The sequence below is a fragment of the Malania oleifera genome, chromosome 5 (assembly GCF_029873635.1).
Source record: "Malania oleifera isolate guangnan ecotype guangnan chromosome 5, ASM2987363v1, whole genome shotgun sequence".
In the NCBI taxonomy this organism is placed as follows: domain Eukaryota; kingdom Viridiplantae; phylum Streptophyta; class Magnoliopsida; order Santalales; family Ximeniaceae; genus Malania; species Malania oleifera.
In genome coordinates, this window is record NC_080421.1 from 110567226 (window position 1) to 110639314 (window position 72089).

Genomic DNA, 72089 nt, shown 5'->3' on the forward strand with positions numbered 1-72089 from the left:
TTTATTGACAACCATTATAGTGAGAAATAAAATTTTTTAAGGTCAAGGATTTTGTTTGGAGTAAGAAAAAAATAAAAGTGAGAAGAAATTTTAATTTTTATTATATTTTATCTCTATACTAAATATTACTAAAAATAATTTTTTTTTTTTGTAATATGATAGAAAATTAATAAAAATTAAATGTTAGTAGAAAATTAATAATAATTAAATGTTAGTAATGTGTAAAATCAAATTTTTATTCATTAATTTGACATATTTTTTCTTTTTTTTTTCTCAATTTATTTCATATCCGAACATTAAAAGATAAGAGTCTGTCTCGCATCGTTGTTGTTTTTTGTTTTCATTTCTTTACAGTGAAAAAATATATTCGATTGCATTATCAGTTTTTTATTTTTGTCACCGATTTTTAATTATTTGTGAAAAATTTAAACTCAGATTTTATAATTTTCAATCTTTTTTGAAATAAATTATTAGAATATTTTAATGCCCATAATTAGTTATTTTCTATATCTAACCATTCATTTTATACATACTTTTAATTAAAATTAAAATAAAATGATTGTATGAATTTAAAATATAGCTACAATAAAAATGTTTGAAAATTTTCAAAAATTAAAAATAGTAAAAGTCATTATAAAATATTTTTACTACCTTTAGTACTACTTTTCAATTGTCATGTACACTAAAATTATTCTTGTAAAGCGAGTTCCAAAATATAATAATTAAGCTAAATAATTATAATAAATTTTATTTTATTATAGTATTTAATTTTGCATTATTTTATATTTTATGATTTTCATCATACTATTTAAATTATTATTTGATTCGAGGACAAAAAGAACATTTGTTAAATCAAAATTATAATTTTTTTAAAAAAATTATTTTAATTTTAAAAATACTTATCAAAAAAGTTGTTCATTTTTAGTTTTTAGTTTATGTTTCTATTTCTATTTTTATTTTTGTTTCTGATTTCATTTTTATAATGTTTGGCAGTGATATGAGACAACCATTAAATTTTTTATATTTTCATTTCATTCCCCTAATGCTTTCCAAATTCCAAACGAGTTACTTAAATTATTTTTACAATATAGAGATGGAGAAAGGGGGTAAAAAAACAATGGAACCACTCCTTTAAGATTTTTTACATTCTTGTAACTATATTATGCGTCGTCACGTGTCCATGTGCTATGGGTTTGAAATTTCCACCAATTCTCTTGTGACAACCTAGACACTTTCGAAATACTTAAGAGTACTAAGTAAACTTTGACCTATTCAAACAAAGCTTACAAAATAATGAATATAGAAGAAGAATGGGAGACAAAAGAATATTATAACCCACTTTCTTTGTCGCTTACAAATAGGATTTCTACCCTTCCTATACTACTCCACCTCTTTAACAAAGAAGAAGACTGATTTGTAGGGGTGGCAAAATGAATTAATGGGCCGGGTTCGGGCGTGTCATAAATGGGCCAGAGTTAAACGGGTTTGAGCTCGGATTGACTCGTTTATTAATGGGTGACTATTATGTAAATCCAAACCCGTCCGTTTAATAAACGGGTCACTTGTTTAAAAAATATAATTTATTTATTTAAAAAAATTTTAACTTTATATAAAATGACATGTTTTTTTTTTTTAATAAAAAAAATACTACATTTTTTAAAAACGGGTCACTCGGCGAATGACTCAACCCGAACCCGCCTAACCCATTTAATAAATGGGACGGGTACAAGTTGACCCATTTTATAAGTGGGTTAACTTGTATTAAACTCAAACCCGATTTAAAATGGTAGGTCACGGGTCATTTGTTGGGTTTCAACCTATTTTGCCACCCCTACTGATGATATGATTGTATAATTTATAATGAACATCTAGAAGACTGCTATAATAGTTTATGAAAACATTTATTACCTTATTAACTTTTTAAAACAATTATACTATGTAGATATTTCTATAAGAAGATTGTACTGATTATAATAATTACATATGATAATTTCAAATTTGAGATCTTTCTTCAAAAATATTTGAGAGACAAATTCACTTGAGGTGGCAAGTGCAACACATGTCCATGCTTATATTTTATATATAGTTGCAAAAAAATATAATTTTATAAATAATTTTGAAGATTTTAAATTCAACTATTATAATATAATATTATTTAAAAAGAATCTAGACTATATTATAAATTGTTTAAATATAACTTAAAACTTCTAGCTTGTGATCATATCCAATATACATGACATGTTCACTAGTATATATAAAACATAAAATAGAAATATATTTTTATAAACGTAAAATTAAAAAATATTTATTTATTATCTCTAAATGTTTATTAATATATAACAAAAAAATATTTTTATGAACAACATACGCACACTCCCAAACACATACATTAACATGTATTTAACAATATCTAAAAATTTATCAAAACAATATACACATGTCAGTGTGCAAAGTAGAGATGTTGTTTATGGTGTGACTCTTATACTTCGGGAGTTTATAAACAAAGGGAAAAACATATGAATGTGATCTTGGTGCAAGGTAGCAGCAAGGGCTCGTCAACAGGTGGTCTTCTCTAGTTCGTCGATGAGTTCCCTGTTCTCGTCGACGAATGGTCGCTAGGTTGCCAGAAAGAATTTAAATTTTGAATTTGAAAATTTGAGTGGTTGGGTATTCAGAAGGAAACCTCCGAGGAGTTATTATATATGTCGTTCTGGGCATATTTCAACATGTAAGAGAGTAAGAGAGGGCTGAGAGAAGGAGGGAAGATCATTGAGTGTATATATTTGATTTTTATAGTGAAATCTCTTGTCGATTGCTCCTTTGGATGTAGGCTTTGCCGAACCACGTAATTCCTGGTGTCGTTGCTCTTATCTTTACTTTCTTTACATTTCTATGGTTGTGGAATAATTTTGTATTCACCATTTACTTTGTTGCAAGCATGTATGTGTGATTCTTTATACAATGTTTATTCCGCTGTGCATTGTTGGAAGAGGCTCTTATTTTCACAACAATTGATATCAGAACGTGTTATATGGCATTCGAATTTAAGGATCTCATGTTGTAACAAGGCATGGTGAAGGTTTATATAGAATTTCAACCAGATAGCATGGATGCAACAACTTTGAATGAATTGGGAGCAATCATTCGTCTTTGTTTGGCTAAGGACGTGTTGTATTACGTCATGGATGAGAATTCTCTAGCATTAGTTTGGTGAAAACGGGAATGCTAATATATGTCTAAGGGTTTGTCAAAATCTGCAAGTGTAGTGGAGAAAGACTCAAAATGTAGTGTTGGAAATATGCTACGTGTTTCATCGGGTTCGGAGTGCCTCACGGGTGATTCTTGAATCTTAGTCACTGGATGCTTTTATCCTAGGAAATGGTTTGACGCCGACAGGTAAGTTTATACTAGGTGTATTTTGATGGAAAATTATTTTTCATGCAAAATATTGGTTATTAGAAATGTCAAAATTAAAATGTATGATGGTGTTGTAAAAGTCATATGTGATGTAAAGCATGAATCGGGTCTAAGGAAGAATGGTATTTTCATTGGAAATTTTAGACTGTAATGGATATTGTTACGAGTCTGAATAAAAGGAAATGAAAATGTGTGGTAACTTGATAGTGATGCAAGGGGATAAAGTAGCGGGAAACATCTTTGCACTATGGGATGTTACTGTTGTAGGTGGAGTTGCAACTGTTGAGTCTAAGTTGGGTTTCTTGTGGCATATGCGGTTAAAGCATATAGGTGACTACATGTATTCAGATGTTTGGGAACCAATGATGATATCATCAGGGGATAGACATATGTTTTTTATGGGATTATCACAAAGGGTCTTGGTGTACTTCATACAGTGGCTGAGGTGGAGAACCAAACCGGAAGAAAGATTCTCAAGTCAAATATTGGGGCTGAGTACGCTGGTTTTGTTGAAGAAGTTTTGTGAGCAGGGCAGGTTATATACAGTGCGTGTAGGGTACATCTTGGTGAAGTCGGTGAGTATGGGGTGTTTCTCGTGTAATCAATCGCCAAAGGTATCACTAGATGGGAAAATTGCAAGTGAATGGTGGGCAGGTTTTGTGGTAGACTACTCAGTTATGAGTGGATGTCCACTGGTGCACTATTCTTGTGATGGAGGATCTAGGCTTGGTGTTGTGTCCAGACAGTACATCTTTTTGGGTTATAAGAAAGGTGAGTGTAAGCTAGGTGATCCTATGACAAACAAAGGGGTGATCGAAGACATGACTTTTGGTGATAAAGTCATGGGGCAGCGTATGTAAAGGAAGAGAAACAAATGAAAGAAAACTGCAATAGAAGCAATCATGTTATTCAGGTGGAGTTAGGAACTCAGGGCCAAAATGCGGGGAGTTCTATCTAGGGTCAATAGTATCACGGTTTGAATGGGCATGTGATGCAGGTGGAGCAAAAGACTTAGGGCAGAGATGACGTTGTTCATATTGCAGGGAGTTTTCAGTTCGAGAGACCAGTAAGATCATGGTGGGCTCATGTGTACTATTAAACCACTATTTAGGTGTGTGAGTTGGTGAGGTTTCCAATGTGGAATAGGGTGATAGGATGTCGTGGAGTGATGTATCTGTTGCATGAGAATGACATGTTATTGGCTCGAAAGGCTTTTGATTAAGGCTAATTAGTTGGATATCTATTGGAAGATTTTGACATGAATGTGTTGGGTACGACCAAGAAGGGTCTTGGTTTGCTAATTCACTATAGGGAGATTGGTGTTATCTCAGGGTGGTTTTGTAGACAGGGCTACAGGGAGATTGGTGTTACCTCAGGGTGGCTTATGGATAGAGTTATAGGGGGATTGGTGTTATCTCAGGGTGGGTTTATGGACGAAACTGCAGGTAGACTTTTGTTTGCTATCTCAAGGGAGTTTTGTGGAGAATCTATATGGAATGTCTACCACTCGGTACCCAAGGACGGGTTGTGATGTCCGGGATATGTCAAAGGTCCTCCATGATTGTACAATGGAGTGTTTCATCAAACAACAGAGTGGACTATTAGTTTTTAGTTTTGTTGAAGACTATGTAGGGGGCTTTGGTAATATAAGGCTTGTAGTAACTTTTGTGTTTACTATTGTGGGATGGTCTTATTGGAAGCCTAGGGTGAAGTCTTCGGATGTTGTATCTACAACTATATCGAGGTTGATGGTAGAAGTTGAAGCTGCCATCAGCAAGTTCAAGCAGCGTTGCTTGGACTTAGTGCATGTCTCCAAATGCTAGAAGGGAGACAGTCTAAAGCGAACGTTCAGAATTCCAGGTGGAGCAGTCAGATATGTTTTTTGGGTTCTTCTAAGAGGCATAAAATTGCCAAGGTGGAGATTTTTGTTTATGGTGTGGCTTTTATACTTCAGCAGCAAAGACTCGTTGACGAGGAGATATCGAGAGTCAGGAAATCTCATAGTTCAAAGACTCGTCTACGAGTGGACAGAATCATCGACGAGTGGCTTTCTCTGGCTCATCGATGAGTGCCCTATTCTTATCAACGAATGGTCGTTGGCCTGCAAGAAAGAATTTAAATTTTGAATTTGAATGTTAGAGTGGTTAGGTATTTGGAGGGAAACCTCCGAGGGGTTGTTATATATGTCATTTTGGGCATATTTCAACATGTAAGAGAGTAAGAAAGGGGTGAGAGAAGGAGAGAATGTAAGAACCCGAACCCGAGTGGGTTCCTACATATAAATTTTTCAACGGATGCAAATAAATCTAAATTATTTTTATTACCAGAGTAGTAATTAGCTTTATTACAAATATATGTCTCAATTATTAAAATGTAAAATTCTAAAATTCTAAAATACACAAATATATTCTAAATTATATTATACTAATTTTTTTTATTCTACTATGTTCTTTCTATTCTCGTTCATGCACTTGCTACGCCAGATTTTTGGTACTCTCTTCAAAATGATCTGAAATGTAAAATAATAATTGGGGTGAGACAACATTCAGTAAGTAAATAAGATTATTATTAGTGTGTGACCAAAATGAGCTTTCATAATTTTGTAAAATAATATTTAATACTATACCTTCAAAAATACTTTTAAAATAAATGTAAATTTAAAAATTTCTGCATAAAAACTTTTGTCATCAAATACAACAGTAACATTTTATAATCATATACTATAACTGTTAAATTAAACTTTTAATTTTAAAAACTATAATTATAATTTTTAATTATATACATATATATACTTTTCCTTATACGTTTCCTTTAGATGGCACAATAATGTTCATGTTCATATAAACTTATATTTTACCTTCAAATCATCAATAATTCTGTACACGTAATTAAATATGTATATACATATACTGTAAAAAATCACCCTTAGGCTTATTAATCATAACTCATGTTTACCCCCATGACTGGGTTGTGCGGTCTGAAGACTGGACTTAACTAGCTGGCCGGCCAAACTAAATCAACGTACATCATTATTAAGTGAGATTTTCTCTATTAAACTCTGGTCCGATCCAGGTGTGCACTCAGGAGAAATTCACTATCATATAAAACTATTCTGTAAACAGTGTGGATGCACTCTGATCCATTTAAACTTTAAGTTGCGGTACCGAACATTCGTAATTTTCTGTATCGTCTAAGCCATAAGGGGTTTTAAAAATATTTTTATTATATAATTTCTATAATTAAAATAATATCATGAAAATATTATTTTTACTCATATTTTCGTGAAATACGCGACATAAAAAAAATCAATTCATGTAATCTTTACTCATATTTTCGTGAAATATGCAACATATAAATAAACTCATGCCACACAATTTTCATGTTAAAAATATTTTCTTAAATAGAAATTAATGATGTAAAATACCTGAATGGCTTAGAACATTTCTTAACTCAAAAATAAATGTAAGTATATTAAAGATAAAACTAGTATAATTAAATATGCGTAAAAATAAACTCAAGAGAATTTTATGAAACTAACTAATATAATCAAAATTTACTTACAAATAAATTCGGGCATGAATTTTAAATAAAAATCTAACATAATCAAATTTATTTACAAATAAAATCGGGTATGAATTTTAATAAAAGTCTAACATTATCAAATTTACTTACCTCTTCCTTTACCTTATGCTACGAATACAACGAATATATCTAAAAAATGAGATCGGAAAGAGTGGGTGAGTGAGAATTTTAATTATTACAAAAATTCTTCCTCCGCCATTAATTCTTTCACTCACCAATCATTCTCTTCCTTTGAAATTTTTTTGTGAAAAATGAAGGTTGAAAGCTTCCTATTTATAGGAAAATTTTGGTGAAGAAAATTGAATTTGTAAAAGTGTAGGGAGAGGGGTGAAATTATAATTTTTTTTTTTAAATTAAGGAATGGGCATGGGATGAGTTAGGCATGGGTTAGGTATGGGGTAGGGATGAAGGTCATGTGGAAGTGTTTGCCACTACTCCCATTTAATTAATTTTTAATTACTTAATTAATTAATTAATTAATTTTTTAATTTTTAAAAATCATTATTATTACTATTATTATCATTGTTATTATTTTTAAGTTATGTTTTAGTTTCTTTTTTTTTTAAGAATTAAGTTTGAATTTCGAAAACTCTTGTGGACCCCACATAATCTTGTGGGACCCACACAACTTTGAGACCCAAGTGGGTCTTACGTAACTTCATTAGTCCTCACACGATTTTATGAGTCTTACATAGTTTCGGGACTCATGTGGACCCCACATGACTTCAGGATTCATGTGGGCCCCACATGGGATACCTATATTGCTATTATTATTTTACCATGTATTTTTATAAATTATGTCTGTCAAAATACTATTTTATGTATATGTACTTATTTATGTGTATAAACAGCGTTTATGCTGTTTATCCTATGAAATTCTATTTTGATCAGACCGACCTCTAGGGAGCGACTGAGTCACAATGGTCTCTGAGCACTCGCTAAGACAAGGTCTTTCTTAAGCATCAAACATGGAATCAAAGACCCTACAGAAAAGCACTTTTGTATTGATATTAACTTAATGAGCATTTTTTTATTTTTATTATTATTATTATTATTATCATGCTTTAATCGTATATATTTTTGGGTCATCACAGAGAAGATTATTGAGTGTATATCTTTGATTTTCATAGTGAAGTCTCTTACCGATTACTCCTGTGGATGTAGGTTTTACCGAACCACGTAATTCCTGCTGTCGTTACTCTTATCTTTACTCTCTTTACATTGCTATGGTTGTGGAATAATTTTGTATTCACCATTTACTTTGTTGCAAGTATGTATGTGTGATTCTTTATACAATGTTTATTTCGCTGCGCATTGTTGGAAGAGGCCCTTATTTTCACAACAAGAGAAAATCTTGTGAGAAATATAGTAGTATATTAGTTAATTATAAAACAATGTTCATGCTTAGAGTTTGTATCTCAAATTGTCAAGTTATCCTCTAATGCAAGTTAAAGTAATCATCCTTTCAGCTTTTGGGCAGGGGAGAGTATATCATAACAAAATTGAAGCTATATGTCCTTTTTGCTTTGATCCCCTTGGCTTGGAATAGAACTTATCAAAAGGTAGACTTGTCAAATATAGGTTGGCCACATGTATGTCATATGAGGTATCTTTTGTTAGCACCAGAGGAGCCCATGGGTGATTTTGGTACACAAGGGTGAACACCAACTTGACCCAAAAGTTTAAGCCTATTGGGTCTTGGGTACAACCATATATATAAGCACCCATCATCCACTTAATTTTTCCAATGTGGGACAAACTCATAAGTGGAATTCTCAACAATCTCTCCCTCACTTTTGAGTACCAACTGTTCCCCCTTGAACGAAAATCGTCTCCCTTCTAGGAGTAAGCCCAATTCCTCAACAGTTGCTCAAGTGTGCCTTACCACTGGCACCTTACGTGCCTCAAATTGCATTCCACGTGCCTCCGAACCAATCCTACCTCCCACGTCGTGACCCTATTTGGATCCATCTCCAGCCTAAATGATCCTTATTGGCCTTGGTCACACACTTGGTCCTCCAACTGTTAGCACATCAAGAGAATTAGCTTCACACCTCGACTTTATGCTCTCGTTCGCCCTGAGTTACGAACCATCGACTCTGATACCACGTGTTAGGAAAGTAACAAGACAACTAGCACAGTGGATAAATCTTTCCCAAAAATTAAATCTGTAATGAGCAAAAATAACCAACCAACAATAATAATAAATCACATACCATAATAGGAACACCACGATTTTTAACGTGGAAAACCTTCCATTGTGAAGGGTAAAAACCACAGGGCCTATGAGACCCAATAAAATTTCCACTATAATAGATGCAAAAATTACAGCAGTACAATCACCAAAAATGCTCACAAACTTAGAGTAAAAAGATTCCCAAAATAATCATGATAAAATAAGAATGAGCGGAAAGAAGTCACTCGAACGCAGTTACTGTTAGTACTACAAAATCAAATCCTCCAAAGTTCTGAAATAGATCTCCACTGTCCAAATTGAAGGTCCAAATCCCGAACGTGCTCTCTAAATTTCAGTGAAATCGAATCACAAAAGGCCTTCCGTTCGTCAAGTTAATGAAGATGATTGTGAGTGTTCTCCCCTACACACAGCAGCAATAGCTGTTGTTGTTTTTTTTTTTTTTTCCTCTCTTTGGTGCGGTGCAGCACACATTGCCGCCTCCTCCTTTTAGTTGCCTGAATGGGCTTCAAGCACATAGACCTCTCCTCTCCTCTCGTCTTTTTTTTTTTTTTTTCTTATATGGGCTAGACCCAACAAATCTCCCCCTTCAGCCCATAAGAGGAAGGAGACATTCATTAAGATTATCAAATAATTTTGATATCGGCTGCCTCAGCACACAACTCAAGCTTCGCACGAGGCACCACCTTTGTCATCATATCAACAGCATTCTTATCAGTGTGGATCTTCTTAAGTTCAAGCAACCTAGAATCCAAAACATCTCGAATCCAATGATATCTCACATCAATATGCTTTGATTTACCATGAAATTTTGAATTCTTACTGAGATGAATAGCACTTTGGTTATCACAAAATAACACATACGTCTTTTGAGTGAATTCAAGTTCACGAACTAATTTCTTCATCCACAATAACTCTTTACATGTCTCAGTAGCTACAATGAACTCAACTTCTGTAGTGGACAAAGCAACATATTTCTACAACCTGGATTGCCAAGACACAGCTCCCCCTGCAAAGGTCAGATGTAGGAATTCCTTTGCCTTCGTGTCTCTGGTGGTAATAGGGAAGTATCTCCCGAAGAATACCTCCCTGAAATAGCTCCAGGTAGTAGATGTATACTTGGATGCTATTCCTCCACCAACTTAGCCGATCTCCACCATCTCTTGTTTCTCCCACTAATTTAAAGGTGGCAAACCTCATCTTCTGTTCTTCTGTGCATTCCAGCACACCCAACAGCTCTTCCATCTCCTAAACCCAGACTTCAGCTACAATTGAGTTCAGTCCTCTAGAAAATGTTAGTTGATTCGTCCAAGTAAACTACTGGAATATGCAGCCTCTATCAGCCGCTAGCTATTCCTGCTCTTGGGAATCCCTCCGAGTTTCCTTCCTAGCTTGACGTGCTATACTGCACAGCACTGCTGAGGCCTCAACGTCATCTTCACTGGAGGTATTCACATGATTATCCCCTCCAGCCCTAATCTCCTTTCCTCTGGGATCCATCCTAAAGATAGGATAGAAACCAACTTAGAAATTCTAAATTTATCATGGTTGATGCAAGTATGGAACGACAAATAATATAACATATAAGTTCATAGTTAGAAAGAAGCAATTCACACATTTTTGCCACAAAACCGTCAACGGTTTTTATAAAGGGTTCCAAAATCTGTCGATAGAAAACCTGAATTATAAAGGACCTTCTTTGAAGAAAACCGTCGATGATTTTATATTTCCCCCAGGAAATCGTTGACGATTTTCCTCCTGCAAACCATATTACCTTCTGATGCTCCTACACACTTAGTCAAATAAACATATCGGTCCTTACCCACAACTCTGGTACTAACATCTACTCACCCAATCCTAACATTCCCACCTAAGTTGCCAAATTTCAGTCTCTCAACCCAAAAACGAAACTATCGTTGGATTTACTGTGGTTTTCCTGAAATCGTCATTCTAGGAAAAACACATAAGACCGTCGAAAGGTTTCCGTATCTAAGCTTCTAGACTAAGACGCACTTAACCTACCCACTCTCATCCTTAAATTGTCTCAACCTATACTCTGGTAATTATCAACTATCAAAGTCGGCAGAACCTAGCAAACCTAGGCTCTAATACAACCTGTAACGCCCCGACCCGCCACGCGGACCTGGGGTGCTACTGTAGTGACGTATGCGTACCTAATACCATATTTATCATAAATAAATGCATCGAAAATAGTAAAACATCTCCAAACATACATTATAAGAGTTCTAAATTTCCTTCATACATAAAGGTTTCCAAACATCCATACTACAATCCATAGTACAAACCATAGGACAATACTAAAACTAACTCAGTCAATACACCCATATTACATACTCAAGGCTTCAAACCCAACTTATACAATAGAGTTCTTACTGACACTCACAAAAATCTAACTGCCTATCAACCTGCCCAGGAGTTCTCTAAACTCGACCTCGAGATGGTCCTGAAAAGATAATTTGCATACTGGGGTGAGACACTTCTCAGTAAGGAAGATTAAGTTAAAATTAGTATGTGGTCAGCATGCATTTAGTGTTTACAGAAAATAATCTCCCTTCATTTAACCAAAAATAGCTATTTACATTGAACTCTCCTTTTTACAGTTGAAATACTCGTCTCATTTTCATGGCATAAATAGTTTATTAAATAAGTAACATCATTTACATAAATCTACAGATATACATAAAAGACGTTTCCTAGGACTAACACTATTTACATCCCCCATGGTACGGGTTGTGCGACCTGAAGGTTGGACTAAACCTAGGGTGATCAACCCAAACCAATTCAAACATACATCTGCATCTAACTCTGACTACACAGGCATCCACAACTTGCTTGCGTGATTCCGATTGCCCTACCACATCCTAAAAGCCCGGACTTCCATGGAAGGTACACCCTCTACCGATGCTAATCGGTTGAAACCACCCTACACTACTATCAAGAACAGTGTGGGCGCACATGACCAAATACTGAATCTTTAGCAACGGTACCGTGCTCATAACATAACTGGTCCTCGGGGTTCCTAAAACATGTCATGCAATTTAAGTAATAAAAACTATATTTCAAATTTATTTCGTATAAAACATGTCATATTATAAAATCTTGGCCCTCGGCCATCATATAAAACTCGACTCACAGTCGTTAAACATAATCTTAGCCCTTACGGCCTTAAACATAAAACTCGGCTCATAGCCACTATATCAAATCACGGCCCTCGCGGCCATCATAATAAATCCCCGTGTTTTTATAAACAGCTCCAGTATTTCACAAATATTCCCAATTTCGGTTATAACATAATACCTACATATCATTCACCTACCACACAAGTTTCAATATTTGAGCATAGCACATAGGCTTCCAAGAAAACATAGTATATTCAGTTTAGAAAATAGATCCATGCTTTTCACCGTTCATTTTTACACAAAATAGCATATCATACATCCTATGTTTGAAAAATGGTCTTTTAAATGGTCGATTTTCGAAATTACAATTGAAAACATAAATATACTTACACCGAAAACATTTCAAATGATTCAAATTCATTAAAAAACTTACTTAACTTAATCCCCTTACCTGTTTCTGAAAAAGAAACTGAAACGGACGAAAAAACCCAAAACCCTAGCTTTTCAAACCGATAAAAACATGAGATCCTATGAGCCGAAAGGAGAAAGAGTGATCTCGGAGTACGAGGGAACTCGTATGAGTCTTTTGATGAAGAAAACCCAAAACCCTAGTAGAACTCAAAAGAGAGGATTTTGGAATTTTTTGAAAAAAAATGAGCTCACTTCTATTTATAGGTGAGCAGCCCAGGAGAAAATCGTCGACGATTTTCCCTGTATCCAAAAAATTGTTGACGGTTTTGTGGTTGACTCACCCTGTGGACCCAAAACCAGTGACGGTTTTTCTCATACTCCCTGAAACCGTCAACGGTTTCTGGCCTTGTCCCGTAAAATTCTTTCCTTTTCTTTTATTTTACTTTATTTCTCTCTTTTATATTTATTTCCTTTTATTTTTTTGATTCGAGTTTCTACATTAATACTTTGAATATTTTGATGTTTGGATACGCACCTGATGTGCAAGCAAGCAATTCAATCAACCAATTTTTTTTAATAAAAGATAAGGTGTTGCATAACTTGAAAGGAAAATTAAAAGGTTGAATAACACACTTCAAGATTAAGGGAGGCTTCTTATCAAAGACTAAAAAAGCAATACTATTCATGTTTTAACTACACAAATTCACATTTTAAGGAAATGTTTTAATCCAATTTGAATGAAATTAAGAACAACAAACCATTTAAACATATGGTTTGACTAATTTTCTTTTATCAATTATAAGCTAGTAGTTGCAATAGCTAGGCTTAGAATAATTATTTTTCTAACACGTGTTCTTCATCAAAATAAACACCAATCTTCCTTTTGAAATACCAAAGTAATATAATCTAATATGTTATATCTAAAGATAAACTATGACACATGGCAACATGTGGGCATGTTTAATTGTGGCACATGGCAAATGGTCATTTGGAGATGAGTTTAATGTTGAATTTTATGTTATGGTCCAATGGCAAGAAGACACTTGTTTCATGTTTGAGAAAATATAAAAATAACATGGATTGTTATCTCAATTAACCCCTAATCCAACCATTGCCACATGCTCATGGGAAAAGGGTTAGACCTCCTCATTATATAATTACCTAGGGTAGATAAATTCTTGGAGAATTGGAGAAGATGAATCATAAAATATTAACAGTTGATATAAATTAAGTTTATTCCCAAATCATCTTTTGGGGGGCTTTAGCATAACAAAGTTAAAGCTATTAATTTTTTCCCCCCCTCGATCCTCCCCTTTACGATTTTTCAAATTAGGGCAAAATTGTCTTTTAAACTTTTAGTGCTTCGAAAACGTGATGCATGTGGTATGTACATGTGAGTAATTCAAATCTTAACTTCAAAGGATAACATTTTATTAAAAGAAAAATATGAAGTGACTTATTCAAATTGAGAATCAAAAACTTGAATAAAAATTGAAGTAAAAGACACTGACCTCTCATGAGATTTGGCAAAAATATAAGGACTTTCCTTGAGATTTTAAAAATCTCATTTACCTTTTTTGAAATTTCAAAAATGTCACATATCTCTCTTGAGATTTGTCAAGGAGACACAAATTTCCTATCAAAAGACTCATATTTTTTTTTTTTCAAAATACAACGTAAGGTGACAAACCTTAGGAGAGGTCCTTAATATTCTTAAAATCTCAAGGGAGATCCTTAAAATTTTTAAAATTTCAGAAATAATCAATATCTTTTTGTCAAATTTCAAGAGAAGTTAGTACATTTGTTCACGTTGAGTGTCATTTGTGGTTAAGATATTTTGAGTACACAAAGTCACATTTTTATTTATTTACATTTAAGCACCAATAAAAGAAATGAAAAACAAAAACCTATTTAAACACATAATAAGTTGTGTTTTGACTAAAATTATTTGTCAAATAACTATATCTCAGTAATTGTAAATATTTAACTTCAAAATAATTATTTTCCCAACACGTGTTTTTTACCAAAATCTTGTACTAATCAAACTCTAGTTATCTACCTAACATTATCCATAGGACTTATCAAAAAACATGAATGGAGGACACATGGCAACATGGGTACATGCTTCGTGGTTGGCACATGACAAATGTTCATTAATATTGCACATGAATTTAATGTTGAATTTTATGCCATTATAAAATTTTGACTATTATTGAGTTAAGAATATATCAAAGTAATTCCTAAATCAATCTTTCATAAAAGAACAAAACTATAAAAAAGAATACAGCAGCAACAGCAATGACAAGCCTTAAGTCCTATTAGGTGGGATCGATTACATGAATCATTTTCCGCTTATATACCTTATCAAGAGCATCTTCTTTTACTAGAATAAGGATTTTTGAATTCTTCCTCACTCAAAGTTATAAAACCATTTTTATTAACCCCTAGTTTAATCTTTCATAAAAGAACAAAATTGTAAAAGGGAATACAACATTAAGAAAATTAAATTCCAAATGGCATATACTGAACCCAAAGATCACCTAATGGACAATCTTATGAGATTAACTAGATGTTTAGTACGTAGGAATCGAATCAAATAGAATTTATCACTTCATTTCATCATACTTGCGGTTCAAATTTTCATTTTATTTTAATTTACTCCCAAAACTCTACGAACTTCGACTAATTTTCATGGAGATTTCAAAAGAAAAAAAATTCAATCTTGTATTTGGGAGAGGTCCTCAATTTGGATTTGTGTGTATTTAGAAAAGATGTAATACAAATTGTATTTAATTTTGTTCAATTCCATTCAAAATCAAATTTCAATAGTGTGAGTTTTATTATTATTGTTATTATTAATTATTATTATGTTATAAGGATTTTTCTAATACTCGACTAATCCATTAAGATAATCAACTTAAATTCAAATGTCTAATCTGGACTAAACAATCTTAAAGCTTCAAAATTTAATTAAAACTCAAACAACTATCCCGAGTAAATATATCATAAATTTTGTTTAGCTATAAAAATTTTTTTATTTTTCGTTTTTGATCTTTAAAAGAGTTAACAAAAACTGTTACTTCTTTTTGTTTTGCAAAAAAATAATAAAAAATATTTTCGCTATTCATTTATGAAAAAAAATATATTTTTATTTCTAATTTTTCAAATAATTACAAAATTAATATTTTATTTTTCGATTTTCAAAACTTGTATAAGAAAGTTAGAAAACATCTTCTTATGATTTTCTGCATATCTATTTTTTATATAATTTTAAAAAACCAAAAAACAAGGTGCAATTTCGTAATAATTAATGTTGTAGCCGAAAATTGAACAATCTTCACGAATCGATCTTTGATCACAACCACCTGAAAAGAGACAAATAAAAGTGGCTTGGAAGACCCGGAGTATACTTCAGGGGACCTCTCCGATGCCTAAGTAAGGTATGGGCTTGGGAGGTTTTTATGCAATAGTAAAGTATATTAGGATAAGATACCCTAGCCTCTTCCCCAAATCCCTATTTATAGTGACGAAGGTTGACCCAAGGGTGTGATGTCATTTATTGGCGAGTTATGGTGTAGGCGTGAATCGCTCCGATTCTTACCTCATTGGCATAAATCGCCCTGCTTATTATAAGGTGGGCGTCAATTGCTTCAATCAAACGATTGACTTGGGTGGTAACTGCCCTTATAATGCTGTGCTCTGGTCTCTTCTAGGTAGGTGATATATTTGGGGTATATTAGTTGCCCGCCTTTAGCTTCGAATTTTTGAAACTAGCTTCCAAAGTTAGAAAGTTTTTGTTGTTGTTGTTTTTTTTTTTTTTTTTTGAGTCATGTTTTTCTTTTTTGTCGTTTTTGGGCTAATGAGTTGTGCTCATAATTTGGGGCATTTCTAGGCCTCACGAGCGTTGCTCGTCAGTTGGGCCGATTCTTCTTTACCTAATGAGTTGTGCTCATTTTTTGGCCAGTTTTCTGGCATTCCGAGCGTTGCTTGTCAGTTGGGCCGATTCTTCTTTACCTAATTAGTTGTGCTCATTTTTTGGGCAGTCTTATAGTCTCACGAGCGTTGCTCGTCAGTTGGGCCGATTCTTCCTTGCCTAATAAGTTGTACTTGTTTTTTGGGCAGTCTTCTAGTCTCACGAGCGTTGCTCATCAGTTGAGCCAATTCTTCTTTGCCTAATGAGTTGTGCTCTTTTTTTTTTGGTAGTCTTCTAGCCTCACGAGCGTTGCTCGTTAGTTGGACCGATTCTTCCTTGCCTGACGAGATGTGCTCATTTTTTGGGCAGTCTTCTGGCCTCACAAGCGTTGTTCGTCAGTTGGGCCAATTCGTCCCTGCCTAATGAGTTGTGCTCATTTTTTGGGCAGTCTTCTGACCTCACGAGCGTTGCTCATCAGTTGAACCGATTCTTCTTTGCCTAATGAGTTGTGCTCATCTTTTAGGTTATATCTTCAGTAACATTTTAGTAATTTATGATGTCAGGATGGTTGTTCAATTCGACAGGTTCTTGCAGTTTTGATTTCATTGGGGTTAAAGATGTGAGTTCTGGTATTTTCAATATTAGTTAGGATTTAAAATTGGTTCGGGATGGATTTGTTTCAAAGGGTTTGGACGTGTATACACCAAGTATTCAATCATTTGCGGCAAAGAGAACTATAGGTGAGCGCGCACTGTTATAGATTTCACAAACTATTTTCGTGTCGTCTGTGTCATATGTGGGGTCTATAAATTCAGATTATTCAATTGTATCCCAATTGATCTGTGAGTTCCATGTTGGATTTTTTGGACTTGGGGTTGTGAGTGCAGTGGCAGATTAAAGTTTGAAATTAAGATATGCGAGATGTCTACCATTGACGATGGTGATTTTGTTACTATTTGTTTGGTTATAGTGTGAATTGTTCAGCTGATTGGGCTCCAGGTGCTCGACAAGATGTCACTAAGGAGCTCGATTTTGCTATTTAAGGTTTTTCCGATTATAGTTGCAATTTTAGTGTGCGTTGCAATTTCAACTCAAATTTCCAATTGCAATTTCAAATTCACTGTTCAGAGCACTGTTCAACACATATGAATGTGCAAGAGTCATTATTGCCGACCTCATGGTGCATTCGGCCAACCCATTAGAATTTCAAAGCTTGACTTTGTTTATTTGATTGGTAGTGTAGTGGTCATGACCCCACTATCCACTTGGTGCATAGGTCATTATTCAATCAATTAAATAACTTGAATATCCTATTAATTATTATTAGTCATTAAGGCGGAACTCTGCAAGCATTGAAATTATGGCATCTATTTGTTTTTTTTTTAAGAATTATTATTGTATGATGGAGAAGAAATCATACCTTGAGAATAGGCACCTTGGCTACATAAATTTTATGCATAGAAACATCAATTGTAGTCCCAAAATTTCCCAATATCGCAACTTAGGTCCCAATTATTCGTCTGTCAATTTTTTTACTTGGCTTCTTCAACGCGAGCAAAGCGCCATTGACGTGTTTGAACATAATAAAATCGTACCCATTATATTTCCCAGTGACATTGCTAAGGATTGCAACGACTTCTTCAAGGTCACCGTACGTTGAGAAGAGATTGCAAAGGTTCTTAATGGTAGTGTCCCATCCAAGGCCCGATTCTTCTTTGCGACGGCATTGAGTACGTCTAGGTGTCGAACGGCGGCATTTCATACGATCTCAATCGAGCCAATGCATCGACCTTTAATTATTTGATGAAGTTATGATCAAGAATTGAAAGATAAAACCTCTTAAAAAGTTTCCACAGACGGCACCAATTGTTGCGGGACAAAATCAGCGATGACTAGCGAGATTGCTCTCAGATCTCTGTTGACCTGAAAAAGGATGAAAGTAAAAAGGCTTGGAGGACCCGGGGTGTACTCCGGGAGATCACTCTGATGCCTAAGTAAAGAGAATGCTCCAAAGAGGCTAAATGCAACAGTAAGAGTGAATGTTGAATGATTTACCTTGGCCTCTTCTCCGTGTCCCTTCTTATAGTGGCTGAAGTTGACCTGGGGTGTATGACCATTTATTGGCTAGTTATGGGGTGGGTGCAAATTGCTCTGGCTTTTATGGAACCGAGGACAGTTGTCAGTAGTGCAGGCGCAAACCGCTTGAGTGTGCATGCGATTGACTCCTTTAAAACAGCTACCCTTGAGCGATAATGGTTCTAATTGTGGCTACTCCTTAATGTTCTTTATGATATATGGACTGTTTTTAAGACTAATATGTTTGGAGCATATCAATTAGAAAATTAAAAAAAAAAATAAATATAAAATATTTTTTGTCACAAAAAAGATAAGCTATTTTTTTATTTGTAATATGAATCTCAAAAAATTGAAAAAATAAGTTAATATTTTCACAAAAATAAAAAATAAAAATTATTTTTCACATATAAATAAACTTTTAAATTTACCAATTCAACCATCCTTGACATAATTATTGTTATTAAATTTTTTATTAACATTAAATAAAATTTATCAACTAACCTTGACCGTGATGTTAAAAAAATAAATCAAACACGGAACTTAAAACTTTGAATTCAAATATTTTGTGACAAAAACTATATTGTATAGTTTAACTAACCTACTTGTCATAAATCGTGGTTTGATTAAGTGACGCACTTCGGAAAGTATAACATAATTAATTAATGGTTGTCTTAATTAGGAGAAACTAATCTCGTGGCGTGCAAGCTTTTTCCCATACATAATTAATTCAAGTGGGCCCCACGGCCCAAATATGTTTTTCTCTGCGGGCTAATGGGTTGCCGAGTTGGACCACCACTCAAACCCACCCACTGTTATGGTGTGGCCCACTTTTCCATTTTCGGATCTGGGTCAATTCCGCTCCATCGGCCGCCCCGGTTTTCTACCCACCAGGCACAAAAATCTAGGGATATGCATGATTGGGTGGAGGTAGGTATTTACTAATTAATTTTTTAAAATTTAAAATTATGTAGAAGGTAAAAGGTAAAAGTTAAAATTGAATTGAACTTTTACTGTGCTATTATATCAATTTTAAAATTTATTTTGAAACTGTAAATATAAACGGATAAGCTATGCTTACCGATTATGAATTTATGAATTATAAGTGTATTTATTTTATAAGTTACGATTTTGTAAGAGTGAAAAATCATCATATTTTGTGTTTGGTTCGTCATACAAAATAGAATATATATATATATATATATATATAGTATTTTCTTTTATAATTTACTTTTACTTTTTAAGTTTTTAACTTTGATAATTTAAATCCATGTGGAGGGTTAAGAAGCGCCCTCCCTAGTCCTAACTTGCTCGTGCAAATATAGACTAAAAGTATTTAATTAAGCATTACTATCGAACAAACATGTCTTATAAGGCTAAATTTACTTTAATAAATCTAACCTATCAAGACTATTTTTGAATCAATTCCCAAACCACCTGTGTTGACAGTTTTAAGTGAATAGACTCTTAGAGAAATGCATAGCAAATATGATTTTGTCAGAGTTAGTTATTAAATATAAAAACCAAAACCTACCCTCCAATTTTAATTCTGACTAATTATGAAATTTATCCGAACTCAATACTCGCCTCTTATATAAAAGAAAATAAGAAAAAGACGTCTTTCAATACAATGTCAATAATTCTCGAGTCAACGTTGACAATTTGAATATAAGGGCAATCATAACTTTTCGAGTGATGACACTCCTAAATCTAGGACAAATTTTGTGAAAGTGGATTAGCAAGTATTGAAACTAGACCCATAAAACCAATCTTCCAATATTGATTTTAATGAATTATAGAGTTTATCAGAATCCAATGCTGACCCAAAAATTATTAAAGCACTCTAGCAACATTGTAGCCTTTGTAGTGATCTAATATATAATATATATATATATATATATATATATATAAAAGTAACCTGAAGGATCTTTCAGGATTGAAATTAGATATAGAGATCACCCCAAATTTCCACGCTCTCTTTCTCTTCTCCATCCATTTCTCTCTCTCTCCTCAATTTTCTCGGCGAAACTTGCACCGATTGAAGAACGGAAAATATTCCTAAGTTATAATTTCAATCACCAATGTTTTAATTGGGGAGATTTCGTGGTTTTGGCATCGTAGGCACTATTCCTGAGATAAGGTAAAGGGAATAGATTATGTTAGGTATTTTAGAAAATTTTTCTGATTAAATTGAAGCACATGAATTTAATTAGATTTGTGTTATTTAAAATATGCCCGATTTAAATTGAGTATGTGAAATTAATTATATTTATGTCCAGATTTTATTTTAAAATATGTTTGAGTTAAGTTAAACTACAGGAATGTGATTATATTATATTTTTGGGAATATTTTGGAATTGAATTAAATTGGTGAAATTGATTCTACCTTTGTTGTCAGCAAAAATATATTTTTCTGAGGCAATTATTATATTATGAATTATCACTCAAAATGTGTGGCATGAGTATAATTATTCTTATTGCATAAATGAGTTTGTTAGAATATTTTATGTTTAGTAAGAACAAGTACGATATGATAATGATTTTCAGAAAATGTTATAAATATTATGGAATTATGATATGACAGTTTAGCCGGCTTAATGTTGTGTTTAGTATGATATGACAGTTTAGCCGGTTTAATGTCATGTTCAATATAATATGATAGTTTAGCCGACTTAATGTCATGATCAGTATATTATGACAGTTTAGCCGGTTTAATGTCATCATCAGTTATGAAATAATGATATTATACAGAAATATGATATGACAGTTTTATACAAAATTGTAAAAATGAGATTTATGTTGCAGTTATATTATATGAATTGTATCATATGCTAGCAGAACCTTGATGGATTAGTTCAGATTCTGAACACGGTACCGTAACTATTATGTTAGATCAATGTCACCACACTTTTTAGATAGAGTGTTGGTGAATGGTAGTTGATTGGGCCATTGAAGAGTAGGATATCCCTTCTGGTAGTCCGGATCAGGTTGGGGTGGCCAATTGTACTTACTTACACGTTATGTTTGACTTAACATAATAGACCAGCCATAGCTAAATCCCGCATACGAGTTGCACAACCCAATCATGTGGGTATAATACATGATATCAGCTAAATATCCTCTAGGAAAAAAATTCAGTATTAGACATATATATTAGATGATTTACATATACAAAGAAACTTATTATGATAAAGTATGCTTATGTTGAAAAGTATGTATTTACTAGACTTCCATATGTATGAGTACATATTTACATGATTTACTAGTTAAAGTAAATTATTTATAGGATATGTTTATGATATATTAGAACTTATGTTGCCACACACTGATATTAATCTATTCCTTCTTATTGAGAGGTGTCTAACCCTAATATTCTTAACATTTCAGGAAATACGAGAAACCAAGGTTAGAGGACTCCGGGGCAGGTTCAAGATAGTTTTGTCAAAAGTAAGTGTTTGTGAGTACTGATATGTATATAATGATGTTTTGTATACCATGGGTTGTAATTACGATTATGGAAAGATATTTATGTGATGATTGATGGTATTAGAACTCTGGTATTGTATCTGAGATTTATATATATGTTTCCACGGATTAAATGAATTATGAACAGATATACCTATTATCTCACTTCGGGTTCAGGTCAGTATAGTTTTGGTATCATAATATTTTTATATCTATAACAATATAATTTTTAAATCGGTACAGCCTCTGTGCGACCAAATTAATGCAAATAAAAATTTGAGCAGCTAATGATCAAGATAAGGATGCACAAAGAGCACGCCAAGCTAAACCAAACTAGATTCCTAAGATAAATTGTTAATTATTAAGGTCCACTATGTGGCAATTAATCTAACATTGATTGAGAAAAGGTCAATGACCCTACCTTTTAGCCATTGCCTAAGCACCCATCACATGTTTCATTTACCCACTTTGTAGACATGAGGAGACCAAAAACTATTGCTAGCTAGCATAGTACACCAACATGGGTTGCCTAGAAAACTTTATACTATTTTGTGATTGGGCTTTGTTTGGCTCTTTGAGCCAAAGGTGATTTAAGATGGGTTAATTCTCGTTGTGTAGTCGATCCCAATTGTGAGTCTATAACGAAACCCCAAAAAAAAAATAATAATAAATTTGATTCTAAGTGTTTTTGGGGAGAACGTATATGGATAAAATGTTTAAAATAACTCAAACGAATATGTCATTTTAGGAATTGTAAATAATAAAAATTTAATTTATAATATATATTTAAGAAAAATAAGGGCACTTGAAACGTTATTCCTAGTCGATTGATTTACAAGTCGGTCAATCTATTTAATCTACTACAACTAGTGATGCCTTTTCAGTATCCGTACAATATATATTTTTTATGTTATTATATTTTATATTTATGAAAAATAGAATAATAGTTTTTATTTGTAATAGCAAAATATCCGTACAATATATATTTTCTACGTTATTATATTTTATATTTATGGAAAATAGAATAATAATTTTTATTTGTAATAACAAAATATCTGTACAATATATATTTTATGGATATTTTAGATGAAAATAGTAAATTTTAATGTGAAAATATTTTTTAGAAGAAAAAACATTTGAAAACTAGTCAAACGAATTTTTTTTTAACCAAGTTTCATCAATTTAACCAAATTTCAACTACTTTTTTATTGACCAAATTTGACTTTGGGAATTAATTAAATCAAATGTCAGTTCAGTCCAATTTTGAAAACACTGATCAATAAACAGTTTGGGAGGATAACTTATTATGTGCCGATATTAATTTTGCACATACTTCACCTTGAAGAAAATAAATATTATTTTCACGACTTCAATATTGATACTCAAACTCTATAAAATGACATAACTAATATGTCATGACGACTAACAAAGTTATTTATTAATATAATTTGACGAAATATAATTGTCTATATATAAATAAATATCAAGCTTTTAGCTTATTCACTAAACAATGAAAATTATTATGACATTATAATATAATTAGGCTCGTTTAATTCTTCAAAAAAAATTTTCTCATATGGAATACTAAATTTCAAAATTCAAAGACAACAAGATCCACAAAAACAGTTGTTAAAATGATTTGTTGAGACACTTGTCAAAAACATGCTTGAGATCGAATTACAGTCCACATGCTTAATTATTTATAAATTTATGATTTTTATTTTATTTTCAATCACCTGCATTGACGTGACACACTAAATCAATGTAAAATATTTTGCAAGTAAAACTGTCAAAACGAATAAATTGTTTTCTACGGTTGAAGGCGAAAATAATAATTCTAACTAGGGGTGAGCATAATTCAGTTAAAACCAAACTAACCAAGTAAATTTGGTCGGTTCATTTTGGTTAAAAAATTATGCAGTTCAGTTTAGTTTTCATTTTCGTTTAATTTCGATTTTCGGTTTGGCTTTTGGGTTCAGTTAATTCAGTTAACTGAATTAACCGGATAGTATAAATTAATAATACATAATTATATATATTATATATCAAAATATTTTATATATTGTATATATACTAAAATTTTATTTATTTTTATATATTATATAGATTAAACTTTTATATATACTATTTATATTATTCATATATATATATATATATGTATTAAAAATTTATATTTTATATGGATTAAAATATTAAATCGGTTAAAAGATTTGACTGAAAGTCGATTCGATTGATTTTGAGTTCAGTTAAATATGAAATTTCGGTTAGTTCAATTAATGAGTTTTTTTAACAAAAATTTTTCAGTTCATTCGGTTAATTTACTGAATTCACCAAATCGACTGAATGCTCACCCCTAGTTCTAATTGCTACTTAGTTAAAAATATAATGTATCTTAAAATTAAGAAAAATATCATATTATTTTTTAGTTTTTAATATATTTTTTAAAAAAAATATTTAAATTTTCTACACCATTTTTTTAAAATAATATTGTATAATTCATAAAAAACAAAAAACAGGAAAAAAAATTGTACTTTGTGTAACATTTAAGACAAAAAACATTGTTTTTTCCTGAAATTTGAAAAAAAAAAAGGTATTATTTTATGAAATTTTAAAATCTAAAAAATGTTTACATTTTTTTTTCACTAAACTTCAAAAAGAAATTTATAAAACACTTGAAATATTAAGAAATGATTTTCTTTTATTTATTTATTTATTTATTGTCTTTTGTGAGTGTGAAGGTTAAAAAAATGCTGAGGAAAGCAGAGATGCATGCATCCCCCCTGCCACTTGGGATCCGACATAGATAAGAAAATGACGTGTTATTATCCAACACAAAAAATAAAAAAAATATATTTATAGAAAAACACTTTACTAATGTAGGATTAATTAATTAATTAATTAAATTAAACAATTAAAATAATCTTAGAGTAGAATATTTTACACGCAAACACGGTTCAATCCAAGAGGGTTACAACTCTTCTCTGATTGGTATTGTTCATGGGACCCGCTATTTCTTTAATTAATACTTTAATTAATTTTTGATGCGTCTTAAAATTATCCTAAAATTTTAAAAATAAAGTTGAGATGACTATGAATTAATCATTGGTGGTCCAATAATTAAGAATATATTTCTTAGAATTGATGCAAGTGATGTTTATGGAGCCTATAATTAATATTAGAGTTAGAAAAGAATATTTCATATTATTGCTAATATGTTATGTAAGCAATGACATACTTCTAGGGAATAGAAAGAATAAATTCTCTTGTTTGAAAAAAAGAAATAATTATTTTTCTTAGTTTCTATATGGTAAGCGCTTAAAGTTTTTAGAATTGCAACAATCGCATCAATCGATTTAATTAAGTTTAGTTACTTTTTATTAAATGTTAAATTTGATTTTTTTGTTTTTCCCTATTCATTGGATTTGACCAATTTAATTATTTCTCGTTCATATTTCAAAGTGATTTTTAATATTAGTATAGTTATTCAGATTTCGATTTTAAAGTTTAGTTAAATATGAAATTTCAGTCGGTTGGGTTGATGATATTTTTTAACCAAAAATTTTCAATTAATCTGATTAATTAACCAAATTCACCAAACCAATCAAGTGCTCAACCCTACAAAGTAATCCTATGTTTGGATAGTTTTTGGATTTGAATTTGTATTGGATTTAGATAAGGTATAATATTAATTTGCATTGAAATTTGTCGAAAATTCACTTACTTTTAAATCCAAAGCTTAAAATCCATACTCCCAAACATAGCATAAGAATTTTTACATACCCGCTTGATATTATATATACCATTGCATTTAAATAGACATGTATAAATACCATTGCCAAAAAAAAAAAATCGACTATCTTTATTACAAATGAACTCTATAAATACAACTCAATACTTTATTTATTTTACTTAATTCAAATTAAATGGTTCTTCAGACGCTACGGGTTCTAATCATTAAATAAGGGGAATGCTTTTTATCATTTGTAATTAAATGATAATTTTATTCCCTGATTTTTAAGTGGACAATGAATAGAACGGAAAAATAAAAATAGAACAAATTTTAGGGAGAAGTTATTAATTTAATGTAATTTTAATATGTATATATATATTTTTTAACTAAATTATATGATTTTTTTATATGTAAACAATTAATATTTTTCTAGTTTTATAAAAGGTTATTTTTAGAGTGCCACGTGGTCTCCCTTAAAAAGGCCAACTTTTGGGGCATTTCTGTCCAATAAAATTACACATCACCAACGGGTACTGCTCATGTCAGCAGGCAGAATCCGGACAGTGACCAGATTTCCAAGTGTGAACACCAGACGCTAACGCTTGCCGCACTTGGCTTTGGTCGGCAGAAAAATTTATTTCCTAAACTACCCCTCCCACCACCCCCTGTCTTCTTTTGGACAAGCATTTCCAACTCTAATTAAACTCAATTTTATTTTATTATTTTATAATTTTAAATATACGTTAATATATTTTTATCACGATTTTATTATTAAATTATATGTAATCAACTCAATTTTCAAATTCAAAAATCAATTGCTTAGTAGAACTTAAGTTAAATAATTTTAATAATTAAAATTAAATTTTAAAATTAAAACACTAATTTTATATTAAGATTTTAAAAATATGGATTTTTTTAATTTTAAAATTTTAATGATTTTTATAAAATTTTGCTAGAAAGACATTAATTTTTTTTCATAAAAAATCAAATTTTCTTGAGCATAAATGTCTTAAAATTAAATTTTAAAAAATTTATTAACAGACATTTGCAATTTTTTAGATTAATTTTTTTTAAAATAAAATATTTAATAACTAAATTCCTTTTTCTTAAATTAGACAAAAATTAATTCCTTCTATCTTAAAGTTAAATCTTAGGTGTCATTTAATATCACTATAAAAATTATAAATCAAAATCAAAATCAAAATAAAAAATTATAAAATTTAATTTTGAACTTTTTCACAAACAATAAAAATTAATAATAAAACTAAATATATAAAAATATGAATAAAATTTTTTTTATAATTTATTTTTTTACTAAATAAATTTTTTTTAAATAAAAAATAACAACAATATGAAATAGATCTGTAAATTTTGAATTGAAAAATCAAAATAAAAAAAAATGCACAAAACTCACGTGCATAAATACGAGGCACATGCGCGATGTCTAAATAAAATTTTCATCCCCCAACTACCCCCCCCATCCTGGGCATGATAACCAAAAAGTCAACGGTTAGGAAGCGGCAGTCCCCAAGGGTATTTAAGTCAATGCACACGAACAGCTCACTTCGCATTCTTTATAGGTCACGCGGACGCGGACACCTTCACGTGTCCACCACGCCACGCCTCGCTGTGAGTGTCCGTCTCCGTATGATGTACAGTTCATTAAAATCATACGGCGGAGAAACTTCCACGTGCCTTCCTTCCTTGGATCTTACAGGCGGCACCCGGTCACCGGTGGCTCACCAGTCCTATAAGAACCGGGTCAAGCCCGCCCGTCTCTAATTTTTTTGGTCAGTCCGCGAAAAGAAACCGACGGAAAGCGCGAGAAAATTCGAGGGAAAAGCAAAACTAGTTCCTGGCCTGCACGGAGTTTCAAAAAGAATTTCGATTCTTCAGAAAGGAGTTTTTGGTTCCTACTTTCCGATCTTGAGATATTTTCTCGAGAAAATTTGCTATCGGTGTTGTGATTTTTTGGGTATGTTATTTGGACATAACCATGGGTGCAGAAGCTGAGTTTGTTTGTCGACAGAGCATCCCAGTCTTGGATGTTCAGTACCGATGCAATCTTCAAGAGATTGGAGACATCGTCGCTATCACCTCACCGATTTCGCCTCCGAGTTTCGACCCGATTTGTGCGTCTGAGCCGGTTTCAGTAGATTTATCCCGCTCTCAAGTGGTAAGCCTTTTTTTTTTTCTCTCCCGTTCCGTGTTCCTTTTTGAGTTTTAATTCATTAAAGTTTTAAATGTTTCAGTTTGTGAAATTGTTCCTTGATTTTTTTTTTCATTAAATTCTTCTGTTTATGTACTTCGAGGTAAATAATTTATACTAAGGATTTTGTACCTGGTTTATGTGTTTAATTTTGTGCTTAGATCTTGAACTGGCTCTCGTTTACGTCCAGATTTAGTTTGAAGGGCAGTTAACGTTCTTTCTCAATTGTTCTGTTGTTGTATCATGAAATTTTAACTTGATATCTTCACCTTAAGGTTATGCTACCTTTGTATCTAAGATAATGGTCAATTGAAGTCCACAAAACTTTTTCTAATTACCATATTATTTGCCATGAAAAAAGAAAGGGGGCTCTGCGCCCAATTTCCTTTTCTGTTTTTTTTTTTTTTTTTTTCTTTGGGTAAATAAGTAATTTGTGAGCACGAGAAGTACCTTTAGGCAATTGGGTACTGAATCTGAAGTTATAAAGAATACCAATAAGTACCTCTTTATTATAATTTTAATATTTGGGCCTCAAGATTTCTGTTGAGGTCTGACTTGAATTTGAGTTGGATTTTGAAGATTAATCTACCAAGAAAACGCTTGATGTCCATGAAGACACCGTGACATGTGAAGGCAAGCTGCAATAGTTTTGTGGCAAATATTAGTCGACCTATGCGGAAGGGATAGGTCCACCGATCAAGAAGGGATAGGTCCATCTGATCAAGAAGGGATAAGTCTACTGCTCCACATAGATAGCAGAGCCTTGTTTTTGGACAATATCAGACCACAGGTCTTGGAGCGTTGATTTTATTTTTTATTTTCTATTTTTCCTGTTGGGAAAGTTTTCTAATTAAATCAATCCACTGTGTGGTTGAGGAATAACTTGGAGATCAAGGTAGGGCATCCTACTCCACGTGTGAGAAGGATGCTTGGGGAGCAAGGCATGGAGTCTATCAACTGAGGTGTGCCTGAAGAGGAAGATGGGCATGATGTTGAACTGAAAATAGTATTGTGTATTCTCCCACTTTGAGACGGTGTGTGTGTTGCAGGATAATTCTCTTTAAGGTCCAGTCTCACTGAAGTCCGGCATGATGTTGAACTGCATACCATTGTGTAGTCCTCTTTGAGGTGGCATCCGTGCGTGTAAGCATTGTGCGCGTATGGGAATTTTGGTTGAGTGGTGAAAGCTTACAAACCCTTCTCTTCATCATAGTTGATTAATTGTGTGCATCGTGAATGTAGACCAAGTGGGGCCAAACCATGTTAAAATCTTCCTATGTTCTCATTTGTGTGCTTCATTTTTTGCTTCCGGCTGCCCTAGCAACATCAAAATGATTCTTAAATACATACTATACCTAGATGTACCTGTTCCGGGTGATAAAACAAAAATCATTTTGAATGATTCAAATCAGAGTATCTAACTCTGAAAATATCATCAGTTGAAGGGAAAGAATTTTGGGATTTGTTGAGATGTGAAAAGTGCTGCTGCTTACCAGACTGTTTGAAGAAATCAGAAGGCTACTAGAAAATGTGTTCAGTTGTTGGGAAATGGCTCTGTTTTTTGGAGAAATGGGCCTGCATGAGTAATTGAATTGGAAATTTTGATAAGGGAAAAAAAAAAGTGTTTTGGTTTTCCATCTTTATAGTACTTGACTGGGTTGTTCAGTTGCTAAAATTCATGCTTTCTAATTTCAGCAGCTGAACATGTTTTCTAAAGTTTCCTATAGAAATTGGAAGGTGGAATTTGAGATAAGGAAATCTGAAACTGCACCTGACCTTACATGCATTCGTCTCTAGTTTCCTATAGAAATTGGAAGATGGATGTGAGATGAGGAATCTCAAAACTGCACCTGCCCTCAGTTGTTATTTCATGCGTTTATCTCTGCTGGAAAATAGTTTAACGTAATTTTATGGCGAATGGTATAATGTTTTGTGTTAGTTTTTGGTAAATAGTTTGCAGGGCGTTCATTGTTTACTAGAAGGATTCACGGGATTCAGGTTTTCTCATGTGTTCGCAATGATTTGCAGCGAAATAACTATTGAAAAAACTTAACTAATGACCTCGATACTGTCTTTTGTAGTTTATTGGGTTTGTAGTGCTGTTGGTAATCTGTCATGTTTCATTTATGAGTTGATAAAAAAGGAATATCTAAAGCTTAATTACTTGTATTTTTCAGGATTTGAAATCCCCCAATAAAAGTTCAGACCCTAGCCTTGAATCTGCTATCCTGCAATTTGCACCTTGCATCCGTTCAGGTAGCTTTGCACATATTGGGTGTCGGAGGTATATGGAAGATGAGCATATACGGATAGATGATCTATCCTCGCACCTGGGCTCACTTTTCAGTTTCCCTAAACCAAATGCTTTCTATGGGGTAATTATTTCTGTAGCCTGATGTTTCCCACCCCTCTGCTGCTTTTCTTCATTATCTCAATGGTTGAGATTTTGTTGCGATGCAGGTTTTTGATGGTCATGGAGGACCTGAAGCAGCAGCTTATGTTAGAAAAAATGTGATTAGATTACTCTTTGAAGATGTTGATTTCCCCCAGACATCACTAGTTGATGATATTTTCCAAGAGGAGGTTGAGAATTCCCTCCGGAAAGCATTTCTTCTGGCTGACCTAGCATTGGCGGATGATTGCAATGTGAGTAGTTCATCTGGGACAACAGCACTTGCCGCTCTGATATTTGGGAGGTAAATTAATGTTCTAGTTTTTCTTTTTGTTCTTTTCCATGTTTCCAGATATATTATAGTTCAGTAGCTCCCTCTACAAGGCCTTCTTATTAGATCTTTGCATTGGCCATATGGAATTTTTTAAAAAAATGAAAAAGTAATCTACTTTATGTAGGCAGATATCACCTGTCCTATCCACCTCATTTATATGTTCTAATTTCTGCTGAGTTTCCTTGCCCTGTTTTTGGGAGCAGAGTTCCAGCCTTGGATATGTGTGGAATTCTACAAAACTCAATACAACCTTGTATTATGTACCTGAATTTACACATTAAAATCCGAAGGTTGAATTTCATGCTCTTAAATGCAACCTAGACCTTGAATTTGTTTGGGACAAATTTCAGTTGAAAATTGCATTGACTTTCATCCAACTTCACACAGATCTAATTTAAAGCCCAAAAGTCTTGCTTACAAGCACAACCTTAAATCATGTTTGAAGGACAATTTGCAGGCTGTCTTGTGCACATATTTTTGCTTCAATCATTATGTAGTATTGTTATATTTGCCTTCTCCTTGTTGACAAATCCCCTGTTTTTCTTATCCAGGCTTCTGATGGTTGCCAATGCAGGCGATTGCCGAGCAGTTCTATGCCGAAAAGGAGAGGCAGTTGACATGTCTCAAGACCACAGGCCCATTTACCCATCAGAAAGAAAGCGTGTTGAAGAACTTGGTGGCTATATTGATGATGGCTATCTCAACGGTGTCTTGTCCGTGACTCGAGCATTGGGTGACTGGGACATGAAGGTTCCTCAGGGCTCTGCTTCTACCTCTCCCCTCATTGCGGAGCCAGAATTCGAGCAGGTGTTCCTAACAGAGGAGGACGAGTTCCTCATCATTGGATGTGATGGGATCTGGGATGTGATGTCAAGCCAGCATGCCGTCAGCCTTGTGCGCCGTGGGCTTCGGAGGCATGATGACCCTGAGCAGTGTGCAAGAGACCTGGCCATGGAAGCTTTGCGATTAAACACTTTTGACAATCTCACCGTTATCGTTGTGTGTTTTTCTTCAGTTGATGCCGGGGAGCCATCACCACCGAGGAGGAGGTGTTGTAGCCTCTCCCCAGGGGCATTGAACAGCTTAAGGAGCTTGTTGGACAGCAGCAGTAGCCGGTGATTGTAGATACAACTATTTAGGAGAAATTCTGTTCATCCTGAGAGATAATGACATCCCCCTTTGTGATGGTTTTCTTCTGTGAATAGAATGGTTAAATCAAGTCTCGTGTTCAGAGTTATACTGTTTATGGCTACTTCAGGTAAAATGTTAGGAAAAGCAGCTAGCAGTTTTGGAGGAGCTGGTGCCTTTTTCCCTTCCTGTTTGTAGTATGTGCTGTGGGGTTGATTGATGTACATAATGATTGGGTTGGTGGCGGTTTAGAGATGAATAAAATGTCAGATTTACCTATTCTTAGCACTAGCAGAGGGAATTTTGAACTGTCTTGGGTAGGAGCCCAGGACTACTACCCAGTTATTTATTTCAATTTCCCATGTGTATATATAATATGGGCATTAATTTTCAGTTTCTCTCAGTTTACACTTGTATATTATTTAATGTACCTTGAGTGGAAAATTCAGTGTAGTAATTCAGGAAACTGGTAACTTAGAGATGCAATGGTTTCCAGAGTAATTCAATGGCTTAAGATGAATAATTTCCCTACCACAGTAGTCTGCAGGATGAATATATGCATGAAGGAGATCAGTGAGCACAAGAACCAGAACAAGGCTAAACGGTTGTTTGGAAGAATTTTGAAAACTATCCACACAATAATGGAATATTACAATTGAATGTATTGGGAACTGTCATCAATGAATATTGCAGCAGCAGAAATATTGATCTTTCATCTTATTCTTGCATATCATTTGCTTGAATGAATTCATTACTGTTCGAAACGAAAAAACATGGTGCTGATGATCTTGCATTGCAAGGCTTAACTTCCCTAATTCAGACCATGGCTAGTTCAGTCGTGAGGCTTAGCTCACCCAATTTAGACCATGGCTATTTGCAGTTGCTTTTTGCAAATTTTGCAAAACGTTCCAAGCCACGAGCAAGCAAACCTTCAAGGAAAGGTTGCAAGGCCTGGATGAAGTCGCAGAGTGAAAATATGTTAGATTACTAAAACTAATTTTAGCACAAAATGGGTTTTCTCCATTACTTCATTCCATGGCAGATACAAAAACAGAGCAGAAAAGATTTTGTAATCCGCCAACTAGAAGCTCCAAAATTTTATTTCCCTGTTTTCTTGTCGACCAGAATAGACTTCTTCCACTGATTTTAATTAGGGCAAGTACCCAAAGCCAGGTGCACCAGCTAGAAACAAGAAAATGAAAGCCAAATTCGGTCAGCACACTTACCGATGCCACAGGAACAAGAATTTGAGGAACTTCATATGAAACAGTCAACTGAAATGGAGAACCAAATTAAATCAGAACTTGCAGTGAAATTTAGGCCACTTAAAAGGGTAAAGGCGTTAAAAGTAAAATGCTCCATCCACATTTTCATTCATAGAGCTACACATTACTCAGTACTCTAAGAACCTAGAACAAATATCAACGGGCCAAACACAGGAGATCCAAATAATTAGCGGTTTAGGCTGTGTTAGGGTCTTCGAGTTTTGTGATCCTTACACATAATTTTGGTATATGATTCTAACTTGGAGGAAAGGTTGGTTAAGTTTGATGCAACTAAGATTGTCAAAGGGATGAAATTGTTATGTCGCTGTGCTTGGTCTGAATAGTTTTGATGATGGTGTTCTCGAACTTAAGATGTATGATCATCAAATCCCTAGTGGTTACTCATACATGATTGCAAATATTTCAGAAACTTGACTTTTTGGGGAACACCAAGTGAGTGACCTACCTCCGCCGATATCCTGTTGGATACTAAGTGAGTATCATAAGGAGCACTCAAGGGCAAGCTCTTAACAACCTCGAGAGGTGTTTTAAGATTTCATGTGGGATTGGGAATCGCATGGGACTCCCAACTCGTTTGGGTGTACTCCCTTCTTGGTCATCGGCTATACAATTGGACGATGTCATCCAAGACCCCAATTGTGCTACGGGGATGAGAATCACCCTCAATGCTAGAGGAAGGTGTGAGTTATTTCCCTTACCGTTCAAGTCTAGTTTTCTTCATGATGACCTCAATTGGTTCAATGGTTGTGAAGCCATGAGACTTGACCACTGGGTTTGATAGTTGAGTGTTTCCTTGGATAACGATAAGTACGTCGGGCTGGACTTGGTGTGTAGTCTTGCCACCGCACTAGCGTGACTCCTTGACACTTTGGAAGGATGAATCTTTTTGGCCATTGAGAATTGTTATCAAAGCAAATCTCTCGATCTTGAATATAAGATTTGAACTATTGACATCAACTCGATTATGGGTATTTGGTTTCTAACATTGGGTGGGGGGAAGGATCAAGTTATCTTTGAGTAGGTTCTTGTCTCACGTTCCCCTCTTGTCTGCGACCTATTGTGGGTAATGAAGTGAAAAGTTGACCTTCACTGAATATCTTGCGAATGTCAGGTTATCTGATGGTGCCTTATACCCTTGAGATGGGATGAGGGTTGATGGATGGGAACTAAGACAAGATTACTTTGTGCCCTTGAGGCTAGTATTGTTGCCACACTTTGGAGTCATTCTATTGAGGTTAGCATGGGAACTCATATGGTTATCCGTTGAGACTTCATCATGTCCTCACTCCATAGACATAGGTAATACTCTTAGATCTTGTGAAAGTGGATAGTTGAAGGAGTTTGCCCAAGGGTGCTCCTTATGGAATGATATTCGAACCCATAAAGAGAGGTGACATTCTTAGATTTATGGAGAAGGAGTTGTGAGCACCTTAGACAGACAGTCCTCGAGCCACAAGTGCGGTTTTGTGTTGGTAACATGGTGACGTCTACCTAGTGGGATGTAGAATCGTAGGGAACTTTGAATGTTACTCTCATTGGACTTCGTTGGAACCCAAAGTTTCTTGTATGATATGCTTCAATGGGAACATGATTGGAGACCACTATTGTGGAATTAACGAGAGCGTTCTAGTGCCATTAACATTGTTGCCTGATCAATGACCTATGCCAAAGGGCATTAGGGTGAATTTTCCAAAAGGCGTTTAAGCCATGTTGCCAGCAGGCACCATGAGCCATTGTGGCTAGAGGGTCTTTCTTGTCTATAGTTGTTGTGCAGGTTCATGCAACACAATTGAGCCAGAGGGACGCCTTCCAAATGAAATTTTGAGTTAGAGCTAGAGGGCAAAGATATCAGAATGGTAACCACGACAGATTGTGGTTGAGATTGGTTTTGACAGAGGACAAGAGGTTGTGTATCGTTGAGCTTCGATTTAGATTTTGAGTTTTGGATGCTTGACGACATCGAAGCTTGGTTTTAATATTGAAGAATATCACCTAAGGTGTGGCTTGAGCTTGAGACTTGAGGACTCGAGGAAGTTCTTGTGTTAATCATGTGGTTCAATTTATGTCAGCTAGTTAGCTTTAAAATTGTGGTATTTAGGGTTGTGTTGGTTATCCCTTGAGGAATTGGATTGTGAACCCTGGATGTTGAGATCGTTCATGTTTTGGGAGTTTCCTTGGAGTGGACTCATCCTTGGAGTTGTTTCTGAGACTCCTTGGGTGGGGAGACTTGGCTTTGGTATGGTTTATCAATTTGAGTTTGGATGGCTTGTTGGACGTGGTAACCCCATGGTTTTGAGATAGAGTGTGGACTCATCTTGGAGTTATGTCTTGTTAAACTCTTGGGTGGAGTCGTGGAGACACTTTGGAAATGGTATATGTTGGTTTCGAGCTTTGATGTTTACTTGGTTGGTTATCTACCAAAGCAGGATGGAAATCAGACTTGGAGAAGCTTTGAGTTGAGATCTATCCTTGGAATGGCAAGGTTGGTATGGAACCAAAATGAGATTTTGGGTCGTTTTCTCAATGGGCTGAACCGAGATAAGTTTCAGTTGGCTTCAAAACGAGTTTAGTTCTGGAAAGTGGTTTGCCTCAGTGAAATTTGTGTGGCGAATGCTCTCTTGCACTCTAGTCAAAGTTTGGTTTTGAGAGACAAGGTTGTAAGTACAGATATGTATCAAGGATTGTGTGCTTCAACTGGTTGGCAATTAGCTTGTGGTTGAATTGGGACCTTGGATGTGGGAAGACCTGCTTAGGATCAGAGATCCGAGTGTGATTTTTATAGGAAGCTGATTTGAGAGATGTGTGCCATGAGTGACTTTAAATCAAAGCGGGATTAAGTCTATTGTGGGATTAGAGATAAGTTTGGCTACTATGAAGAATTTCGGACTGTAGATCAAGTCTCTTGTTTTGGGGATGAGTGAGTATTATTGGAAGTTGGATCATATATTCATCAATGAAGATGTTGTTAAGACTGAGCGGGGGAATGTTAGGGTCTTGAAATTTGCGACTCTAATACATGATTTTGGTATATAATTCTAACTTGGAGGGAAGGTTGGTAAACTTGGATGCGACTACAACTGTCACGGGGATGGTATTGGTATGTCAATATGATGTTGTGATTGGTTCGGATAGTTCTGATGGTGGTGTTCTCAAACTTAAGATGTATGATCATTAGATTCCTAATAGTTACTGATTACTCGAATGTGACTGAGAATATTTCAGAGACATGACTTTTGGTGGAACACCAAGCGAACGGACAACCTCCCTTGTATCCTGTTGGTACTAAGTGAGCATTTTGAGGAGTGCTCAGGGGCGGGCTCTTGACCAAATCGAGGGATGTCCAGGGTTTTTGCGTGGGAATTGGAGCCCCATAGACAATTCATTTGGGAATGAGAAAGGACTCTTAGCCTGTCGGTTTTGGTGTACGTCCTTCTTGGCTGTCAGCTATACAGTTAGGCAATGTCATCGAGGACCTTGGTGTGCTGTGGGGATGAGAGTCACCCTCAACCCATACTGCTCGAGTTTGAGTTCTTTAGTGATGGCGGTTCAAGGGTAGTCGAGCCACGATATTTGACTATTGGGCTAGACGCTTGAGTGTTTCCTAGGATAAGGATGAGTAGTGTGGGGCTGGACTTGGTGCAGTCCTGCCCACAGGCATGACTCCTTGACGCTTTGGGAGGATTTTGTCAAGGCATCATTGAGAACTCCACGTCCAAGCAACTTAGCAAATAAATAAATAAATAGTTGCAGTTTATTCCTTCCGCCTCATTTAGAACTCGGAAAACATAAAGGAAATGAAAAATGAACGATTTTTTGTTCTTCTTGTTGATATAGATAAAAAAAAAAAAAAAAACAATGAAGCAAAAAAAAAAAAAAAAAAAGGTTTTGCTACTATCCCTTTTTCTCAAAAAATCTTTGATTCAAATGGAGCTTCTCATAGAGTTTGTTGGACCATTCTATCAATGACCAAAAAGAAGGTAGACCTCATTATTGTTTGTAACTTAACAACTTGATCAAACTGCTATCTTATTTGGGCGTTGATTGAATGGCCTGCATTTCCTAATAGCAGGCAACAAAAATTGATTCAGAGGACGAAAGAGGGACTCATGGAAGTAGTATAGATTCTACAGGAACTATAAAAGTAAAACATTAAATTGATGTTGTATAAATTAGAAAGCAATCTCACCTCCACCATGCAGGATGATGGGCCTTTCGGATAAAATCGAACAGCTCCTCTGCCAGATGAGAAATCAACTTGTCAGGATTGTGATATCAAATTGAAGGAAATGAATCAATTCTTTTTTGAAGTCATTAAATATGCAAGTAAACCATATAAGATCCAATATTTGGTATTGATTTTGAAGAGATGGAACTTCTAAAACTTGGACACTGGAAATTATAGTGAGGCTTAACATTGTTGTGAATGCAGAAGCAAACAGTGTTTCCTGCCACTGTAAACGAACACAAGCAATTGGAACATTATAGAAAATTAACGGTAAAAACAAGTTTTCCCAATGATCGCAAGCACACGTCTTTTTCCAATAACTTGTTGAACCTTATGTTACACATATACTAATGGCAAATATATTAGAGGGTTATGGCTAGTAATAGGACTAATCTTTATGCGTGCCAGCAAGTATTCTGTTTTATAAGCCTGAGAACAGTGACCAATAAGATTGAGAATCAAATGTGCTTGTTGGTCCTGAAAGGAAAAACTTTTAAAGACGCCCACTTGGTTTTTGTTCCTTACTAATGTACCTATTAGGAAGACCTTCCAGAGATCTCCAGTGGATTTTCTGATTTGGGATAGGCTGCAAAGAACGTAAGCATCACAGAATAGATCAACAAACTTCGAAGATAATGATATAAAGGGAGAGGTCTAAGCATCTCATGAACCTTACCTGCAGATTTCGAGCAAGCCAAGAGAATTCAATATCACGACCAAACGCTGTATACTTCAATGACCATCGTGATAGGTCAGGTTTATCCTCCAAAATCTGTCAAAGTGCTATCCAACATCAAATTCCCCTAAATTTCCAATCTCAATTCTGAATCTGTTGATGACCAAGGTAGAATCAACACGAAAGGATGTTATTATGCTCTCTAGAAATTATAACAAGGTCTTATTGATATATGCTACCGATGCCATGTATAGTTGGCTTCCTTATTTCACAGCAGAATTGCAGCTGCTCTCTCATATGCTCAATAGTTAATGATATATGATCATAACCTGGTAAGTTAAGCTTTGAAATAATTGAGTTCCCACTCCCATGAGTATGAAATCAATGAAGTTCCAATCAAGTTCTTGCCCCACCAATCACTTTCATGAGATAATTATACATGCACTCATGGACAATACTGTCTCTTGGAATAAATGAGATGTAGAGGTTTTCCTAAAATGTTTCTACCATAAGAAACAAAGCAAAGGAGCATCCAACTTCAACAAAATGATTATACTAATAACAGCAGAAAATTCGTGAAAGGAAATTTGATCAAACTGAACCATAAATTTGCAGGTTCACTGCAGATTATTTTCAGGTAGCAACTGTTTGGGAGTGTTGCATGGGAAACTGTTGTTTATGGTGTGGCTCTTATACTTTGGATTTCATAAACAAAGAAGGAAGAAAAACATAAAAGGGCAGCACAACAGGGACTTGTCGACGAGTGTCCTGTGCTCGTCGACGAGTAGATCCCAAGAGCAGAAAAATCTCAGAGTTTTGGAGATATTGAGAGCAGAAAAATAGGCTCATTGACGAATGCCCTATTCTCGTCGATGAGTGTCTTTCTCTGGATCATCGACGAATCCCCTATACTCATCGACGAGTGCGCTTGGGCTGCGAGCAGTTTTTTGAATTTTGAATTTGAACATTGGAGTGGTTGGGTAATTGAAGGGAAACCTCCGAAACATTGTTATATATGTCATTCTGAGCATGTATTAAGAGTGGGTGATCATTTTGAGAAGTGTATTGTGTACTTTGAGATTTCCTCAGTGAAATTCTTCTGTCACTGCTTCCGTGGATGTAGGCTTTACTGAACCACATAAATCGTGTTGTTGTTCTTGTTGTTTATCATTTTCTGGTTATATTTCATTTACTTGTTGTATTTATTCCGCTGTACTTAGCATTTATCCCAACCATATCACAACAAATTGGTATCAGAGCGATTGTTGTTATGGTATCGGGATCATCTTCTGCAAGATTTGACATTGTCAAATTTGATGGAACCGGGAACTTTGGTTTATGGCAGAGGAGAGTAAAAGATATTATTGTGCAACAAGGAATGGGAAGGACATTACTTGGTGTTCAACCGGATGGAATGGATGAGGCAACATGGGGAGAATTGCAAAGGCCGTTTCTACAATACGCTTGTATTTGGCTGACGAAGTACTCTATGAGGTGATGGAGGAGGATTCTCCAGTGGCTATATGGCAAAAGTTAGAGAGCCGGTACATGTCCAAATCTCTCAATAATAAACTTTTTCTTAAGCAACGTTTGTATTGGCTTAAGATGGTTGAAGGATCAAACTTAGATCAACATATTAATGTTATCAAATTATTAGGGATTTGATAAGAGTTGATGTTAAGTTTGATGAAGATGACAAAACTTTGATGTTGTTTTGCTCTTTGCCCTCGACTCATACTTATGAAAATCTTGTGACCACTCTTACATGGGGAGAAGAAACTCTTGATCTTGAAGAGGTAACAAGTGTTTTACTAAATTTTCATCAAATATTGAAAATATGTGATGAAGGAGAAGGACTTGTGGTAAAGGGTAATAACGAGCGAGGCAAAGGAAAATCCAAACATGGATCAAGTCAGAAATCCCGAAATCAATCCAAGAAGAAGAAAGAAATCCGGTGGTATAAATGCGATAAAAAGGGGCATGTAAAATCGGAGTGTCTGGATTGGAAAAAGGGAAATTCTGAAAAACATGAGGGTACTTCAAAATCTGAGAATGTTGTTCAAGAAAGAAATTCAGTGTATAGTGATGGTGATGTTCTATCAGTTTCAACGGGGTCGGAAAATCTAACGGACTCTTGGATACTTGACTCGACATGTTCTTATCACATGACTCCAAATAAGCAGTGGTTCAGCACTTATAGGTGAATGAATTTTGGATCAGTTCTCATGGGTAATGATGCTTCTTGCAAGATCATTGGCATAGGAAATGTAAAGATAAAAATGTTTGATGGTGCGGTAAGAACGTTGTGTAATGTAAGACATGTATCAGAGCTGAGGAAGAGTTTGATATCACTCCGTACTTTGGATTGTAATGGCTTAATTATAAATCCAAAGGTGGAGTTCTGACGATATGAAAAGGTAATCTGACTATGATGAAAGGGGCAGAAACTGGATGGGAATATCTACACATTGCAGGAAACTATCATTTTAGGTGGAGTTGCAGCCGTAGATGCTGAATCAGATGAAACCGTCTTGTGGCATATGCGCCTTGGGCATATCGGGGAACACGATATGAAGGAACAACACAAGAGGAAACTCTTGAAGGGCTTGAAATCATGTCAGCTGAAATTTTGTAGGATTTGTGCTCTTGTAAAACAGAATAGGGCAAAGTTCAGATCAACTATACACAAGACAAAGGGTATTCTTGATTATGTGCATTAAGATGTTTGGGGCCCAGTTAGAGTTGCATCAAAGGGTGGACATTTATGTGAGTTTCATTGATGATTACTCACGAAAGGTCTGGGTTTACTTCATGAGTCATAAATCAAATACGTTTGTCAAGTTTAAGATTTGGAAGACTGAAGTGGAAAACTTGATAGGAAGGAGAATCAAATACTTAAGGTCGGATAATGGGACAGATTACACTGATTCTCGGTTTATGGAGTTTTGTGCGAAGCAGGGCATCAAGAGATACTTTACAGTTCGCCGGACACCTCAGCAAAATGGTGTGGCAGAACGGATAAACCAGACTCTTTCTGAAAGGGCTCGGTGTCTCAAATCAAATTGAGGACTACTGAAGAACTTATGGGCCAAGACAGTGAGTACGACTTGTTTTCTAATAAACCGATCACTAAGAGCGTCACTAGAGGGTAGAGTAGTAGAAGATGTTTGGATGGGAAATGCAGTAGACTACTCCAGATTAAAGGTATTCGGGTGTCCAGCCTATGTTCACGTATCTAGTGAGGAGAGATTTAAGCTTTACCCAAAGTCTCATCGTTGCATATTTTTGGGATATCCAGAGGCTGTGAAGGGGTACAAACTATGAGACCCAGTGGCAAACAAGGTGGTAGTCAATAGGGATGTAGTCTTTGATGAGAAGGTTATGGTGAAACATACTCAAGAGTGTGATGAACAAGAACAGGAGCTAGAAAGCTAGGACAGTGATAAACATGTTGTGCAGGTGGAGTTGGAAGCTCAGGGCAACGGAAATAATCATGGTCCTATGGTTGCAGGAAGTTCTAACTCGAGAAACCAGCAAGTCAACGATATTTCTATGCGGAGATCCAGATGCACTATCAGGCCTCCACTAAGGTATAGATTTAAAGAGTTAGTATCTTATACTTTCCTTATTAGTTGCAGCGATCCAACTATATTTCAAGAGGCAGTGCACGGTCAGGAGAAAAATAAGTGGATGGGTGCGATGATTGAGGAGATGGAATCATTATATAAGAAACAAACTTGGAATTTGGTAGAACTTCCAAATGGGAAGAGACCGATAGGTTGCAAATGAGTATATAGAAAGAAGGAGACAATTTCAGAAAAGGAATGAGAGAAATTCAAGGCACGGTTGGTGGCAAAATGATACTCACAGAAGAAGGGACTAGATTATGATGAACTCTTTTCTCCATTGGTCCGACATACTTCTATCAGAATTATGTTGGGGTTGGTAGTTCATTATGATTTTCATTTAGAACAAATGGATATGAAAACGGCGTTTCTTCACGGTGACTTGGAGGAACAAATCTACATGGTACAACTAGAGGGATTCATTGAACCAGGAAAAGAAAATTTAGTTTGCAGGTTGAAGAAATCTTTTTATGGGCTGAAATAGTCTTCAAGGCAATGGTATAAACGGTTCGATTCCTACATGATCAAGATTGACTACAAAAAGTGTGAGTATGACTATTGCGTATATGTGAATAAGTTTGAGGATGGGTCTCTTGTTTTCTTGTTATTATACGTCGATGACATGTTGATAGCTGCAAAAAGATTTAACTGAGGTGAATCAGTTAAAGGACCTGTTGTATAAGGAATTTGACATGAAGGATCTTGGCTCGGCCAAGAAAATACTTGGGATGAAGATTCGCCGTGACAAAACTGCAGAGAGATTATGACTATCTCAGGGCGGTTATGTGCATATGGTGTTGGAAAGGTTTAGCATGACTTATGCAAGACCGGTGAGTACACCTCTGGCGAATCATTTTAAGTTGTCTACTGCGGATTGCCCAAGTATGGATGAGAAAATCCAGGATATGTCAAAGGTCCCATATCCTAATGCTGTGGGGAGTTTAATGTATGTCATGGTGTATACGAGACCAGATTTGGCTCATGCGGTGAGTGTGGTAAGTAAGTTTCTCTCTAATCTAGGAAGACAGCATTAGGAAGCCGTCAAATGGATACTCAGATACTTACAGGGTACATCGAGATATGGCATCCTATTCGGCAAGCAACAGGGTTGTCCTTCAGTTATGGGGTGTTGATTATGCTGGAGATATGGATAACAGAAGGTCTACAACAGGATATGTATTTACCCTTGTAGGAGGACTGGTATGTTGGAGATCCATGGTACAGTCTCTGGTAGCGTTATCCACAACTAAGGCGGAATATATGACAGTTGCCGAAACTGCAAAAGAAGCCTTATGACTTACCGGTTTAGTCAGAGAGTTGGTATTATAGCAAGATGGAGTGGTGCCGAATTGTAATAATCAGAGTGTCATTTACTTGGCAAAAAATCATATATACCATGCTAGAACCAAGCACATTGATGTTAGGTTCCTTAGGATTCGGGAATTGATTGCTTCAAGTGACTTTATGTTGGAGAAAGTTTACACGTTTGAAAATGCAGTGGATATTCTGACGAAATCAGTTACTTCTGAGAAGTTCAAGCATTGCTTGGACTTACTCCATGTCTCCAATTGATAGAAGGGAGGCAAACCCAACCAAGCAGTTCAAGTTCAAGATGGAACAATTAGATATGTTTTTCGGGATTCTCCTAAGGAACGTATAATCGTCAAGGTAGAGATTGTTGTTTATGGTGTGACTCTTATATTTTGGATTTCATAAACAAAGAAGGAAGAAAAACATAAAGGGGCAGCACAACAGGGACTCGTTGATGAGTGCCCTGTGCTCGTCGACGAGTAGATCCCGAGAGCAGAAAAATCTTAGAGTTCTAGAGATACCGAGAATAGAAAAATGGGCTCGTCGACAAATGCCTTGTTCTTGTCGACGAGTTTCCTTCTCTAGATCGTCGACAAATTCCCTGTACTCGTCGATGAGTGCGCCTGGGCTACGAGCAGTTTTTTGAATTTTGAATTTGAACATTGGGGTGGTTAGGTAATTGGAGGGAAATCTCCAAAACACTATTATATATGTCATTCTGAGCAAGTATTGAGAGTGAGTGATCATTTTGAGAAGTGTATTGTGTACTTTGAGATTTTCTTAGTGAAATTTTTGTGCCATTGCTTCCGTGGATGTAGGTTTTGCCAAACCAGGTAAATCTCGTTGTTGTTCTTGTTGTTTATCATTTTCTGGTTGTGTTTCATTTATTTGTTGTATTTATTCCATTGTGCTTAATATTTATCCCAACCATATCACAACAGAAACAAAGTTACTCCATAAAAACTTGACATGAAGACTTGAAGTAAACATAGAAAATCAGGGGATCAAACAATGATCATACTCAATAATCATGTCAACACTGCTTTAGACTATATTAATGAAAAACAGAGGCTAGATTGAACACATAAGAGCAAACATAAGAATATGCCTGATCTCGTGTCTTTATCTTGCGATAAGCAATCCATACTAAGAAAAATATAACACGATGAATATGACTTCGGTAAATCACATAAAGACTCTGATTTTTCTGTTTACTGACCTACAAGCTTATTTAACCATGTAAAGAACATAATGTCTTGAACAACTTATCGTAATCCAAATCGATATGGATAGAAAGCAAATATGGCCCTTCTTTTCAGCTATTTCTTGATACCTAATGATTGGCAAATTATCTGATTGACCACTTTTGTGTAAAGTTCAAAAAAATTGGTGGCAGGGGGGAACAAGAGACATTGACCTCAGATTTGGTGAAAAGACGATGACCTTGTTTTCAAAAATTTCACAACCTTCCGGGTTTGACAAAAAAAAAAATGTGAACCTCTCTTGAAGTTTTTAAAAATCCCACTACTTTCCTGAGATATGGGAAAAGGAACTGGGCCTCTAATATTTGGGAAAAAAGACAAACCAAAGAAGGGGTATAAGTGTCCCAAAAATTAAACATCAAAGGAAGTCCAGGAAGGTCAATGTCTTTTGCACATCCAAAAAACGTACCTATTTTTTTCTAAAATAAACAGCACAAAATTAATCAAAACAATGATTCCAAATCCAATTAAATGAAATATATATTTATGTCTCAATACAGACCAATCAAATGGATGAGAATTCATAGATTTCACATACCATCCAAACCAACCCGTCTCCCACCCCAGGCATGAGGGAAAGAGAACAGGTATAGCATTACAAGTGAAATCCATTCATTTTATGTCAACAACATGTTTAGGGATGATCCATCCTAAACTAAAACACTGCTTAGGTTTGTCTATATGGTGAAGTGGAGAATGGTGCACCTAAATGCAGGACAAGAGGAATATATATTCATAGCAGGTATTTACACACCTTTACAGATGATATGAAGGGCATCCAACGGGGAATTGCTTCACGATCAGAGTAACATTTATAGGCAACAGAAATTGGCACATCAATTTCCATCTTGGCCCTGCACCAGTCAACATTCTTTTAATTAATGGCAATACGTTGGAGTGCTTGGGGTTGAAAATGAGGGCCTAGATAAGCAACTGTGTACAGTTTTAGGCTGGGAAATTGTTCAGTCAAAAAGTGAAATATTGAATCAGCAAAACTCACAAATGAAAAAGAAACATTGAATGAGTAAAATTCTCAAATGAAAAGACCCACTATCTTCCAACCCATTTTCAAAAAATGTTAAAGGAGGAGTGTACCATAAATTTTATTCCATTAAACATCTCAACTCCATTTTTAAGTGATCTAAAACAAAATAAGAAGAGAATCCGTGAAGAGTGAAATGGATGAGTACCATGGGTCCATGGGGCATCGACTTAAATTTCCACCAAATAGATTACTAGGAAGGCAAATTCCATGCTTCATTACTAATTTCCAACATTTTTTTTTCCCAAATTGAATTGAAATGGAAATCATCTAAATCTCCCTCAAAATTCCCATATTTTTGAAGCACCCAAAATTTAGTCGAAACCAAAATTTAAAACCCTCATGAGTACTTCTCCAGTGCACCAATCACGGGTATTGATTATGTTCCTACTAAAAACTAAGTAAAGAATTGATAAGAACTCCTTGAAGGATTGATGGTTTACAGTTTCAGATAAGCCAACTAAAAATTCAGAGATAGAACACCATTAGTAACTGAAAACAGTAGTCCCCAAAGAACAACAACAGCAGTAACCATAAAAAGAGCCCATCATTTTCGCTTCCTGATTTGGTTCCCTCCACAGATTCATGTTATGTTCAAATCTATGAAATTAGGTTAAACAAAACGTGCCCAAATAATCAAAAGGGGAAAACAAACAAAACAAGAAGAAATCACAGCGACAGAAACATTCAAAGTGGGCAATCAATTCACACATTACGTGCAATCCTGCCATTCCATAACAGGGGAAAAAGGGTTGACGCGAGTGAAGAACGAAGCTCGCTTGAAGGACCCATGCGGGATTCTGAAGAAGAGTTCGCTGAGATGGGGCGACGGCCTTGAAAGGTAGAAACTCCTGCAAGCGAAATACAGGGCTCCTCCGTTCCTGCTGCTTCTTCTAGTAAGGAGGGAAGCTGGATTGAAGGCGGCGACGGCGGCGGCAGACATGACCGTTGATTGATTCACCTGAAAAAAGCAGCAGGATGAACAGCAGATCGTTTGAGATGCGATGGCTATTGGTTGGGGAGAGTTTTTTCTGTCTTTTTTTTTTTTGGGTTTTTGTTTTTTGTTTTTATTATTATTTTTTATTGGAGGTGATGTGAAAAATTTTAGACGAAAAGGAAAAATTATTAGGTTAAATTTTGTCACTTTAATAATCCATTTAAGAGGTTGTTTGGAGCCTTAAAAATTAGAAAATGAAAAATATATATATGAAGAATGGTGAGAAAGAAAATAATACATATGATAAATAAATTAGTAAAAAATTAATTTTATATACTATTAATGTAGTGGCCCAAATATTTGTTCTAATACTAATTGTGGTGATCCAAATTTTATATAACGGAAGACCTCAAATTCATTATATCAGAGTCTTAAATAATTTCATTATAACAATATCTCCAATATCAAATATAATTTATCCTTAAAAATTCTAAAAATACAAAAATAATAATTTAATATTTAATCTAAACCGCTCCTTCTTATTTCACTCATGTTTCCGCTACGTTACTCTGATTTCAACTGAACTCCTCAAGATATTAGGGTGTAACACTTTTCAGTAAGTAAGGATTATATTATTACCAGTGTGTAACTAAAATGAGCTTTAGTGTAGAAATAATTTAATAATAATTTTAAATAACTTTACTATACTAGAAATTGCATTTACAAACTTTGAAACATATATTTAAATAAATACACGTATTTTTCTCTAAAACAACATATAGGTCAAAGTCACATAAATACACAAATATGTATGAAAGAATGACTTCTGACCGATGCATGTCATGTTTAACTTTCATGATGGGTTATGCGATCAAAAAACTGGACTTAATCTAACTGATCGACCAGACTAAATCAAAGTATCATGTCTGTAAGTACGATTTGTCCATCACAACCTGGTCCAAAAACAGGTATGTACACAACCCTTCTCAGGTCAAATCGACTATCCACCGCCAACAGTTCCACAATAGTGTGGCTACACTAATACTCATATGTAACTACGGTACTGAGCATCCACCACATCTGGGCCATCAGGGTTCTTAAAACATATAATTACAATTTATGCAATAACAGAGTATAATACTCTCATCATTTTCTCAACATATATAATTTGTAACCAAATCTCATCATTATTCCCAATCAAACAAGTAATAAATATAATATCGTAAAATTCGCAATAACACATAATAAATACTATTTTATGCAATAATCCCCAAACTTGCTAAATTATGCAATAAAATAAATTAAACTCATATCACACAATTTGTATAATAATTACTATTTTATAAATTTCCTGAGAAATCCTTATAAATATATATTTGGTAAATTTAAATAAAATTGCATATTTGAATAAAACAAATATAATTAATTTCACGTACTTAGTTTAAATCAGGTATATTTGCGTGCTAATTATTTGAGAAAATCTATAATAACATATTTAGGTATATTTAAATAAAACAAATATCACCATATTCCCAAACTCAAATTTAATTGAGTAAAACCGTATATATTTAAATGACACACATATAATTAAATTCACGTACTCAAATTTAATCGATAATATTTTAAAATTAAATCTGACATAATCAAACTCACTTATTCTAACCCTGGAGTGGTACCTACGGCTTGTAAAAGACAAAATCTCCTTGGTTAAATCGTTAAAGAGTGGAACTGGGACTTGAGAATGATATTCATTCTTCAATTTGGCCGAAAAATGCAAAAAAATTTAAGAGACAAAAAGAGAGAGTGAAGAGAGATAGAAAGAGAGAGAGAAACGGAGAGAGGGTGAGAGAGATGAGAGCGTCTGAGGGGGTAACTCTCCTAATTTCAATTGATCATGATGCTTAAGAAGATCCTGATGTTTCTTATATATATCTTATATTATATTATATTATTTAATAATTATTATTTATTAATTAATTAATTTTAATTTTTAATTTAATTTAATTTTTTTTACACTTACATGTATATTATTATTGGGTTTTTAATAATGTTTGATTAGTGTAAAAACTATAGATGCAGAAACTAGAGAATTTTCAATCACGATAGGTGTACATTAATGATCTGTTTTGAACCCTTATCTTTTTGCTTTAGTGATTGGATCAACTGACTAAAAGTATTCAAAATGAGATTTTATGGTGTATGTTATTTGTAGATGATATTGTATTAATTGATGAAACTAGGGACGAAGTAGAGATTGAGTTAGAATTATGGAGTGAAACTTTGGAATCTAAAGGTTTTAGGTTAAGTAGAATTAAGAGAGAATATATGAAATGTAATTTTAGTAATGGTAGGAGGAATATTGGAAACAAAGTTAAACTTAATGATGAAGAAATAAATAGCACTGATAGATTTCGATACCTTGGATCTATTATACAAATTAAAGGAGAAATTGAAGATGATGTAATACATAGATGTAACACATAGAGTTAAAGTAAGTTGAATAAAATGGAGAAGTGCTTCAAGTGTGCTTTGTGATCGTAAAATACTGTTAAAATTAAAAGAAAAATTTTATAGGATATCTATAAGACTAGCTCTGTTATATAGATCAGAATGTTGGGTGATGAAAAAACAGAATATCCAAAAAGTAAAAGTTGTCGAGATAAGAATGCTTAAATGGATGAGTAGTATAACATGAAAGATAAATTAAGGAATGAACATATTCGTGGTAAGTTAGTTATAGCTCTATAGAAGATAAGATAAGAGAAGGACGACTTAGATGGTATGAACACTTGCAACATAGGTCACATAGTGCGTCAGTGAGTAAAAGTATGTTAGTTACTGTGGGGGGCAGTAAAAGGGGTACGGGTAGACTTAAAATAACTTGGAAGGAGATAGTAAGGATTTAATATCCTTGAATTTGTCAAAAGAAATGGTTTATGATCACATAAATTGGCAGAACAAGATTCATATATCCGATCCCACCTAGTGGGACTTAAGATTTGGTTTTGTCATTATTGTTGTTGTTGTTGTTATTTATTAGGGAGATTTTTATTTAACTTCTTTTCCCAAGTTAGAAAAAATGATGGTTCGGTAATAACAAGGAAATCTAAGCATCGCACATGATATAGAAACAAGGATTTTGAATAGCTGATATAGAATATTTATATACCGAATGATGATAATTTTTTTGAGTCAATTAAAAAACTTCTCAGAGTGTGAACTACATTAAGAATGTAGCTATCTTTTATTCTAAATTTCTTTAGAATTATTTTCAAGGTTATAATTTACAATCTTTAGTATGAAAATTTTTAAACCTAAACCTTTTTAATGCATGTCATCATCTTAGGGACATTGGAGATGTGTTTGGTTTTTGTTGGAAGGTAAGCTATTCTTAATCCATGTTTCACGCAACAAAAATAAAGGGAAATGATAAGTTTTGAGAGAGCTTCGTAGCTTATTCACAAAGGTTAGAGCCTGTTGGTTCCCAATCACCCGCCAAAGCTAGAAAAATTGAAGGCACTAAAGGCTAGTCACTTCTCAAGATGAAGATGAAGAACTAGAATATGAAATGTGAGTAGATTTAGAAGGAAATAAAAGATTAGGAGTAAAAAAGAATGAGATAAAGTGATGCTATCATTATGTCACGAGTTTATGGGGCGAGAGTAAAGAGTAGGACGCAAGTGGGCCTTCTACTGACTCCTCTTCTCTTTTGTCAAAGAGAAAGAATTATAAAGTGCAGTCTTTCTACGTAAGATTTGAAATCCTCCAATCATAAATTATCACGTTAACATTCGGACTCATACGAGTAAGAGATACTGCTAGCGTATCTAGATTTTTAAAACGTGGATTCACCTCAATTTAGTGAGTCCAAATATTATTGCAATATCTTTTCATTGAACAGTTTCAAACCAGGACTACTCCTTTGCAAGTCTTCTCACTCTCAACACAAGGGTTCGTGAAGTTATGAATAGCGACGCTAAACATTTCCTTTATGCGATATTGTTCTTGAACTTTACTTTGCAATTTCTTTGTTGAAATAAAAGCTTTTATTTTCTTAATTAATCGAAGTGTAAATTAAGAAGGCAAATTTCTTAATTAATCGAAGAGTAAATTAAGAAGGCAAAATTGACACAAAATACATTACATGCATCATTTTAGCAAAAGATTGTTAATTGATAATAATAGATCGATAGAGATGGAGGTTAATTAATTAATTTATTTATTTATTAACTAAAGATGCTTATGTTAATTATCCTCTGCAATGACAGGATTAGTGTAGGGTCTCCCTTCTTTTTATTTTTTATTTTTTTATAACCTAGAGTCAAACCATCTTGAGCGTCACTAACTCTGAAGCTAGAGAAGACCCCCAGTCCTCTTCGCCAGGTAAAGCCAAGGTTTAATCCCGCATAAGTACTCAACGGCAGCCATCCAATACAGGCTGGGTCTACCATGTCTTCAGCAATAGGAGTTGCATCCATCCATGGCACTCGAACCCTGGACCTACCAGAAGAAAGCATGTCGCCTTGCTACTTGAGCAACGCCTAGGGGTCCCCCTTCTTGAATGTAAGGTAAGGTAAAAAAGTCTTAACCCTAAACCCAAGACCACCAATCATTAAATTAATTACCTCCTCATAACCAGGGCAACTACACCACCCTAACCTATTTGACCCAATAATTAGTCTATATATTTAAGACCAAGCAAGTATTAATGAAATTTTAGAGGTTGTTTTATTTGGTATAATTATTATTTTCTATTTTCTATTCCTATTTCTGTTTTTCTAAAATAAAGAAATAAATCAAAGACACATTTGTTTATATCGCCAATATTCTACTTCCTTTGTCGATTTTCTGTTATTTGTGAAAAAGTTGAAAATCAAATTTTATGAGTTTTAGTTGTTTTGGCAATTTGTTACCAAAAATTTTAATATTCTGAAATAGTTCTTTTGGATTAAATAATTCATTTTATATACTGAAAATAAAATTAAAATAAAATGATCATATGAATTTAAATATAAGTGAAATTAAAATATACATAAATTTCAAAATAATAATAAAATCAATTAAAATATTTTTACTATTTTTCAATTGTCATATTTAATAAAATTTTTATTGTAAAGTAAAATTTGAAAGTATAACAATTAAGTAAAATAATTATAGGAATTTTTATTTTTATTATAGAATTTTTAATGTGCATTGTTATTTTAATCACATGTTTATAATATTATTTGATTTAAAGATAAAAATAAGAATTCTTTAATTAAAATTTTAATTTATTTTAGTTTTATAAATATTAACCAAATAGATTGCTAGTTTTTTATTTTTAGTTTCTATTTTTTTATTTTTGGTTTTGATTTTTGATTTTTATTTCTATAATTTTTGATAGTTATATCAAATAGCACATTAGGAACCTTTTTTTTTTTTTTTTGGTAAAAGAGGGCGGCACCTCCTAAATTTTATTTGCAAATCTCTCATTTATGGCGAAGGAAAACCGTGGTTACAATTTTGAGACTTTGGGACAACAAAAGCAAATTTCAAGCCCCTAAAACTAACTTAATCAACATAAACCAAACCAAAAAACCAAACACCAGCAACCAAAAAAACTAAGAAACTAAACCACTAAAAGAGTAATAACATAAAACATCATGAGTGCAAAGAAGGAAAACCCAAAAAGTCCAATCGAACCATTCCCCTAACATGCTGAGGAAGATCATCTTGACAACTATATGATCGAGAAATACTAGATTCACTCTGTTTGGCAAAGAAATCTGCACTTTTATTCGCCTCCCTGTAAACATGTTCCACTTTGAACTGTATGTTTCTTAATGCTAGCATAAGTTCTTCGCACAAATCTCATAAGTTCCAAACCGAGCACTTCCCAGAATTTATCCACTAAACTAACAAAGTAGAGTCACATGCAATCTCCACTTGATCAAATTTAAAATCTTTGCACAGATTAATCCTTAAAATAATCGTCTTCAATTCAGTCATGTTATTTGTTCCATAACCCAATGATGAGGAAAAAACTGCTTTAAATAAACCTTTTTCATCTCTTATCACTCCTCCACCACCATAATTGCTTGGGTTACCTCTATAGCTCCCATCCACATTCAATTTAACCGAACCTATCTCAGGTTTACACCATCTGACTACACGAGGAAGACGAACCCCCACATTTTTTACTTGAATATCCAAAGCACGAAGGACTGCAATATCCGTGCAAGAAGTAGGTGCACATTTATTTAGCTTGTTTGAAATGGATCTCAGCCAATATTTAATATCCAGCCACACAATTCTCACCGAATCATGAACTGATTCCATCCTGGCTCTACATCGACGAGTCCAGAGTCTCCAGATTATGAGACTAGGTATAAGACCTACCAAAATGCCTAACTGTGAGACCCGTCTTGCACAACTAAACCAGACATTAACTCTGCCTTTCCAAGTACTTGTTGCCATGCAACTAACACCCAACGCCACTACTGCTTTTTTCCATACCTCCTGAGCAAAAGATCCGATGCAAAACATATGGTCTAGAGATTCAATCTTGGCATTTGAACAACAATCACATCGAGAGGCCATCTGGACACCTACTTCTTTAATACGAGTATCAACGGGAAGACAAGCAAACCAAAACTTTCACATACAAATTGACACCCTTTTTGGCAACATAGGATGCCAGATCCATTTTGCAACTGAGAATTCCTCTTTATGCTCCCTTATAATTTCCCAAGCACTTGCCGTGGTGAATTTCCCATCTGTTGAAGGTTCCCAAATTACTGTATCTGGACCGTCCTTGCAAGAAATAGCAGAGTTCATTACTTCCTCAGCCTGATCTTCACCCAACATATCCACTAATAAATCAACATTCCACTCATCTCTATCCCAACAATCTCGAGTTCGAAGCTTATGGTTACTGATTTCCTGAACGTTAGCACAAAGGGGGCCAGAGGCTAACCAACAATCAAACCAGAAAGAAGCCGACCCTTCTTTAATTCGAACACGGACATGCTCTAAAACTTCAGGAATCACACGAACAATCGATCTCCAAAATCTGGTTCCTTTCTCTAGTTTCATTTCTCTCAAGTGGTGTTTCTTATACAAATACTGGCTTTAAAGAATTGAGTCCACAAATTATCCATAGTTAACAATCTCCACACAAACTTCATTTGCAATGATTTTTTTTACGTCCTCCAAATCCCTAACACCCAAACCACCCTCACAAACATGCTTACATATATTAGACCAGGAACACCAATTCCTTTTCCTTTTGTCATTTACTCCACTCCAAAAAAATTTTGATAACATAGAATTTATCTTTTTGAAGACAGTAGTAGGAATGTCCAATACGACCAATTGATGAACTGTCATTGATGATAATGCATGCTTAATTAAAATTAGGCGGCCCCCTTGAGATAAAAGCTTAAATTTCCAACTCGCTATCTTTTTCTTCAATTTATCAACTAGGGGCTCTAAAATACGGGTCGTATGACAACCCGATACCAAAGGAACGCCCAAATATGTAACTGGAAAACCTCCTTCCGCAAAGCCAGCTGTCCTTAACAGAGATCTCTTCCGAGCAAAAACAATTCTCTTTGACAAAAAAATACTTGACTTTTCTTTATTTATCAATTGACCAGACCAATCCTCATACTAATACATGACATTTCTTTTTTGTATTTCTTGACTCAAGTAGACTTCAGGAAAAGTAATTGATAAGGAAACTGAACATGAAGGACTATAACTCTCTTAAAATTAAGAAAGTTGGTATTGAATATCAAGATACTTTTAATTACTTTAAAAGAAAACTTTAAGGAGGAGGTAAGACTCACAATAATATACATGTATGGCTTAGGGAAAATGTACTCATCAAGTATATACTAACCTAAGGGCATGCCTATATTATCAATGTTATTTTGGTCCATTCTAGACATAAGTTGCATCAATAATGCTATATGTCTCTATGGCATGACACGAATCTTTGTGGCAAGATACCAATGGGTGCACGTGTATGTGTAAGTGTGAGTCACATACACCTGCACCCATTGGTATCTTGCCATATGGGTCCATGTCATCACAGGTTCGAGACACTCAACATTTTTCAAGTTGTATATAACGAGAAATCCTCTCCTCTCTCATCGTACCCTTTCTATCACTTTCAAAACTAAAATTTGAGACTTCTAATTATATATATTATAGTCCCACCGCTTTAAAAGTTCGTACTCTTAATTAATGCAATCATGTGATCATGCCAACATTGGACACCTTCTAAATTCAGTAAATTTCAGATCCATCTAATTAATAAACACACATACAACTCTTAATTTTTGTTAAGTAAGTACTGCTAGCTAGTTCAAACATTAGGTTATTCCAATTATATATAGGAGCTTGGCGTCTAATTTTTAATTCAAGGAGTTGACTATTCTGACAGTGGCAGATGGAATACTTAAATCTTTTCCCCTCCTTTCTTCCTAAGCTAAAGGATTACTTAATCAACTTATCTTTATTTAATTTTTCTTCTTGTTCATTTCTTTTTACTATCCCAAGAGAAACTGAAAATACATGCATGCCACTTTCTCGAGCTGTGTCCAAGTAAACCTAGCTAGCTAGCTAGCCTTATACTAATCTAAAGGAACATATATATATATATATATATCAGCAGATCCAAGAGCTAGCCTTATTTATAAGCTTTGAGCAAGTCCATTTACAGATAAAGGGCTCATCTCTAAAGGACTCATCCATGTCCAAGCCAAGGTAAAGTCATATTTTCCTTCTGCCCTCTTCTTAGATCTATCTAAGCACCAGTTTTCTCTTTTCTAAATGTCTCTCCAAGTATGTTTATGAATGGATTACACTACGTAAATTCTGTTGTTGCATGACCAATCTAAATTGTTGAAATATGTTTTTTTTTTCCCTTTTTCTTTGAAGGTTGGAAGGTAAGGTGGCAATTGTCACGGGGGCAGCGAGTGGGATTGGTGAGGAGGCAGTGAGATTATTCGTCGAGAATGGGGCTTCGGTTGTTGCGGCTGACGTCCAAGATGAATTGGGTTGTCGAGTCGTGGCTTCAATAGGCTCAGAAAAGGTCACTTATAGACATTGCGATGTGAGAGACGAGAATCAGGTGAAAGAAATGGTCAATCATACCTTGGAGAAGTTTGGGAGCTTGGATATATTGTTTAGTAATGCTGGAATCATAGGTACGCTAACAGGAATCTTGGACCTCGACATTTCGGGTTTTGACGACACAATGGCCACCAACGTTCGTGGTGTTGCTGCCACCATCAAACACGCAGCTCGAGCCATGGTGGCCGGAAAAGTTCGCGGGTCAATCATTTGCACCTCGAGCGTGGCAGGCTTGATCGGAGGGACTGGACCGCACGCGTACACGGCATCCAAGCATGCTCTCGTGGGCCTCGTCCGAGCTACTTGTAGCGAGTTGGGGACCTATGGAATTCGGGTTAATTGCATCTCTCCCTTTGGAATTGCCACACCCCTTTCTTGTGCAGCTTACAATTTGAAGCCACATGAGGTTGAAGCTAATAGCCTAGCCTTGTCCAACTTGAAAGGGACTGTGTTAAAGGCCAGGGATGTTGCCGAAGCCGCGCTTTTTCTCGCTTCCGACGAATCAACATATATCAGTGGACACAACTTGACCGTCGATGGAGGTTTTACGGTTGTCAACCACAGTTCCTCTGCATTTTAAAAGGGGCAGTATTCAGTATCTCGATCGGGGTTTGCATACGCAGCGATATATCCACACTCATGCGAAGCCCGTTTCTGTATCTACCCAAGAAATTAGTCAGAATACGAAGCCTAAAATATCAACTACTACTGTTCCTTTAGACTAAAAAATATTCTTCAATGGTACAAACAAAGTATGAGCATGAAGACAGATGGGTCACAACTCACTCACATGCCAATGAGCCAATATTTTGTGCATGATTGGCTTTCTTTTCTTGTTTGTTGTTTAAAATTTGTGGGTGTGTGCAGATTTGAATTGCTAAATTTTATTTAGAGGTCAAACCTTGTGAGTAGCACTTCCCATGTGCATTTTTCCTTGTAATATGGAATGCTATCTTTTCCTATTACATATTTATATTATGGAGTTCATGAATTCATCCAAACCTTGTCTGCCAATCCTTAATTTTAGCCATTGCATCTTCTTTGTTGTATTTCTTATTGTGTTATACCGGAAAAAGTCACTTTTGGTAATCCCAAAAAAAGGGGTTTGGGGAGTGAGTAGCTTTTGGCAAAACAATTTGAGTGTGCCCAAGGTTTGATTTGGTTCCTTGGGCCAATGAAAAGAAACTTCATTTAAAAAATAAATAAATAAACAAACAAACAAACTATAAGAATGAACTGATTTGCATTTTGTAAAAATTATTTGGTTGTCTTGTCGAAAATGAGTTATTAAAAGAAAAAATTGATTTTGGGTGTTAGGGAAAAAATTATAAGGTAATTGAAAAGATTTCAATTATTTCAATAATGATAACCCCAATGTTTTACACTTTTAGAGTTTAGACCTCTTATTAAATCCCTATTTCAAACGTTTTAAAAAATAAGTATTTTTTAGAAAAAAGTATTTTTTATAACTACTTATGTTAATAAATACTTTTTTTAATACTTAAATATGTATTTTTTAAAAAAATATTTTTCTAAAAGCTAAATATTTTTGAAGAAGTATTTTTTTTTATATAAAAAAATAGAACTTACAATAAGCAATAGACTACTTATATATATATATATATATATATATATATATATATATATATATTTATAAATTATATGTTTCCTAGTATTAGAAATAAACATTTGTTCTAATATGATTAAAAATTAAGAAAACTAAATTTTATTCAAGTGTAAAATCAAATGTTTAGCTATTGGTTTGTTGTATATTTTATTTACCTTTTTATTTTTCCTGATAACCAAACTTTTTTTTTTTTTTTTTAAAAAGCAAATTCTTCTATATATATATTTTCTATTTTTCAAAAACTCTAGACTCTCAATGTCGTACTTACGATAGAGATAAAGTATATAACCACTTGTCAAAAGCATCTTATTGGTCTAACATTTGCATACATAGTCCGAGCCAAATGCTCGGGAATTGAACGATTCAGAAACCCTAACCTAATGCAATATATACAGGGATAAATGTTGGTGAATGAAAATCATATTTCTTCTTCAAATTTCATGTTGCTACTTTACACAACACACCATTCATTATTTTATTTTTTTCTCACTTTCCTCTTTAAATTACTCTAAAAATGTGACAAATCATTATAATCCTTTGATGTGGCACAAAGAACACATATGTTTTTGCACATATTTTTTTAAAAAAGTTTTACCCCCATTATTTATATAGAATTTTTTCATTAAAAAAATCTATCTTTATTTTAAAATCTAATTTAAGGGTCTCATGTTGAATTTTTTGAATTTTACTTTTAGATATTAACATTGAAAATAAATTCAACGATTAAAATAAAATTACGACAATTACTTCAAATTAATCTTAAAGCATATATACCTTTTTTTTTTAATCCTTTATGCATTTATGTGACATTCAAACTTACTTCTATATTTGTTTCACATCCATATATTAAATTCGGTTCTTGCAAAATGACACTTTATATTAAATATGTGACACCTTAAACCATTTGTCTAATTAAAGATCATGAAACAAATTCATGTTGGTTTTTATTGATGTCACCAAATGAAGATTTTAATATTCAATGAATAGATTTTATTGGTGCCGCATTGATATGGCATTTAGATCTATAAACGATAAATTTGGACAATAGTAAGTGTAGAATTTTTATTCGAGATAATAATTCACATCAAGATTTAAATTTTTCAATATATTTGTAATTCAAATTTTAAGAATTTCATATTTGAAATTTAATGATCAAGGCAATTTATAGAATTTACGGTGCGTTTGGGAGCATGGATTTCGAACTTTGGATTTAAATTTGAATGGATTTTGATAAATTTTAATATAATTTTATATTACATCCAATTATAAATCAAAGGCTAACTTTTTCTGCAAAGTAATTACTAAGAAGCTTTTTGATTGCTGGGAAAGTTGCTGAGAATTCTAGGATTTTCCTTCCGGTATAATTTCCTCACTCTTTGGGTGCTTTCTGGAGGGCTGGTTTCAGTTTCAGCACTAGAAGGCCCATCAAATAGCATAATGGGCCTCAGTAGCCAACAAAAGGCTTTATTAAAATATAAAAAAATTCTGTTGGGCTTCTTTGAGCCTGAAAGTGGGAAAGCCCAAAAAAATTTATGAGCTGGCCCAGCCCACATAGCTGTTGCCAAACTAGAAAAAATGTAAAAGTTACCATCTAATAAAAATGTATGAGTGGCCAAGTAAGCTTTGACCATAATTCAGTGATTATGGTGACTAAATTTTTAGATCAACTGAAAAACATGAGTGCTGGTTTAGGAGCATGGATTTCAAATCTCGAATATGAATTTAGATAAATTTTAATATAATTTTTTATTACGTAATATTCAAATCCAATACAAATTCGAATCCAAAACATATACATACACAAACGAAAAGTACAAAAAAAAAAACAAATAAATAGAAGAAAAACCCATTTGCATTTCCATATCACATAACAATACTAAAAATAAAATACACAAAAAAAAAAAAAGACAGAAAGAACTAACATGTAGTTCGTTTCATGTTTATTTTGATGGAATCTAGAATCTTTATTTGGACTAGTGTCCTTTCATCAATTTGCCAAGAACAGGGATCGCCCTCTCATTCTTGTTTGCATTGGTGTGTCCTTTGCTCCTAAGCAAAAATCCTTCCAGTTGAAATACTTCAAAAGAAGAGAGCCATCGACCATCGAAACAAAAAATTTCAATGTGGCACTGAAACTCATTTTGTCTCTCTTTCACACACGAAAATGAATTCGATGAGTTTGAATTTTTCTCTTTCACACAAAAATTGAATTTGAAATATGGGTTTATATAGACTTGGAGTGGTTGTCATATTTAAAATTCGTGTTAATTCTTTTCTATAACTAGTTATTTCCTTATTTCTCTTCACTTTGTCTACCTCACAAATCTTTCCATTTTAATCTCTTAGTTGTAATGGTAAAAACTTTAGTGCAATATATATTTTTTCACATGAAAGAAGATTTTTGTTAGAATACTTACTAAATTTACTTAAGTCTTATAAATGTATTAGAATTATTAATTTTCTAATTAAAATTCTTAAATAGTAAGTATTTGTCAATGGTAAATAAGAATTTAAATTTTGGAATGCTTATACTTTTTAATGAGATAGATAAAACATTTAACAACATCATTTGCAATATGTTAAATAGAAGCGAGAAAATATTAAGTCTATCTAAATATTTTTAAAATTTATTATCAACTAATCTTGTCAATAATAAAATGTTAAAAATTTTGAATCGTATGATTTGGTAATATATTTATTCTTTATTTTTAGATAAATTTTTGGGTAATTAACTTTTTTTTTTTTGGGTAATTAACTTATTAGATAAATTTTTGGGTAATTAACTTAATAGATGGATTTTTTGTACACGTTCCTTTTTTTTTTTTGGATAAAAAAGGTACACACTTAATTTCTCTTAGTCCTACGGACTTATTCTTAGTTATTATATTCGTGTATTTTTCCCCTTATTATATCACAAACTTTACTTTGAAAAAATCAAAAAATTAAAAGGATTAATGTTTACAATAATAATTTAAACTTAAAGAGAAATACAATTAATAGCTCCACACTAAAAAATGTATGTCAATAATTACTTGTTAATGTTCCTAACCTAATTAAGCCCTATCGAGCAATCCAATTAAAAATGTGCAAGCTTAAAACAACCCATGCCCCATTAAACATATCCAATTACAAATGTGCAAGCTTAAAACAACCCATGCCCCATTAAACATATGATCCTTTTTGGGATGTCCAATTACCATATGAAACATTCATTATCAATTTTATTTTTAATCCAAATTTTAGGCTGATCCATTCACACTGATGCTACATTTATTATGTGTTTAAATTTGTACAATGGAATAGGGTAAAAAAAAATTAAATAAAAGTTTAAATGGAATACATGAAAAAAATCAAATAAAAAATTAGATCCATTGTATTTGATTTCATTCCATTCTTGCATATTAAGTGAATAATTTAGTTTGTAATATATTTATTTCATATAATAAAATAAGATAAAATGAGAGTCGATGAAAACATTTAAGAAATTAAAAATTAATTTAAATAACTAAAAATGCAAAAAAAACTATGTTATTCTCTCTTAAAACATGGAATAGAATTAGAAGGAAAACAAGAAAGGCTAGAAGAAGCCTCGAGCCCGGCCCATGGCCCCCTCCCTTCTAAAGTTCCATGCACATTCACACAAAATTCATAAATTATACTATAATTTTTAGGCATATTCTACTAACATACTGAAAACAAAAAAATATTTTTCATGATAATTTTAATTATCAAGAAAATATGAACGAATCATTTTTTTACCTTTTTAACATTATACTAATTATGGCGATGTATCTTACTCTTTCACTTCCAAACCTATAAACTATAATCTAATTTCTATAATATGATATAAAAATGGAAGCTTTGGGAACTTAGGGGGTGCTAGTGTCTATGTGCCATGCATGTTACAATTTTTTTTTTCTTTTTCTTTTTTCCTTTGACATTTCTTCTACAACTCGTTTAAAATTTGGAAAATATTTTTTTAAAAAAGGAAATAAAAATAAGATGTGTTCCACTTTTTCATGTTTGGTTGTCAAGAAAAATGAGAAAGAAAATAAAAAAAATATATCAAATTATTGAACAAAAATTATATTTTACACATCCTCAACATTTGATTTTTCTTAATTTTTAATTGTATTAGCACAATTTTTCATTTTAAATAGTATTTGACATAAGTGAAAAATAGTAAAAAATAAATATTCTTTTTTTTTTTTCTTTTTCTAAACAAAATCTTTAATCCAAACTAGCCCTTACAAGTTCGCAGCATTCTCTCCCTTTACGTTTATCTCTTCCAAAGGTTTCTAATTCTAAACAATATAAAGCATCTTCCTTTCCCGGTGCATTAAAACGGTTTTTGCATTTAGGGTTTAATTTATTGAAAACTATTAGTGACAAATGTACACTGTCACTAATACTTAATTAATTAATTAGTAAATTGGAAAAGTGTTTAATATTTATTTTAGGTGATAGGGTTTTGCAAATAGTACTTAATATATCTAAGATCACAGGAAACTACCAATGACATGTAATGTAAATGCATCATTAATACTAAGATTAATTATTAGTGATCGTTAAATACATTATTAATACTAATACTAATTATTAGTGATCGTTTAAATGCACCATTAATACTATTTTTTTAAGGAACAAGTTCTGCTAATATAACTTAATTTGTTAAAATTGCTAATGATTATAAACAAAATGTTTGAATTAGTAGTTCAGAGTAATGTGTATCAGGCTCTCAAGAGTATTTCAGGCACACACAATCTTGTAGTGGACCTCATAAATCTTCAAGATGTGTATGCTCAAAATAATCCCCGGACACACAATTTGAGAAGCTTATTATTTTTCTAACATAAATTTTGTTTAATTCAAGCATACATTCAAGGAATATGTGAGAGCAAGAAAATTCAAATAAAAATTAAACTGTTGAGAATTCCACTTGTGAGTTTGTCCCACATTGAAAATTTTGAGTGGATGATGGGTGCTTATACACATGGTTGGGCTCAAGACCCAATAGACTTAAATTTTTGGATCAAGTTGGTATTTACTCATGTGTATCAAACGCATCCATAGGCTCCTTCGGTCCTAACAAGTGGATCAGAGCTAATGGTTCGTAACTTTGGATCAGCGACATCATAAAAGTTGAGACGTGAAGCTAATTGTTCTGACGTGCTAAGAGTTGAAGGACCAAGTTTGTGATCGAGGTCAATAAGGATCATTTAGGCCTAAGATGGATCTGAATAGGGTCAAGACGTGGGAGGTAGAATTAGTTGATCCATTCACACTAATACAACATTAACCATGTGTTTAAATTTGTACAATGGAATAGGGTAAAAAAATGTTAAATAAAAGTTTAAATGGAATACATGAAAAAATCAATTGAAAAATTAGATCCATTGTATTTGATTTCTTTCCATTCTTGTATATTAAGTGAATAATTTAGTTTGCAATATATTTATTTCATATGAGTAAAATAAGATAAAATGAGAGTTGATGAAAACATTTAAGAAATTAAATAATAATTAAAATAACTAAAAATGCAAAAAAAACTATGTTATTCTATCTTAAAACATGGAATAGAATTAGAAGAAAAAACAAGAAAAGGCTAGAAGAGGAAAATAATAAGAAATTCATTTTTACTGTATTTTCTCTTTTCATCAAATGCTATTAATAACAAATGTTGTTTTAATATGAATAAAAATTAAAAAAAAATGTTAATAATGTGTAAAATAATTTTTTTCATTAATTGATTATTATTTTTGTTTCTTTTTCACTTTCCTTTATAATTAACCTTCATATTTTTTTTGGGCTTGAGGATTTTCTTTGAGGAAAGAAAAGAAAAAGAAAATAAGAACGAAATTCATTCTCCATTCATTTATTTCTCAAATAAACCAAAAATAAAAATACCTTATTATTAAAAATAAAGAAAATTAAAAAATAGAAATTCAAAATTTTGATTATGCATTTACTATATATTTATTTTCTCTCTCACTTTTCTTCATAACTAAACATGAAAAAGTAATCATATATTTCTTTTCTTTCTTTAAATTTTTCTAATTTTCAAATGAGTCCTTGGTCGAGCTCTATTTTTGGATCAAGAAAGAAAACATGAGAAGAAACGTATTTTCCATTAAATTTCTTCCACATAAATATTATTAAGAACAAAATTTATTCAAACATAATTAAAAGTTTTAAAAATAATGAAAATGAAATTAAAATTTTGTTCAACAATTATTTTTTTATTTTTTTATTGTGTTCTTGAAGTTGTATTTGTATATTGTTGAGTATGCATATCCTTTCCTAAAACTTTTCTTTTCCACAGGGGAGATCAAGCAATGCAAAGTGCCTAAGGCATGATCCATTTTAAATAGTAGTAAATGGTTTACTTCTCCATTATCCACTTTAGCAATAACAATTGCTTTAAGCACTTCCACTAAAAATAAATACCAAAAATATATATTATCAATAATAATAACAACATTAAACTTAGAATGAACATTATTCCACTACCCTCCTCTTCACTAACCTATACTCTAAATTACTATCCTCCTTGGCCTATAAATAGAGAGGCAAAGAGAAAAGTAAGAGACACTCTACACTATAGACTAAGAAAGCCACTGAGTTACCCCCAGGGTGTGGTTCAGGTGGTAGTGCGGGTTGTAAGAGTGCCTTTCACGAGATCAGGTGTTCAAACCCTCTTGAGCTTGTTTCTGCCCCTGGACTCCTGAATTTACCCTCCCTTTGGAGTTGTGGGGTCAACTTCAAGGGCGCAGGATTAGTCACGTGGACCGTAAAACGGACGCGTGGATACCCGGTGCGTAATCCAAAAAAAAAAAAAAAGAAAGCCACTGAGTTGTGAGAAAAGTGGGAGTGGAAAATTAGAGAATTAAGAAAGAACCCTTGTGAGCATTACAAGTCCATGTGATTTTAGAGTGAGAATAGGAAAAAAAAAACACTATAGACTAGGAAAGCCACTCGACAATAGTTGCGACAATAGTTATACGGTTCCTATACTCGAAAATAACCGATTCAAATTTAATAAAAAGCCTAATATAATTTTATTCCCCTTACTTACTCCTCGAAATTCTGTCCAAATTGGAAAATAGAACCCTCTATTCCAAAAATCCATAATTTAATCAGTTCAACCCTAGAATATTTATCATTTAACATCTCTTAGGCCCACACACTCCCAATAATTAATTTAATATTAAAAATATCCTACTTACCCTAATTTTGGAGTGGTCCCAAAGAACTCCAAATCAAGTTTATGTTTCGTTGAACTTGGAGAGAAACATCATAGGAACCTCGTGATGGTTTCCGATCATCAAATCGGGCAAAATCTAAGCCAAAATCTAAGAAAGAAGGTGGTAGGGTCGAACCCTAGAGAGAGAGAGAGAGAGAGAGAGAGAGGATTCGCGGAAGAAATGATCTAGGGCCTATTTATAATCTGGCATTCGTCGACGAATTTAAAAGGTTCGTTAATGAACCGAATAAGAACATTCGTCGGCGAGGACATCGGGTTCATCAACGAATCCATTAAAAGTCTGAATTTTCCTTTTTCTTGGTATCTCTTCGTTGACGAAGCTCTACTATACTACCCTTCAAATTTCTTCTTTCTCTTTATTTATTTCCCCTTTTTCCTTTTATTTATTTTTCTTTTATTCTTTGGGTTCGAGTTATTAAATTCTCCCACCCCCCCTTACAAAATTTCTTCCTTGAAATTTGTTAATCAACATATATTCTTTCACACATTTCAATCTATTTTAGCATGTAAACCATTGCATCACCTAGAATTAAATAAAACTATTATTTATCTCAAATATAAACATGTTACCTATGCCTCTAACTGTGTCTGTCCAAGTTAGGGCAAGTGTGTAAACATGCGTTGGCCTGCCACGTGGCACCAAATTGTTTCTCCGATTCTGATTTGAAGTGAGTGCGTTGTTTGGCGGTCCCTAATTTTGACCCAGCGGCTCATGACAATCCCGAGCTCTGTGGCCGTACTTGAACACCATTAGCATATAGGAACCCTACCCTAGTATTCTTCCCAATGCCTCCGATTACACCGCACACAGTATGAGGGTATTGAATTACCTCGATGACCTTGATCACTCCTAATTGGCCTCTGACCCCTAGTATCTTTGTCTCCCTTCCATGGACCCTGTCTGAAATTAGCATGGGAGCTGGGAGACATAGGTCTCTTCCTCTGCTCCAACATCCCTACACCTCTTTGCAGGCTCAACTTTGCAATGGTGGCTTTATCCACCAATTCTGAAAAGCTCTGTATCTAGAAGCATGACACATGCTCGTGGATTCTTTGTTTCAAGCCCCTCTCAAACCACCTCGCCTTTTGATATTCATCTAGTACCATGAAAGGAGTGAAGCGAGAAAGCTCCATGAACCTAGTAGTGTACTGCTGCACAGTGAGATGCTCATGTGTCAAGTTGAAGAATTCCTCCGCCTTTGCATTCCTGGTGGTGGGTGGAAAATACCAATCGTAGAAGACCTCCTTGAAATGCTTCCACGTCATAACAGTAGGTACTTCTTGCTGCTCTTCCAATAGCTTCACTGCCAGCCACCACCGCTCAGCCTCTTCTGCAGTTTGAAAGTGACGAAAATGACCTTCTATTTCTCAATGCAATCCAGCACTGTCAATATCTTCTCCATCTCCTGCACCCAACTCTCAGCTTCGATTGGGTCAGCACCTCCAGCAAAAGAAGAGGGTTTAAGACGGGTGAGTTGATCAATCAAATAGCTCTGGTTCACTGGTGGGTAGCTCGATCCCTCGGGGTCCCTCCTCATCTCTTCCCTAACCTTCTGAGCTATACCTCGCAACAGTCGGTAGGTTTCAATCTCATCTCCACTGGAAGCCCCCAACTTGTTTCCCCCTCCATCATCTACGTCTTTACCTCTGGGATCCATCCTAAAGATATAACAGACGCAAGTTTAAAATTTTCACATCTTAACATAACTGGTACAATTATAAAATAAGAAACCAGACTAATATTCAAATCCTCCATTAAACATCCAACACCCAATTAACCTTAATCATCTTAACCTTCAAGTTCTAATTCCAAGTTTCAGTCTCTCTGCTTGGAAACATCCCCATCAATGGATTTATTGTAGTTTTCTGAAACCGTCGACTGATTCAAAAAATCACAGAAGTCCGTCAAGAGATTTCTATCTCCAAGTTATGAAACAATACTCAAATTCCTATCAATACCTTAATCTACCCGTTTTTACCCTCATCCTAACTCGAACCTATACTCTAGTATTAATCCTCCTAAAGTCTGCAGAATCTATAAGTAAAACTTTGATACCACTTTGTCATGCCCCGAACCCGCCAAGTAGGGCCCGAGGTGTGATGAGATCAATCATCCTCTTTGATACTATTCATGCAGCAGAAAAAAAATGAACGACATTAAATAAAATATCATTGTACTATATACAACCCAAAAAGAGTACATCCACATATATTACATAAAAAAAATTCTAAAACATAATTATATAGATTTCAGTTCTTACTACCACCCAAAATTTACTTAAAATTCTCAGCCCTGCCCTTGAGCTTTCTAAGCTCGATTACCTGAGGAATTATTGACTTTTTAGGTCCTTTAGGTGATCGAGCTTAGAAATATATATATATATATATATATATATATATATATATATATATATATTTACAAAATAAACTCATCAATTAATCAACAACTGGCAAGGCGCATACAATTGTAGTCACACAAACAAAACTAATATTTAGAGCGAAAGTTCCCGAGGATTGGGAAGATTACACACCCACACATATACCTTCCCTTTGTTCTAATTCGATTACAACTACCAGTGCACTCACCTTACTCAATAAACCCTCGGGGTTATACTTATAAGCAAAGTCTCCGAGAATAGGGAAATTACATGCCCATACATGTAACTTCCCTCTGCTCTGGTACCAGACTATAATTACCAGGACACTCGCCTTTCTCAGAAAGCCCTTGGGTAGAGAGATTTATTTTGCCATAAATATTTATATATTTAAGTTCACATGCCAGTATACACACACATTCACACCAATCATTCACATAGTCTACAAACATATAAATCATAGTTCATTCACATAGGATACAATACAATCCCCTAACTTAGTACGTGACCCACCTAGGGCAACTACATACCTCATAGTATGTAGCCCACTTAAGGCTACTGCGTACAACCCAGTACATGGCCCACATAGAAAAACTGCGTACTACACTATATGTGTCCCACGTAGGGCAGTTACATATATCATTGTACGTGGCCCACGTAGGCCAGCTATGTACTCCACTATATGTGGCCCACGTAGGGCAGCTATGTACTCTATTGTACGTGGCCCACATAGGGCAGCTACGTATCTCACTGTTCATTTATGTTCACAACAAACAGTATTCACAATCAACTCAGACTCACCATCAAACAATGTTCATAGCCAAGCACTATTCACAAGCAGACAACATCCACAATCAATCAGTATTCAAAACCAGGCAGTACACACATTCAGATAGCTCTAACAAGCAGACGGTATTCACGATTGTACAATTTTTACAACCAAATAATTAAGAAGAATTATTTTCATGCCATACAATTTTTCCCTATTATAATTTATAATCAAAACCAATCATTTTTAAATGCCTAATCCATTCAGAAAATACGGTTCCTATGCTCGAAAATAATATTCCTCAAAATTTTTCCCAAATCGGACGAAAAACAGAACCCTGTATTCCAAAAATCCCTAATTTAATTAGTTCAACCCAAAAATATTTATCATTTAACATCTCTTAGGCCCACACACTCCCAATAAATAATTTAATATTAAAAATATCCTACTTACCCTAATTTTAGAGTGGTGCCCAAGAACTTCAAATCAAGTTTTTACTCCGGTGAACTTGGAGAGAAACACCCTAGGATCCTCGTGATGGTTTCTGATCATTGAATCAGGATAAATCTGAGCCAGACTCGAAGAAAGAAAGTGGTAGGGCCGAACCTAGAGAAAGAGAGCGAGAGAGGAGAGAGAATTAGCGGAATAAATGATCTAGGGCCTATTTATAATTTGGCCTTCATCGACGAATTTAAAAGGTTCGTCAATGAACCGAAGAAGGACATTCGTCGAAGAGGACATCAGGTTCGTCGACAAATCCATTAAAATTCTGAATTTTTCCTACTCTCGATATCTCTTCGTCGATGAACACAGGACTTCGTCGACGAAGCTCTACTGTATTGCCCTTCAAATTTCTTCTTTCTCTTTATTTATTTTCCCTTTTTCCTTTTATTTATCTTTCTTTTATTTTCTGGGTTTGGGTTATTACACCCAAGACCCCACGTGGCGGGTCGGGGCGTTACATGATGACTTTTGGCCATTAAGAAGTCTTAGTTCATGACACTTGGCAAATAAATAAATAAATAGTTAGCAGTTTGTTCCTTCGATCGTGTTTAAAACTTGGAAAACATATAGAAAACGAAAATAAGTTTATTGATATTTTTAAAAAAATGATTTAGTAATCTTGTAAAAGACAAATGAGTTATTAACAAAAAATTTAGTTTTGAATGTTTGGTAAAAGAATTATAAGATAATTAAAAAGCCTTCAACTCCTCTGTCATGCTATGATGATAGCATCAATACTTTACATTTTTAAATATTTCACACTTAATAAGAAGAACTTGATGTGGGTAGTGATATGGGACTATTTGAAATGAGATTTTGTTTTTTCACTTTTTACTTGCTAAAATTTTAACCTACAAGGCATCAATGCTATATATTACGGTATATTTGGTTTGTAGAATGGAATGACATAAGAAAGGAATGAAATGAAAATTTGAATGAAGAGTGTGGCCAAACCAAAATCAAGTAATAAATTTTATTCCATTCCACTCTTACGTACGTATCAAGCGTGCAGTAAATGCATTTATCTCATATAAGATATCATAATGGTTAAAGTTTGAGACTTTTATGTTGGAAGTTTCATATTTGAATTTTACACCTTATGTGGGCCTCCCATCGATCAAAAAATTTACATTTTTGGTAACCATACTTCCGGATTTAAAGATTGAGAATTTTTTGTTTAAAATCATTCCATCCAAACAAAATATTTCCATATTAGGGATAGATGTTGGTGAAAAGAAAATCATATTTCCTCTTCAAATTTCATGTTGCTACTTTACACAACACACCATTCATTATTTTATTTATTTTTTTCATTTCCTCTTTAAATTACTCTAAAAATGTGACAAATCATTATAATCCTTTGATCTGACACAAAGAACGCATGTATGTTTTTGAACATATTTTTTTAAATTTTTTACCCCTATTTTTTTTCCATATATAGCCATGATAAGAGGTATTTTAATTTATATAGAATTTTTTATTGAAGAAAAAATCAATCTTTATTTTAAAATCTAATTTAAGGGTCTCATGTTTGAATTTTTTGAATTTTGCTTTTAGATATTGACATTGAAAATAAATTCAACGATTAAAATAAAAATATGACAATTACTTCAAATTAATTTTAAAGTATATATACCGTTTTTTTTTTGGGTCCTTTATACATTTATGTGACATTCAAACTTGCTTCTATATTTGTTTCACATCTATATGTTTGGTAAATTGAATTCTTGCAAAATAACACTTTATTCTAAATATGCGATACCTTAAATCAATTGCCTAATTAAAGATCATGAAACAAATTCATATTGGTTTTTATTAGTGCCATATGATACGGTATTTGAATCTATAAACAATAAATTTGGACAATGGTAGCTGTAGAATTTTTAATCGAGATATTAATTCACATCAAGATTTAAAATTTTCAACAAAATCACAATTTAAAATTTTAAAATCCCATATTTGAAATTTAATGATCAAGGTGATTTATAAGACTCACGTGTTGCATTTGGAAGCATAGATTTTGAATTTTGAATTTTAAATTTTAATTAGGATGAATTTTATCAAATTTTAATATAAATTTATATTACGTCTTATTCAAATTTAATACAATTCTAAATCAAGGGTTCCGCATATGGTAACTTTTTCCACAAAGTAATTACTGAGAAGTTGTTTGGTTGCTGGAAAAGTTGGTTTGGATCTTTGGGAAAAGGACTGACGGAGAATTCAAGGATTTTAGATGGATTTTGATAAATTTTAATATAATTTTATATTATAACTTATTCAAATTCAATATAATTCTAAACCAAAGAACTCCCCAAAAATATGGTTGTTTTTTCCACAAAGTAATAACTAACAAACTATTTGGTTGCTGGGAAAGTTGGTTTTCTTCCTGTATAATTTTCTCATTCTTCTTGTGCTTTCTGGATGGCTGGTTTCAGTTTTATTAGGCCTCTTGAGTGAGTTTTTGAAACATTCTAGAAGGCCCATCAAATAGCATAATGGGCCTGGGAAACCAACACAAGGCATTTTTTGAAAAAAAAAAATAAAAAATTGTTGGGCTTCTCTAGCCTGAAAGTGGGAAAGGCCAAAAAATTTTATAAACTGACTGGCCCACATAGTTGTTGTCAAACTAGAAAAACTATAAAAATTACCACCTAATAAAAATGTATTAGTGGCCAAATAAGCGTACCCTTTTTATAAGTTTCAATTTGGGAGTATGAATTTCGGATCTAGAAAAATCCGAATTCAAAACATATACTAACGAAAAGTAAAAAAAAAAAAACAAATAAACCAAAGAAGAAAAACCCAATTACATTACCATATCATATAACAATAATAAAAATAAAATACGAACAAAAAAAAAAAGAAAAGAAGAAAGAACTGACATGTAGTCAGTTTCATATTTATTTTTTTATTTGGACTAGTATCCTTTCATCAATTTGCCAAGAAGAGAGATCGCCCTCTCATTCTTGTTTGCATTGGTGTGTCATTCTTCGCTCTTAAGCAAAAATCCTTCCAGTTGAAATACTTCAAAAGAAGTGAGCCATCGACCATCGAAACAAAAAACTTTAATGTTGCACTGAAACTCATTGTCTCTCTTTCACACAAAAAAATGAATTTGATGAGTTCAAATTTCTCTCTTCCACACAAAAAAATGAATTTGATGAGTTCAAATTTCTCTCTTCCACACAAAAAAATGATTTAGATAAATGAGTTTATATAGACTTGGAGTGGTTGTAATATTTAAAATTTGTATTAATTCTTTTCTATAACTAGGTATTTCCTTATTTTTCTTCACTTTGTTTATTTCACAAATCTTTCCATTTTAGTCTCTTAGATAGTTGTAGTGGCAAAAACTTTAGTGCAATATATTTTTCTCCCATTAAAGAAGATTCACATCAAAATACTTACTAAATTTACCTAAGTCTTGTAAATGTATTTTTAATTAATAATATTTGAATTTCGGAACGCTCATACTTTTTAATGAGACGGATAAAACATTTACTAACATCATTTGCAATATGTTAAATAGAAGCGAGAAAGTAATGAAATGTTATTTTGAACCATACGATTTGGTAATACATTTGTTCTTTCCTTTTAGATAAATCTTTGGGCAATTAACTTATTGGTTAATGATTAGATGTTTTTTTTTTTTTTTGATAAAAAAGGTACACACTTAATTTCTCTTAGTCCTATGTACTTATTCTTAGTTACTATATTGGTGTATTTTTCCTCTTATTATATCACAAACTTTACTTTGAAAAAATCAAAATATTAAAAGGGTTAATGTTTACAATAATAATTTAAACTTAAAGAGAAATACAATTAATACCTTCACACTAAAAATTGTTTGTCATGATTATTACGAAACTACTTAAGTGCTTAACAAGATATCCATTTAAGTAATTTTTTCAATAATTACTTGTTAATGTTCCTAACCTAATTAAGCTCTATTGAGCAATCCAATTAAAACAACCCATGCCCCATTAAACATATGACCCTTTTTGGGACGTCCGACTACCATATGAAACATTCGCTGTCAACTATATTTTTAATTCAATTTCTAAGTTGATCCAT

At 33.7% G+C, this 72089-nt stretch overlaps 3 protein-coding genes across 5 annotated transcripts; 2 read left to right on the top strand and 1 right to left on the bottom strand.

Annotated features, from left to right (window-relative positions):
- Positions 1 to 27704: 27704 nt before the first annotated feature.
- Positions 27705 to 32267, top strand: LOC131154831 (probable protein phosphatase 2C 49). Its single transcript, XM_058107605.1, has 4 exons — positions 27705 to 28101; positions 30312 to 30509; positions 30595 to 30830; positions 31412 to 32267. Exons 1-4 carry the CDS (start codon positions 27922 to 27924, stop codon positions 31977 to 31979), a joined length of 1182 nt encoding a protein of 393 aa, XP_057963588.1. The 5' UTR covers positions 27705 to 27921; the 3' UTR covers positions 31980 to 32267.
- A 315-nt stretch (positions 32268 to 32582) lies between these two features.
- LOC131154832 (uncharacterized) lies at positions 32583 to 46479 on the bottom strand. Of its 3 annotated transcripts, XM_058107607.1 has the most exons (7): positions 46133 to 46479; positions 45129 to 45228; positions 38176 to 38271; positions 38033 to 38085; positions 37461 to 37509; positions 33215 to 33262; positions 32583 to 32939 (listed from the first exon to the last, which is right to left on the bottom strand). In XM_058107607.1, the coding sequence occupies exons 1-7, from the start codon at positions 46357 to 46359 to the stop codon at positions 32859 to 32861; spliced, it is 654 nt and encodes a 217-aa protein (XP_057963590.1). In that variant the 5' UTR covers positions 46360 to 46479; the 3' UTR covers positions 32583 to 32858. The 3 variants fall into 3 exon arrangements, with proteins under 3 accessions (XP_057963590.1, XP_057963591.1, XP_057963589.1); XM_058107608.1 differs by lacking the exon at positions 33215 to 33262 and having other exon boundaries at positions 32583 to 33170; positions 46133 to 46467; XM_058107606.1 differs by having other exon boundaries at positions 32583 to 33262; positions 46133 to 46467.
- An 8611-nt stretch (positions 46480 to 55090) lies between these two features.
- Positions 55091 to 56053, top strand: LOC131156128 (short-chain dehydrogenase reductase 3b-like). The gene is made up of 2 exons (XM_058109575.1): positions 55091 to 55104; positions 55279 to 56053. The coding sequence occupies exons 1-2, from the start codon at positions 55091 to 55093 to the stop codon at positions 56051 to 56053; spliced, it is 789 nt and encodes a 262-aa protein (XP_057965558.1).
- The last annotated feature ends 16036 nt before the right edge of the window (positions 56054 to 72089 follow it).

Bases quoted from the DNA above. Each gene is read 5' to 3' on its own strand.
- LOC131154831 (XM_058107605.1), top strand. From the start codon at position 27,922: ATGGGTGCAGAAGCTGAGTTTGTTTGTCGACAGAGCATCCCAGTCTTG. The intron at 28,102-30,311 runs GTAAGCCTTTTT...TGTATTTTTCAG, and splicing joins ATTTATCCCGCTCTCAAGTG to GATTTGAAATCCCCCAATAA. The intron at 30,831-31,411 runs GTAAATTAATGT...TTTCTTATCCAG, and splicing joins GCCGCTCTGATATTTGGGAG to GCTTCTGATGGTTGCCAATG.
- LOC131154832 (XM_058107606.1), bottom strand. From the start codon at position 46,359: ATGTCTGCCGCCGCCGTCGCCGCCTTCAATCCAGCTTCCCTCCTTACT. The intron at 38,086-38,175 runs GTAAGGTTCATG...CGTTCTTTGCAG, and splicing joins GGCTTGCTCGAAATCTGCAG to CCTATCCCAAATCAGAAAAT. The intron at 33,263-37,460 runs GTGAGATTGCTT...TCTCCATTTCAG, and splicing joins CATCATCCTGCATGGTGGAG to TTGACTGTTTCATATGAAGT.